This window comes from Adiantum capillus-veneris, chromosome 20 (assembly GCF_014529385.1).
Source record: "Adiantum capillus-veneris isolate H3 chromosome 20, ASM1452938v2, whole genome shotgun sequence".
Classification (NCBI taxonomy): Eukaryota; Viridiplantae; Streptophyta; class Polypodiopsida; order Polypodiales; family Pteridaceae; genus Adiantum; species Adiantum capillus-veneris.
In genome coordinates, this window is record NC_140950.1 from 75,641,450 (window position 1) to 75,713,538 (window position 72,089).

At 40.8% G+C, this 72,089-nt stretch overlaps 1 pseudogene; it reads right to left on the bottom strand.

Moving 5' to 3' along the window:
• Positions 1-21,433: 21,433 nt before the first annotated feature.
• Positions 21,434-52,287, bottom strand: LOC147432773 (uncharacterized; annotated as a pseudogene).
• Positions 52,288-72,089: the final 19,802 nt, after the last annotated feature.

Consider the following 72,089-nt stretch of genomic DNA (forward strand, 5'->3'; position numbering starts at 1 on the left):
GATAAGAAGCCAGAATGGAAAGCAGTCACAGGTTTGGTTTAGAGATCAGTCTCCAAGTGGGAGATTGTTAAGTATGGAGCCTGATTTACCCTTGTAATTTTCTGTGGGAAAAGTGCACATTTGTAAGGCCTCCATTATGAGGAGAAGCCATCGTGCGTGAAGGAAAATCACTCACCGGAAACCAAAATTTTCACGGACAAGAATCAGGGGCAACTTTAAAGGCCTCGGGGGCGGAGGCCCCCGAGACTTTTTTTCACCGGAATATTCTTTTTTGCCGGAATATTATGGCCGGACGACGGCCGGAAAGTGGTCGGAAAACAACCGGTCGGTTGGCCGGTGGTCGGAAGTCAATGGCCGGTGGCCGGTGGTCGAATTCAATGGCCGGTGGTCGAATTCAAAAGCGGACTTGTCTTCTCAAGGGCGGCCACACATGGGCGGATTGGAGGGTCCGATTTGGACTTATTCGCACAAGGGCGGCTACACATGGCTGTCTCTCATAAGAGAGGGCATCCCTTTTGGCCTATAAAAGGAGGCCATTTCTACACACATTTCATAGTGTGAAGTTGATGCAACAAGGTGAGTGTGAGGTGGTGAGAGTGAAGCAAGGCGGGAGCTCCATTAAGGGTATAATCCCTTTGTAAACTACTTCTTGTTTTGAAGTACTAAATCCATTGAGTGGCTGCTTTCCCGTGGACGTAGCCCACATTGGGTGAACCACGTATATCGTGTGTACTCTCTGTCTCTCTCTCTCTACTCTATAATCTCATGTATATAAATCTGTCTCTCTCCATTAAGTAATCTACTCAATTATCTATTTAGCTACGTCTTATTTCCTAACATGTTTATTGTAATAGGGTAAGTGGGACAGGGATCTATTATCTTGGTTGAGAAGGACTTAGTTCGAGGTACACCGTTGGGAACTATAGTCTTAACAATGGAGTCTCTCGGGGCTAGCCTTTGGATTAACCATTATTGAGCTACTAGCAATCTCAACAAGAACTATAATCAATTGAGCAATGTTAGACCCTCTCCACTAGTATTGTCCGCCAAAATCAAGTATGTCCGGGTTTACACTTGCGTAGAGGCATGGCCATGGGAGTGCTCGCTGAAATTTGTTTCTGATTATTGTAGGGTGTCGAGAAGGAGAAAGAAACAGAGGTCTAAGTATTTCAAGAGACCAATTCCAAGAAAATGCACATATGTCTGAGTTTACGCCTAATCATGGCCATTGGGGTGCACTCTAACTGTTGCTGTTTATGCAATGTGTTGAGAAGGGCAAGAAGAAAACCATACCTTCGGACGGGTCTCAAATGTCCCACAAGGATCCCGCTATTGTGGAGTTGTCAACAAAGGGAGGGATGTAGGTATTTTCACTTTGCAATCAACAGTGCCTAAACCACAGGTGTGGCTGCTTGAGAACTAATTTTCAGTGGTAAAGAAGAGGAGCAACTAAGGTTTATGAGGGTGCGAAAGCACAAAGTAATTTTACACATAAGTTTAATTAGCATGGCTGATAATAACCAAGAGAGTAGAATTAATATTGACAACTTTGATTTTGCACATGAAGGTGCTAATGATGATGCCCCCATGTTTGTTAATTACCTTGTTTCTAGGTTGCAACAAGCTATGGGAAACCCTGCTTTGCAAACCGAAGTTACTCAACAACTTCGTGCTTATGGGATTTCCTTTCCTCTCCAAGAGGAGAGAAATCTTAGGAGGCTTCTTGACGAGACTCCCAAAAGAATACTCTCTCCCATAAGAGAGGAGAAATCCAAACAACGAGAAAGAAGCGAATCCCTAAGTTCCTCTTAAGAAGTGGCTCCACGAAGACGGTGGTCTAGACGATCGACAACTCCCCCCGAGAGGGAACGGTCAACCACATTCCTTCTCCTCATCACTCCAAAAGGGAAGAGAGGAAACAAAGGAAGAAAAGGGTAAGAAAGAGGTCACCCTCTGTTTCACGTTCCTCCTCTTCTGATGAAAGCAATAGCTATTCTCCTAGAGAATACAAGAGGGGAGGACATCGCAAATCTTCCTGGATGGCGAAGGTCCCAAAAGCTCAAGAAGTTCAAAGAGGGAGGAAATAGTATTTTTTTTCTCACCTATGATGGCACCTTTGGTGCTACCCACAAAGTATTGGCCTTCATCCAGCAATTTGATGCGGCCTTTGGAGACGAGGGCTTCACGGAGTCCTCCAAGCTACGCCATGTAGCTATGCACTTCCAAAAATCTGCTCCTCAACGGTGGGCTAGCCTTTGTGGCAATGACGTAGCCCCAAAGACATGGAAAACTCTATGAGTTTCCATCATGAAGCAATTCCTTGCAAGTGATGCAAAGGACAAAGTGCTTACCGTATGGCAAAGTTTGAAGCTGCTCTCTAACGAGTCTATCCACAAATATGTGGAAAAGTTTTGGGATTTACATCTCAAGGCTCAAAAAAATATACTTCGTCGAGCAAAAGCAACAATTATGTGTGGGATTACCTGAAGAAATGGCCGAGTATGTCAACACCCGACTGCCTGGTTCTATCATGGAAGTAATCCACCACTCTATGGTTGTTTTGCGCATCAATTTCCAACAAGGGGCTAAAAGGAATTCCAAGTTGATGGAAAACAAAGATCGAAATGAAGCAAAGGGGAAGAACAATGCTCAAAATTCTTCCCAAGGCAACTCTATCAACAACAATAAAGCTAAGGAGAAAGGAGTCTACAAAGGCAAGAATTGACTTTCTCCCGAGTGCAAAAGAAAGACGACACATATCACATGTGTGCCGACTATAGAGCACTAAAGAAGATCACTATCAAAATTTCATGTGTCACGAGCCATACAAGCGACACCTCCATGTAATCTTTCAAGTTGTGAAAAGAGAATAAGCTTTTCATTAATCAAAAGAAAAGTGAAATTTTCCTACAAGAGATTCAATATTTAGGTCACATTATCTCTAAAAGTGGCACCCGTATGGATCCAACAAAGTTAGAGGTAATAAAATGATGGCCTAATCCAAGGAATCTACAGGAGGTACGAAGCTTTATAGGTATGTGTGCATACTATAGATGCTTCATAGAAAAATTCTTGCTAATAGCAGGCCCATTACATGACTTAACAAAAAAGAACATTAAGTATCCATGGAATCCAAAAGTGCAAGAAGATTTTGAGAAGCTTAAAGGAGAAGCTTATCTTTCAACTTGTGCTCACACTACTAGATCATTCAAATCCATTTGAGGTCCAATGTGATGCTTGTGGTGATTGCCTTGGAGCTATTTTGCTCCAAGAAGGGTATGTCATAGCATACGAGAGTCAAAGACTCGACTCCGATAAGCAAGTATTCGACAAATACAAAAAAGAGCCACTAGCTGTTCTATATGCCCTAGACACGTGGAAACACTATCTCTTGAGGATTCCATTCATCCTAAAAATGGATCACAAAGCCTCAAGAACTTCATGACGCAAACCAAACTCTATGACAAACAGATGAGGAGGGAAAATTTTCTTTCGCAATTTAAATTTCATATTGCTCACATTGCTAGCAAGCGCAATTAAGTGGTCGATGCACTTTCACGACGGCCAAGGGTAAATGTGGTGTCTATAGGAACTCATAATGATCTATACTAACCAAGACTTTAAGTACGTATTACAGTCTTTGCACCAGGGAAGAAAAAAGAACCATTCCCCTTGAAGGGTGGTTATCTCCTAAACAACAATAGGATATGTGTTACTCACCCATACAATAAGAAATTCATGTATGAATCCCATGATTCTCCTTATGCGGGGCAAAGAGGGATTCCATAATCTACTCTTCGAGGAGTAGAAATGTATTTATGTTGGTCTACCATGAAAAGTAAAAAATACGTGGTATACCAAAAGTTGAAATTTGACAGAGGGAAGCAACTTGGATTGTATCAGTCAACAGGCTTAACAAGAAAACACACTCTATGCCTGTCAAAAAATTTATCAAGGCACATCAAACGGCAACCCTTAGGTTTCAAATTTTCAGTATCATGGCGCGCCAACATCCATAGTGTCGAACAAAGATCCTAGAGTGACCATTAATTTTTAGAAGCGTCTATTTGAGAATCTAGGTAGTATATTAAATTTCTCTTTCGGCCTATCAACCACAAACGGATGACCAAAGTGAAATAAATAATCTAACGATTCTTGAATCTACTAAAAGCCTATGTCATGGAAGTATATCAACGTTCTGAATGAGAGAAGTACCTACCTCTTATAGAGTATGCGTACAATGACATTGTACATACTTCTATGGGGGAACCACCTTTCGAGGTTAAAGAGGGAAGATCCAAAAGTCCCTTACTACTTAAAGTACATGGGAAGATCTTTGTTGTTGATGAATATAGCCAAGACTCACAATAATCTTTTCCAAAAATTAAAGAGGTTATATCCATCTCAAAGCAAAGGCAAAAAGGACTACTGCTAACAAGCACAGAAGAGCCTTAGCCTTTAAGAAAAAAGATTGGGTCTTGCTAAAGTTTCTCAAGGCTCGTCTAAAGCATACTACGGGCAAGAATCCTACGGGCCACCAAGAGTATTATGCTAAACTAGCAAAAAGATACTATGGTCCTTTTTAAATTCTTAAGACAATCAATGAGAAGGCTTATCAATTAAAGTTTCCCAATCATTGGCTCGTGCACAATGTTTTCCATGAGAGCCTATGTAAGCCCTACAAAGGAGCTCCACCAAAAGAAGTAATAGTTGCAGACCCTCCAAAAATCAAAGATTAAGAATAAATACTTCAATCTGAGTCCATCCTACGACATGAAGACAAGGTATTAAGAAACCGTAAGATTATCCGATGATATCTTATTAAGTTTAAGAATTATCCTTTTAAAGATGCTAGATGGATGCAAGGAACTGAAGGAGAGGAGCCGGGAGCACAACGAAAGAGGAAGATGAATACACATAGCCACCATCATAGCCACACACACAGGTTGGAGGGAAAGAGTTGACACACACTGTGTGCCTCCTTTCTTTCTTCTCTATCTTATGCACTTAGGAACAATACACACTCTACTTTGTGTTAGTGTCTCACACAAGTGTATAGTTTACACTTAGGGTTAGTAGCAGTTTGTGATGGGCGGTCGGCCACATGGTTGTTAAACTTAACATTCTCCCTCTTGATGGCCAATGTGGGAGACCATAAAAATGGAAGAGAACCATGCTTCACCCAATGTCCATCAACTCACAACAGTGCTAAATCTGATGGTTGGAGAGACTTTTATTGAGTGCATCCACTGTGTTCTCTGACGTAGGAATCTTCACTAAATCAAGACCCCTGTTTGCCAAGCATTCATGACTGAAGTGATAACGCATATCAATGTGTTTCGCTATGGAATGAAACACTGGATTGGTAGCCAAGGCAATAGCACTCTAGCTGTCACAATGAAGAACTGGTGTACACTGCACTAAACGAGCTTTGTAATTGTCAATCTTCTTCTTGTAAACCCATTTACAAGGCAATGCTTTCCTACCTTTTGGCAACGAAACAAGTTCCCATGTTTTGTTCTTTACAATACTGGACAAGTCCCTCTTCATAGCATGTTCCCACAAAATATTATCATTGGCTAGCATAGCCTCTTTGAAACAAGAAGGCTCACCACTTGAAAGGGCGGTGTTAATGCGTGTGCTAGTCTCCACCCACCCGTGCTTTCTTATAGCCTCCCCCTAGCGTACACACTGTCCAGCCATGCCGGTGGCCTTGCCCATAGGACCCATGTCCTTACATTATCCCCCCTTGGAGAATCGTTTTTGTCCTCGAAAACGAACGTAGGAAAAAGTTTCTTAAGTGCAAAGACATTCTCCCATGTAGAACCTTCTTCAGGTCTATCTAGCCATTTTACCAACAAATGTCGTCTGACATGATGTCTGGTGCAAAGCTCATGAGAATCCAAAATCTTTTTGGGCTCATGAGAAATGCTTAGCGGTGCAATAAGGTCAACCAACACACCTGTGTCAATGACATTATCATTCTGTCCTAGTTGTTTTTGTAAATGGCTAACATGAAAAACAGGGTGAACTCGTGAATGCTTTGGAAGAGCTAACTTATAGGCCACTCGACCTATACGTTTGAGAATGGTAAACGGTCCACAATAGCACGGTGAAAGTTTAGTAACTTTTCCCGCCTTCAGACTTTCTGAATGCTCCGAAACTTTGAGGAAAACCTTGTCTCCTTCTTCGAAAGTAGCAAGATGATGATGCTCATCTGCGTACTTCTTATATCGATCTTGAGCTTGCTTAACATTTTATCGAGCAACTCGAAGCATGTCAAAATGGTCTTGGAGAAAATATTTCGCTTGCTGTATCTTCTCCTTAGCCAACCCCACCATAATGGGTGATCTAGGTTGAAATCATACAAAAGCATAAATGGACTAATCCCTGTAGTCACATGCTTTGAACTATTATAAGAAAATTCCAATATAGGTAAGTAGTCTTCCCAATTGGTTTGCTTCTTGCTAACGTACACTCGTAGCATATCCTCTAGCACTTGATTAACTCTTTCTGTTTGACCATCCGTTTCTGAATGATCAACCGTACTTAGAGTAAGTTTAGTTTCCAGCTTTTGGAACACATTTCTCCAGAAGTGATTATTGAACTTTTGATCTGTGTCACTAATTCTACTAGCTAGAAGACCGTAGAGTTTATATATATGCTCTACCAATAGCCATGCTAATTTCGGAGTCTTAACCATAGTCTTAGTGGGAATGAATCGACTCATCTTTGTGAGATGGTCTACAATTACCCAAATGGCATCACGGCCACGATTTGTAGTAGGTAGTCCTACTACAAAATCCATAGAGATACTCTCCCACTTACCTTGTGGAATCTCTAAAGGATGTAAAAGGCCACCTACCTTGAGGCGCTTTGCCTTATTAACTTGGCATTGTTGACAATTTAGTACGTACTTTTGAACATCATGATGTAAGCTCGGCCAATAAAATTGCCGTCGAACTAAGGCATACGTCTTATGAATACCTGGATGACCAACACTTGGACTATCGTGACACTCAAATGAGATTTGGTGCCTAGTGTCTAAGTCCTTTGTCACACATACTAGCCATCATCAATGGAAAAATTATTCCATCACTTAAGCGCTTTCTGAGTAGGGGTGGAGCTCTGTGTGTTGGAGTTTTTATCTGCGCGTACAGAGACATGTTGATATGGTTGTTCAGAGACATGTGAGTGTGAGGGATTCCTTTTTAAAGCTGCACTCCACACTTTAGCATATGGTTGATCTTGTGCACACTTGCCACATAATGACTCTAAAAATCCACTCTTTATTTCCATGAAAGCAAGTGAATTAATCTGAGGCATCCTAGTGCATTCGCTACTACATTATATCGCCCATTGCAATATCGTAGCTTACAATCATAATCTTGAAGGATTTCGGCCCCTCTAGCTTTACGGCCCTTCAAGTCCGTTTGAGTAGTAAACCATTTGATAATCTCATGGTCAAAAACTACTTCAAACTCAACACCATATAAATAGTGTCACCACTTTTGTAAAGCGTGAATTATAGCATAGAGCTCTCGCTCATAAACATAATAATTATGTTGAGCTCTATCTAACTTTTTACTTTCAAAGGCTATAGGTCTTCCCTCCTAGAGAAGTACCGCACCAATGGCTTTATCACTAACATCAGTCTCTACCACAAACGGCTTAAGTGGGTCGACGCTTGCTAGGATGGGAGCAGTGGCTATAGCTACCTTGAGTTGTTCGAAAGTGCATTTTTGGGCTTCTTTCCAAGAAAAGGTCTTACCTTTTGCTTTAAGTTGATCCGTCATAGGAACAGTGATTTTGGCATAGTCACGGATATACTGTCATCAATAAAATCCAGCCATGCCTAAAAATATTTGAAGCTCCTCAACCGTGTTGGGATGTGGCCATCGAAGAATGGCAGTGACCTTGTCAGTGTCCATCTTGATGCCAGAATAAGAGATCACATGACCAAGATAATGTATCTCTGTTTTAAAGAAATCGCACTTGCTTTGCTTAGAATACAGCGCGTGAGCTCGTAGCTATTCAAACACCAATCGTAAGTGTTCTATGTGTTCATCTTCAGTCTTACTGTCAATGAGAATGTCATCAAGGAAAACCACAACAAATTTCCCAAGATAGGGACATAAGATACTATCCATGAGTGTCATAAATGTAGCTGGAGCATTGGTTAGACCAACAGGCATAACCAAAAATTCAAAATGCCCGAACTGTGTTCTAAAGGCAGTTTTGGAGATACTTGTAGTGGGATACGTACCTAGTGGTATCTTGAACGAATATCTATCTTTGTATAGTATCTTGCCCCATGGAGTTGATCAAATAACTCATCCACTCGAGGCAGAGGATACTTGTTCTTGATGGTTATCGCATTTAATCCGCAATAATCTACGCACATGCGCATAGTACCATCTTTCTTTTTTACCAATAGAATTGGTGATGCCCAAGGTTAAGTGCTAGGTCTAATGAAACCACGAGCGAGGTAGTTAGCCAACTGACTCTCAACCTCCTTGGCTTCTTTAGCACTCATACGATAAGGTGGTTTACTCACCGGTTTAGTGCCTGGCAAGACATCTATGCCATGCTGCACATCACGTGTAGGGGGTAAACCCGGTGGTAAATCACTTGAAAACACATCACTATACTCCGTGAGTAAGTGAGTCATCTTTTGCCGTGCAAAAGGAGAAATTAAACTAGAGCTATGCTTGGATGGAGAATCTTGTAATTCCTATAATGTTTGTTTTACAACAGTTGCACGTTGCTCTATAGAATTAAAATTGAGAGCACTTTGCTCGTTAGATTTTTTAACACTTTTTTTATCAGTAGAATTCATTGCACTTTGCATACCATTAGAATTTGTTGCACTTTGCATATCATTACTAGAATTCACCGCACTTTGCTCTTGAGAATTCGCAAGATTTGGAGACAAGCATTAACACAAAAAGACTTCATCTATTAAATATGCTTTCTACAAAATAGAAAGCTCGGCTGTACATATAAGAGGTGAAGATGGTATATTTTTCTCACCAAGCAAAAACACATGTTTACCATTGTCCATAAAGGATAAGGAGTTGTGTTCATAACTAGTGTGCAATGTGTCTCCTAAACCATGCAGCCACTCCCGTCCCAAAACTACATCAACACGGTCCATGTTCATAACTTGGAAGTCAAGGGTCATCGTCATCGTATGATCTTGAACAATAAGCTCAATCCCTTGAACTACCATGTCCCATACTTCTTTATCATTCCCAGCCATCTGCTCCACCACATATTTGTGAGAGCAGGGAGTCTGTGTAAGATTCAATTTCTTGACTAGCTTATAGTTCAAGAAGTTATGATTTGCACCATCATCCACTAAAATACAAACACGTTGGCCGTTAATAGGGCCATGCATGCGGATGAAATCATGGGGGCTAAAGGTGGGTTACCACATTGAAGCAGGCACACAATAGTTGTGCTTTTCTTCCATATGAAGAACCTCTACAACACAATATTTAGGAGATGAATCTAATGTGAGGCGTTGCACCGTGTGTATGGCCTTTTCTTTGTCTTGCAAAAGAGGACAATCTTTCTTGTTATGTTGGTCCAAAAGACATATAAAACACAAATTGTGTTTCTTTGCACGCTCAAAATCAGTAGTGCTGAGAGACCCACGTGGAGTATCTCGTGATTGCTTAGGCTTCTTAGCCTCTTGTGGGCATGGAGAGGTAGATTGTCTCTTATTCCTCTTGAAACGTGTGGGAGATCTACCTCGCCATTGGCTCTTAGCCACATTGCTCTTAGCAAAAGTATTCTTAGAGTAGGGAACATTTCCTTTCCTCTCTTGGTCATCATCATATCTTTGGGCATGACCAATGGCTTCTTCCAAAGTTTTTGATGTCGGGTCTTGACATGAAGATGATAGTCTTTGTCAGGACCCCTATTACAACCCCGTATCTTTTGGAATTCATCTAGACCTTCTAGTTTTAATATGATTTCTCGATACTTCGAAAGGTATTGTGTGAGAGAGAGGCCAGACATGCGGCATGCATCCCATGCTAACCAATTCTTATTTTCTTCATTGGAGTCCAAAAACTCTTTGGAGAAAGAATCTTGAAACGCAGCCCAAGATGGAGGACGGGCATCTATTGGAAATGTCATCCACCACTTATAGGCCTTGCCTTTAAGAGATAGACTTGTTTCCACAACCGTCTTTATATCCGGGGTGTGTCTCAATCTATGAATATCACTCCGTTTGTGTAAGAACGTATTGACCGCATCCTTGTTGCGATCACGCTCTTCCCCGTGAAACTAAGGAATGGTGATATTCTTAAGTAATGCATTGCTACCTTCTGCATCTTCTGCAACACTTGTCTCTTGGACTCCTTGAGTCGTGCGAGCTTGGTTCCCTTGAACCGTGCCACTTGTGGCTCCTTGAGTCATCTATGAATTCATAAATTTCACAAGTAACTCCGTAAGATTGGTAACATTTGCATCGAGTGTAGAGAGGTTGCTTTCAAGTATGCTTTGGCGATATTCCAAAGTCTTGAAAGAAGCCATATCTACAAGCCCATGATCTCCTATCATCATCATCATGCATATTAGTGTCAGAGCACCCATGGTGCCCTGATTTTGATCTACGTGCTCAAAATCAAACGTGTGTGTAGGTGGGATATCCTCACTGGCCATGGTAAACACACACTAATGCAAAGAGAGAGAAAAAGACGACAACTTGTATCTTGAGAAATTGAAGTCTTTGTGTTTTATATGCTCCGTGATTTTTGTTGCATGCGAACCTCACCTTGCGGGAATTTGAGCGCTTCACTTGTCATTCGTTGAAAGAACACCTTGATGATTCTTCACAAAAACCCGTCGTTTTTGTGAAGGCTTTTGTTCACTTTGAAGCTACCTCCTTGAGGAAAAAAGAATTTTTGGAGGAAAACTTGCCTTCCTCCAAGAAGTAAAAAGGTTGGGTGAAGCTACTTCCTTAAAGTTTGAAGCTTTCCCTTTCCTTCTAGTTTTCCTTTCAACACAAGTATGTTTTCTTTCCTTGTTATACAAAACAAGGGTCAATAGCTTGATGGTAAAGTGTTGACCTCTTACCCTCGTGGGGTGGGTTCAACCCTCCTTCATGCAAGTGTTAAGCGGGCCTTCCTACGCGCGCAGCCAACGGCTCCAACCAAATCCTTCAAAGCTTCGGTGCCATTGAGTTGTCGATCGACTTTGCTTTGGTCGCCTGCCTTCGTCGTGCGTAGTGAAGGGCGTAGATGGGGCGACGACGGTTGGCTATCGTTGTTTGTTCGCGCGTTGGCTGCACAGAAAATTGTGCCTGCCTTCTTTTTGCTGCATAGCGGAGACGTCGCTATCTGCGGAACATGGGAGAGAAGCAGAATGTCGCACGCACATGCGACTCGCTTTTTGCCTCCTCCCAAAAATAGCTCGGATACCAGTGAAAAGGCGGTGGTAATGCGTGTGCTAGTCTCCACCCAACCGTGCTATCTTACAGCCTCCCCCTAGCGTACACACTGTCCGACCATGCCAGTGGCCTTGCCCATAGGACCCATGTCCTTACACCACTATCTGTCAGCAAAATAATATCCACGCCTAGAACAAAACGTTCTGGTGGATGTGAGAGCTTTGCGGCTGATGAGAACTCTTACTAGCCTATGTAGTAAGTGGCTCAGGAGCTATCTGGACAGAAGGTGATACATCGAAAAACGTCACTTTTCGGAATTCAACCTCTTTCACCGGTTGTCTATGCATCTTAGTCTCATTAAAGAGAACATGAGTGCTACGTATCATAGATCGACTTTCCGGATCCCATAAACGATAGCCAAATTGACCATCTACACCATAGCCAATGACTGCTTACTTGTTGAATGGGTCCACGTAAATGTGAGCACCATATTTTTCTTAGTGGAATGTTTCAAAATGAAGTTGACCCCTTCCACCACCTCGTTTCTTAGTCCTTTCAAAAGCTATACGAGGGATTGACTTTGAGCAAGTGTTAGAGTTGTCAACATACCATCCTTCATTTGAAAGATGGAGCGATCATGTGCTATGTTTTCTTTTGTCATTTTTTCTAGTTATGCCTTTCTTCTTCCTGTCGTGACATGCTTAGCAATGTGGTAAGGAAACTGAAGAAGAGGTAGATATTCTTCCCAGTCTGTTTGTTTCTCGCTAACGTATGTGTGTAGCATGTCCTCTAGCACTTGGTTGACTCGTTCAGTCTGACCATCCGTTTCTTGATGATCGGCTATACTGAGGTTGAGTTGCGTACCCAATATTTTAAAACCAGTCCTCCAAAAATGAATGTTAAACTTGGGGTCACGATCACTCACAATGTTAGTTGGAAAGCCATACAACTTGTATAAACTGATTACAAATAGCTTGGCTATTTCTGGAGTCTTGATCATGGATTTGGTTGGAATAAAATTACATAGTTTAGTCAAATGGTCTACGACCACCCATACTGACCTCGTACCGTGGTTGGCAAACCCACAATAGAATCCATAGAGATACTTTCCCATTTACCATTGGGAATCTCCAAAGAATGTAAGAGTCCTCCTGCTTTCAGGCGCTCTACTTTGTTAGCTTGACATTTTTGGCAATGCAAGACGTAATCTTGAACAAATCCATGTAAACCTGGCGAGTAAAACTACTGTCGTACGAGAGCGTAAGTCTTATTAATACCCAGGTGCCTTGCACTTGGACTGTCATGACATTCGTAAAGAATTTGGCACCGAATGGCTGTGTCCGTCGGTGCACAAACTCTCCCCTTATGGAGTAGGTATCCACTGTCGATGGTAAAATTCTTCCATCATTGTAGTTCATCACTCGACAGAGGAGAATTGTGTGTGGAGGTTAACGATGTCGTGCAGCTCCACTGCCATGATGAGAAAAAGAGCAGAGAAATGTAAGCTAAGCTTCTTTGAAGCCTACTTGATTAATGGTGAGTGATGAGGGCTTGTTAACAGGCCAAGTCTAATGATTAATGTATGTCAGATGCCGCTTAGAAGGGCCAACAGATGCCTCAATGATGCCAAAAATGAGTATGCTTGTAGTGACCAATTAAAGATGAGATATTATGATCTAGAACTGTAGTGCTTGAAGTGCTCTACCGGCCTATCTTTACGGCTCGTCGATTGGAGCTAGGGTGAAGAAGTTATGTCACTTTGAAGTTTGAGTCGATTGCAGATCCGTACCGGATTGGGCAACTGCAGCTAAGGTGACAGAGATGAAATGAATGCATGGGCCTGAAGTGCTCTACTTTTGGAGAACGTCGGTCTTTTCAGATTGGTGATTGGAGTCCCGATTGCCAAGATATTGGCCGATAAAGATTCATCGGGGGCCGGTTCCGTACCACTCCGGTCGGCTTGTACGGAGTGCCATCTGGGAGATTTTGGCTCTCGCTCGGGATTTGGAGTGCAGCAAAGTAAGTGCTCGAGGAAAATCTTGTCCAAACTATTATCTCCTGCAGTGCATTGATAGCAGCTACATGTACGTCAAATGTGGTGTACGTCTCATTAAGTGCAAAAAGTGCTTGAAGAGCTTCGTGTTCGGAATGTCATCTCTTGGAATGCAATGATTGCGGGATAACTCTAATAGAGGTAGGGCCAAGAAGCTGGACAAATGCAATCACGTACGCTTATATCTTGAAGGCAAGCATCACCATGCAAGACGATATGGGCATCAAATTCATAATGTTATTGTTAGTCAAGGGCTATTGGAGGAAAATTTCGTACTTGGCAGGCTTGGCTAACCATGCCACTAACCATCCCTTGCTTGAGATGCATGCCAAACATGGCAGTGTGAAGGTAGGGGAGCAAGAAAGAGTATCATTCAAATTGGTGTCCTTTGAGGGCCACCCGCCCAAGGGGGCATGCTTTGTGGCCGCCCAAACCATTGCTTGGAGGAATGGCCGCCCAAAGTTGAAAACAAAATCCATTAACACAATGGCCGCCTATTGAGTGTGAAGGGGATAACAAAAAAAAGAAAGAAGGGATGGCGTGGACAGGCAGCGGCCAGGGGTGCAGGCAGGGGAAGATGCGTTCATATCACTCGCTACAAGCCTTAGGAGATGGCGACCAAGAATCAAACATTGCTCAACATTCCAAGGCGCTCTATTTGGTACCAGCCATGGCTAGATCAACGCTGCACGAGTCGTTCAGCTGCCACGTCATCATGACGTGTCCCGCGCCACATCAGTCACGACGTCGTGACTGATGGGCCGGGGCAAAAATAAGGTTTTTTTTGGGGAGAATCGAGTAAAGGTGAGGGGAGGAAAAAACCAACGGGGGCATAGGGAGAGAGGATATTGGTCGAAGCCAAGGAAGGCAAGGAGAAGGAGCGATAGCAAGGTCTCTCTCTCTCTCTCTCTCTCTCTCTCTCTCTCTCTCTCTCTCTCTCTCTCTCTCTCTCTCTACCTCGGCTAAAGAAGGCATAACGAGGGTGAAGGAAGGAGCTTTCTCTGGGGTTGCTCTCCATCGAACCAAGGGAGGGCAAGAGGGGCAGAAGCTCAAAGCAAGGAAAAGCTCCCGCTCTCTCTCGGTCTCCAGGCAAGGCAAGGAAGGCTCCCTCTCTCTCGATCTCCAATCCAACTAAGCAAGAGAAGAAAAATGAGGAGATGGGCAAGCCAATGAGGGAGGCCATGGCATAAAGAGAACAAAGGGACGTAAGCTCGAGGCTTGAAGCCGGTGAAGCACTAAGGAAGGGAAAGCTTGGACAACCAAAGCGAAAGGCTTGTCGAAGTCGAAGCAACCAAGGGAGTAAGCTTAAAAACAGGCAGGAAGAGAGTTGGAGCTCGGCAAGGAAATCTGACTTGAAGCTCGTAAGCGGTAAATAAGGCAGAGTAAAGCATATAAAGCAGGGAGTATGAAAATTGAAGCAACGAAAATAATTGAAGCATGCAGATTCCAAAGGCAATTGAAGCAGATAATTCAAAGACAATATAAAAGATTGAATTAACATTCTTTTAAGTCCGGTGCCATTAACGGCCTGGTTAATCCTGTAAACGGGAGCGTAAACTCCTAGTTAGCAGATATCCAAGTGACGGCGCTATTAACAGCCCGCCTTGGCTAAAGATTAAGTTGTACTCGGATGTGTTAATCAATTAATTGATGATTGCGGTGATTGGCAGAGCTGTCATTGTCTCTTGTTCTCTCTCTTTCACATCTCCCACAGCCAGAGGCCCGGTGCCTGCCCGGCTCACGTAGCGAACACATATCCCCCGACAACGATACACTACCAGCATTAGAGTGAGAAGGATCTCTCATTTGCACATGTCTCCACACTATGGAATATGCGTCATCCTGATCAAATTTGCCCTTTAGAGAATCAAAAGTTGGTCACGAAGTTCCGTGAACAAGAGAGAATTGATCTCAGGCATACGACTAAGAGTGTCAGCCACCACATTGTATTGTCCTTTATGATACCAGAGCTTTGCGTCATATTCCTGAAGAATCTCAGCCCACCTATCTTTTCGACCCTTCAAATCGATTTGTTGTGTAAACCATTTAATGCTTTAAAGGTCAAACACAATGTCAAATTGAGCGTCGTACAAATAATGTCTCCATGTTTTCAAGGCATGCACGATTGCATACTTTGCGTTCATAAGCACAATAATTCTGCTGTGCTAAATCAAGCTTCTTTCTTTCAAATGCATTTGGCCGCCCTTCTTATAGTAGGACTGCTCCAATAGCACGGTCACTCGCATCCGTTTCCAAAACGAACGGCTTCAAAGGATCTACAATAGCTAGAATTGGTGCCGTAGCTAATGCATCCTTGAGCGTATCAAAACTATGCTGTTGAGCGAGTCCCCACTGAAAGGCCTTGCCTTTGCCTTTCAGTTGGTCCGTCATGGGAACAACAATGTTAGCATAGTCTTTAACGAACCTTCGATAAAAACCTGCAAATTCTTCAAAAATCTGTTGAATGGTATCCACTTTGGCTTGATTTATGTGTATTCCAGTAGCTGAAATAACATGCCCAAGGTAGTGAATTTCCTCTTTCAGGAAATCACACTTAGACTCCTTGGCACATAATCGGTTTGTTTGTAACAATTCGAACACCTGCCTCATTTGTTGTAAGTGTTCTTCCTTAGAAGCATTGTATACTAGAATGTCATCGAGAAAAACGATGACAAATTTGCCCAAGTATGATTTCAAGAAACTATCCATAAGTGTCATGAATATTGCGGGCATAACCAAAAACTCGTTGTGTCCAAACCTTGTTTGGAATGTAGTTTTGGGAATATCAGCAAGTCAAATACGTACTTGGTGATAACCCGACTGCAAGTCTATTTTTGTAAAGATATGAGCATGAGTGAACTTGTCGAAAAACTCATCGATGCGTGGTAATGGGTATTTGTTCTTAAGAGTAACCGCATTTAAGCCACGGTAGTCTACGCACATGCGCATACTACCATCTTTTTATCTTCAGTAATAGGATAGGAGAAGCCCATGGTGAAGATCTGGGTTGGATAAACCCTTTGCTAAGATAGTCAAAAAGATGACATTCCACCTCAACAGCTTCAGAGTAACTCATTTGGTAGGGTGGTTTACTTATTGGTTTACTGCCTGCTGCAACCACATCGATGCTATGTTGCACCAATTATGTTGGCGGTAATTGTGATGCCAAATAATTAGGAAAAACATCTTCAAATCCCTTAATAAATTTTTTAAAGCACTAGCAACCTTTGCTTGTTGATAAGTAGCCGTTGGTGGAAGAGATGAAAGAGAAGCATGCGACGTTGAGGAATGTTCAACAGATTCAATATTAGACAGAAAATGAGACAATGAGTAACACAAAAAAACTTGATCTATTTCATTATAAAAAATGAGCTGCATAAGCTGAGTTGTACATATATCAGTGGTGAGGAAGGCACATCCTTCTCTCCTAACAACAACACATGTGTGTCATGGGATTCAAATATCAAACTGTTGTGCTCATAGCTACGTTTTAGTGATGGTCCAAGGCTATGCAACCATTCCCTACCAAGTACCACGTCTATCCTCTCCATGTTCATAACTTCTCTTTTTTAGCCTTATCAAAGTCCTCAAGAGAGAGAGAACTACGAGACCCCTTGGGTTTTTTAGCTGCTTCAGAATTGGCTACTATAAATTTCCTTTTGTTGTGCCCATACTGTGTACGTGTATTGCCATGTGTATTAGCAGGCACATAAATATTATGTGATTTCTTTTCATCTCGATCATCATGAATGTGTGCTTTCACTATGGCCTCCTCAAGTGTTTTAGGGTCTTGAGTCTTGATGTGCTTCTTAAGCTCTGGCGTTAGACCACGGATAAACCCATGTACTTGCTCAAAGGTGTCTAGTCCTTACATTTTGAGGATAACATCTCGATAGTGAGAGATATATTCAAGTAATCATGGGTGTTGGCGCATGGAACACGTGTCCCAAGCCGTCCAATTTTGATCTTACTCATTTGTAGACAAAAATTCTTTGAGAAACATAGCCTCAAAGGCTGCCCAACTCTATGGTATGATATTCTCCTCCTTGAGAGACATCCACCATTTGTAGGCCTTGTCTTCCAAAGTTAAACTTGTGTGCAGTGCTTTGACTGCATCCGGAGTACGCCGTAAGGCGTGAATTCCATCCCACTTGCTGAGAAAGATATTCACTGCATCCTTATTGCAATCTCGGTCTTCCCCCTTAAAAGTCGATGGTTTGGTGTTTTTCAACAACTCATCCACCTCCTTTGTAGTGAGAGTGTGCAAAGAATCTAGGGATGGACCTTGTCCTTGACCAGAAGGGCCTTGCCCCTGAGTAATAGTGTGCTCATGCATGTGTGTCTCAATAGGGCCCTTGGCCTGCTGGTGCATAAATTGTATCACTAATGTAGATTATTTAGTAACTTTTTCATTTAAAGATGCAAAATTTCCTTCCATTACTGATATGCGTGTCTCAAGTGCAAGAAATTCTTGAATATCAAGCAATTCGTAAGCATCATCACCTCCCCTAGCACCGCGGGCACCCTCCCTGTGTGAGAGCATCCGGCCGCGAGCCATCATGGGCAGGATCAAGCGTATGATGCTCTAAATCAAAAGTCATATTGCTATCTGAATCCATGGGACCACCGTGCAGTGGAAGGAATAGAAAGAAAAATACCTTGAGTCAAAAAATAATCCTGTAGTTGTAGTTGGCACCGCAGTCGATAATTAGCCTTGCTAATTATGTTGGATACTGGTTTCAAAAAGTCATTGTCACTGAAGGTTGATGCGATGCTACAATTTCCGCAATCTGGAAGAAGGAACAAGGAATTGACGTCCTATGAAGAATTTCGTTGCCCTTTGGTGGGATTTTGTTGCCCTTGACTGGATACCAAATGGAGATTAAGGCCGAAATTATTGTTGTACAGTGATTAAGTTGCAAATTTATGCATCTTATTGACTCTTCGCCTGCTGAACAATATGCCATGAATCGAGTTCCGTGCCCTCGTTGTATGGCGAGATGCCTCTCGTTTTAAGGGTGTGTCCCCGGGTGGGCATGCACCCTAGTTCAAAAAATGTTGCCCAAAGTTTTTGGGCCTTAGGGAAAATATGAAAGCCGTTTAGGAAACGATGGTGGAAGCTACAACAGGCTGCCGAGTAGGCAAGCGGACTCCCAGTTCTGCGTGTAGTGCTCAAGTGAGGCAGCCAAAGAGACGAGATCCCTTAGCACGGTTGCGCGTGCCGTTCATGGCCGAAACCGAGCGATTTTGAGCAAGTGATCCCATCATCGTCCTCCCTTGCAAGCGGGGTTTCCCACAGGATGACTCTCATTGAGGCTATGGTGGGGAGATGTCACGTCCTCATGCACATGCAAGAGAAGCTCTAAAAAAAGGTAGGGCTCTCCACGCGCTTGGGTGACTAGACCTAGGATCCTCCTCCCAACCTCCCAATATAAAGGGAGGCTCCTAGACTTATGCCCTAGCCGGATCCCCTTGTCCACACTCCCTAGCCTGGCCCTTGTCCTGACATTGGATGAAGAGGAAGTGTTAATAGTGGGTGTTTGGAGCAAAAGAGGCGATGGTGCTGCTTGGAGTTGCGGTGGGGTAACATGTGGTAAATGCAGAGGTGGTGTTGATTGTAATTTGGGTACATAAGATGGGGCTCCTAAAGATAAACTAGGAGTGGACATGGATAAAGAGTGTGAGATAGCCATGGGTAGTATGATGGAGATGGCGTCGCAACTAGTTGTGGTTCATAAGCACACCTGTAGGAGATCTCCACATTAACGGAAGACATGAGTAGTATTCAAATCTTGTGGATCTTGAGCCCTCAGTAAAATTTTAATACTAGGATGCAACCCCTTAAAAAATGATCCCATGATGGTAAGCGGATCAATGTTGAAAGTGGGAGTATAATGGTTGATAAAATTCCTGAAACTTGTGGCAGTTTGCTCAATGCTTTCATGAGGATAATTTTTGCTTAAAGGAGCATAATTGCTCAAAAAATGAGAAAAAGTTTGGAGATTTGCAAAAAGCGGCTAAGAATTTTTGCTAGTAATTGTAAAAAAAAGGAATAGAATTTGCTTGGAGCTTGGAAAACAATTTCGAATCTTCACCTTTAAGTGTGGTGCTAAAATAAGTCATTGCATGTCCTTCCTCAACAATGTATGACGTCAAACAAGATAAATTACCGTGAGTTGCAGGATCTTCCAAGGAGGGACCCATGAAATGTCCGGAGTGGGATGAGTGGTGTGTCATGTTCATAAATTTTGAGGACAAAATTTACATCTGGAAGAGAAAATCTTACCTTCAGGGTACTTAAGGACAAAATTCTATTATTGTTTATATGAGTAATGCACCGGGCTTTTAGGTCTTATAGATGCAAGGTCAAGGATCGAGTGATTGACGATGAGAGGTGCACCACAAACTTGTTAGTGCTGTGACTGGTTGCGTGTGGGTGCCCATAAAAGACCGGGGTGACCCACACATGAGTCTTGTAACCTGACGTTTTTCTCATTGTTGAATGTACTGACATTGCCGTCATTCTCTCCTATGTTATCTTCTTACTATGTATGGGCATGAGTGTCTGAGCGTGATAGAGAGAGAGCATGGAGGTAAGGTGGGAAGCAATGGTGGGCTTCTTCCTCTTTGAAAACATGGGATTCCCTCATTGACGGCTACAAAGAGGTGAGTGACACACCGATTGTATCCGTTGAGCTTTCGTGCATTGAGGTTGAGTGTTTATAGCCTTAGTGGCTCACACACGATGCATAGCAAGGCCCCAATATTTTGATATAGATAGACATTAAAAATATGCTAGGCATACAACCATGTTAGTTACTTAGCAAAATAGTTATTAATCCCTCTCGTAGCCAAAAGATGTTAAAAATATGCTAGGCACACAACCCCATTAGCTACTTTGCAAAAGAATTATTATCCATAGTACTCCTATTATCTAGTGAGATGTGTTACGTATGCACTATTAAACAACTACACTAACCCTAGTCCTTTGCATTCCTCATTGTTATCATATCCAAACGACCTTTGTTTATTTATTGTCTCCTATGAGACAATTTCAAGCTTGGATTTGTTCGTTTGAATGTTCTCTTTCATCCGGTATGTGCCTCTGATTTTGTAAACATGTCAAACTATAGGGTATCTCATGAGATACCCTCCAAAAAGTGAAGTAAAAGGAAGCTGCTAGTGACATGGAGAGAGACTGAGAGAGGGAGACAGGCCACATGTTAGCGGGTCGAAGGCAACCGATATTTTCTTTTGCAAGAATCGCAGGTGAGGACTTTTGTGTTTGTCGTGCAGTCGAGGAAGGGGCGGACGTGGTGCACTCGAGGCATGGAATTGCAGAGGGAGTTAGGCAGAAGCGAAGGCGAGGACGAGACCAGGTTCAAAGCAGATGTTGAGGGGCCAAGCAAATGTTGTGGGGGCCCTCCTCTATAGGCTGAGAAAGAGATACGGGGAGGGAGCTCTATAGGGAGTTTCTCGATGAGCAACAAGGACAACATCTCTGTTCACCGCTGTCCGTGTTTGTTTGAAGCGCAGATTTGGTGTGTCTTGAGGTAGGTGAGAGGGGATGGAACATAGAGGATGGAGAGCAATGGCGGAAGCAGTCTAGATTGGAATGCATGCAGTGCAAGAACAGGCTCAAATAGGCAACACTTTGCTTTCGTGGGGGTGGAAAAGGGAATCTTGCAAGCTAATTAATTAATGAAATACGAAGTAGACCCAGTCTGTCTTAGTACTACTGTATATTCAACAAGACATGCGGCTCTAGAAATGCAAACCACAAGAACAAAATCAAGCTTTACATTGTAGATAGCCAATAAAAAGCCTCATTAACATCGAGGCCATGTGTACAAGTCAAAATTATCAAATTATTTGCAAGAGCTTGTTAAATCTAGTACAAAACAAAAACAGTTTTAAGGTTAAAATAAAGTCCTTTACTTCTTCGACAATTCCTTTGAACATGCCACCAACGAATCTATTCAATATGTAGGATCTAGAGCACATGCCACCTTGATAATAGGAATTCTTGCTCCATGGATTGTAGCGTTGTAGCAAGGGGGAAACGATCTCCAAGTATTTGAAACTAGATTGCAACGGATTACTTGATCGCCGATGGAGAGCATGAGGAGGTTAGCTCGGGCAACAACATGTAGCTCTATGGCATGGACGTTTCGCCAATAAGGGATAGAGACTATGAGAGTATAGTCATCAAACAGACGCAACCACCTTCCATCTTCAAAGTTGTACTTGTATACAAAGACGCGACTTTTCATGCATGTTGGATTTTGCTTAAATACCAATAGGAGGATTTCCGCATCCATTTGAAGAAATTCATACCTCGCATCTAGCATGCTTTTCTGTGAATTGGTAAAGTCGTCGGGCATGTGCACTTGGCGCCAGTGTGATCATTCATACAGAGACAACTGAGGCAAGATGTGATGTGCATGCGATGAAAGGTTGCAAGTGTGCCTTGATGGTAGTAGCCGACATGGCGGGGAATGTGTGGGTTTGTGTGCAATGGTATGGATGTCTCTGATACATTCCTTACATAACTCGGGGGGTTCACTTTGTGTAAAACTACCATATCACGTGCGTTCAAGACATGTTTGGAAAACCCCTTATCTGTGAATTTTGTTAAGAATATAATGTACCCTTTTCTTTTAAAATCTGTAAGTTTTTTTCAAATTTGAAAAAATCATGCCCTTTTGTATATATATTTCTGTAAGTTTCAAGAACTTCAAATACCCTTCTGTTGAACTCACGTGATAGGTTACATTTTTATTAGGTGACCTCCCCGGGTTACATAAGGACCTTGGAGCATCAATTGTTGGTGCATTGGGTCAGTAGGTGTGTATCAGTTTATAATCAAATGCCCAGGCTCCGGAGGTGATACATGAATGATGCTAAATTGACAAGTCTCATTAGTTTGTTCCAAGCACAATTGACGTCCAAACCCAAAAAAGCAAACCTCCTTGTAAGGAGTTGCAATATCACCTTGTCACCGATGAAGGCGTTGTTGAGGATTAAAAAGTGGATAGTTCTGGATGGCCTGACAAGAATGTACTCCCAGCACACCACATTCCCCACACTGCAGATTGACTCGATACTCATATTTGGATGCAATTATTTGTTCAAGGAGCGTTGTGCAGGGTGTGGTAACCAGTGCCATGTATTCCAGCCTGGATCAAATGCTACCGTGTCATATTGAGGACGATTGAGGGTACCTTGGGGTCTAGCAACCATGCAGTAAAACCAGGGCAGGTGCAATATAGGCCTGCCAGCATATATATTTTTGAGAGAAACGCATGACGAAGAAGTGCATATACGACGAGAGAGAGAGAGAGAGTAGGTGAGAGATTTGCGTTAATAACCTGGACTAAACCGATCTGTAATAAACCTCAATTGGAAGAATATAATAACTTACGGCTTGGACGGTTGAGGATTAAGGAGGCCGAAGAGTGTTGCAATGGCGTAGGTGAAGGAGGGATGAACTGCACACAGGCAAAGCAACTCTCTAATGGGGAGACTCGGGCACTACAACAGGTCCTTCAATGTAGCGACACTTGTAGTGCGACGCTCAAATGGAAAAAAGCCCGGCATTGCTATAAGCATCCCTATATAACAAAGACTATAGAGACGCTCATAGAGACGCCTATAGCGACACTCATAGAGACGCTTATAGCGACGCTCATTGAGACGCTTATAGAGACGCTCATAGAGACACTCATAGCGACGCCGACCCTATAAAAATAATTTCAGGGCACCTGAAACCCAGATCTGTAGATCTGAGTTTCGGCGCTCTCTAATCTAATGTCTAGGTACAAACATAAAAGTAAAGTAAAGTGGAAGACTAAAATCATCATCATCTTAATCAATTTCCAACATTGGGCGTTGTCTGAGAAAGTAGTGCATCGGTTGGTGAAGAGCTTCGTCAATGTACGCCTTTGTAAATATACGTAGTGGGTATCTCCTATATCGCGCTAGAGTAGTCTTGATCCTCTGATGCAGCCCCGATTGATATCGTGGACGTCTAGCTCTCCTGAGCTCAATGGCTCTTTCAACTAATATATCTTTTGTATGAGAGTGTGTGTGTGTGTGTGAGAGAGAGAGAGAGAGAATTATTGTCCACGACGGTCATATATGAACAATGAGAACAAAAACACAACATTACAGCAATTGCTTCTGAGTGAAGGCTGATACATATCAGTTGAGGACTAAGGGTCCATCAAGAGAGTAGAGTAGGAAAAAAGAGAGAATAAAAACTAAGGGTCAAGAGCCGGTTTGGGTTTTTGAAATTCGTGGATGATTGCTTTGCCACCTTGGTAGACTGGCCATTTGCCTTGCTTGCATGCTTTGTGCATTTTCTTGAGCTTGCTTGCTTTACTCTTTAGTTGATTCATGGTCCATTCTTCTGCATTCCAAAGCTTTTTTCCCTTGAGAGGTCAACATCGACGTAGCAACTTCATACGCTCATCTTCGTCCTTGAAAGTGAGTATACAATGCTTGGGTGGCACGTGTCTATGTGTATCATTGATCCAAGCAACAGTTTCGGGCTTGATGTAGATAGGTTGAAGAATGTCATTGACCTTGGTGATTTCTTCCTGAAGGGTGTCCTCTGTGGTACACCACGATAAGTGTAGCCCCCCAATGCTGACCTTGAGGCCAAGAGATTCTTGTAGCCGGCATTCTTGTAGGGCCGCCTATATCTTGGTATCAATCTTCTTATGTGTTGTTGTATGTGATTCTTTCTCCACTGCCAGTTTGACTGCGTGTTCTTTTTCAAGCAGAGCTTGGCTTTCTTCTTCCTTTGCATTTTCAAGCTTTCATAAACGTTCTTTAAGTCTCTCATTCTCCTCGGTGAGTTCTTGAATATGAGCCTCAAGGGTTGTGATTCATGCTTCTTGGCAGGCAGCGGTGTCCTTCTTTAGTGCCAGTGCCACCGCAAGAAAGCTCTTGCGTGCAACATGGGTACCAAAGGACGACATCAGGCCACGGAAGGAAATTCCTATTATTGAAATACACAGTGGTGCATGAGATCAAGGCTTATTTTGAAATTTTTTTTTGTTGTATATTTGGTGTTTCTTCTTGTGGTTTTGTCTAAGGCTTTCCATACCCGCTCTTGACTTTGCCTAAATCTTGCCTAATCAACTATAGATGGTTTGGTCAAGCCCACAAGCCGTTTTTGAAGTCCGTTTGTGTTTTTCCATAGAAAACCATGAACAGATTTCAGAAACGGCTTGTATATCCGGCGTTTCTTCTTGTGATTTTTCTACGGATTGTCGTACGCGCTCTTGACTTTGCCTAAAGCTTACCTAATCAACTATAAATGGTTTGGACAAGCACACAAGCCATTTCCGAAGTCCGTTTGCATTTTTTCACAAAAAACGCGAACGAACTTAAGAAACAGCTTCTGTGTTTGGCGTTTCTTCTTGCGGTATTACTACGGCTTGCCGTATGCGCTCTTGACATTGCCTAAAGCTTACTTAATCAACTATGGATGGTTAGGGAAAGTGCTGAAGCCGTTTTCAAAGTCCGTTTGCATTTTTCTGTAGAAAACGCGAACGAACTTCAGAAACGGCTTGTATATTTGGCGTTTCTTCTTGCGGTTTTGTTTACGGCTTGCCATACACGCTCTTGACTTAGCTTAAAGCTTACCTAATCAACTATGGATGGTTTGAACAAGCCATAGACAAAACCGTAAGAAGAAGCGCCAAATATACAGGCCGTTTCTGAAGTCCGTTTGCATTTATCCATAGAAAAATACGAACGGACTTCAGAAACGGCTTGTATATTTGGTGTTTCTTCTTGCAGTTTTATCTATGGATTTCCATACACGCTCTTGACTTTGCCTAAAGCTTACCTATCAACTATAAATGGTTTGGACAAGTGTTGAGTTTGGTCTTTCTTCTTGCGATTTTGCCTATGGCTTGCTATATGCGATATTGACTTTGCCTAAAGCTTACCTAATTAACTATGGATGGTTTGGGCAAGTGTTGAAGCCGTTTCCTAATTCCGTTTGCATTTTTCCGTAGAAAAACACAAATGGACTTCAGAAACGGCTTATGTTTGGTGTTTCTTCTTACGGTTTTGCCTACAGCTTGACATACGCGCTCTTGATATTGCTTAAAGCTTACCTAATCAAGTATGGATGGTTTGGGCAAGTGTACAAGCCGTTTTTGAAGTCCGTTTGCGTTTTTCCGTAGAAAAACGCAAACGAACTTCAGAAACGGCTTGTGTATTTGGTGTTTCTTCTTGCGGTTTTCCCTTTGGCTTGCCATATGCGCTACTAACTTTGCCTAAAGCTTACCGAATCAACTATGGATATTTTGGGCAAGTGTTGAAGCCGTTTCCTAAGTCCGTTTGTGCTTTTTTGTAGAAAAACGCAAACAATCTTCAGAAACGGCTTGTGTGTTTAGCGTTGCTTCTTGTGGTTTTGCCTACGGCTTGAGATACGGAATCTTGAAATTGCATATAGCTTATGTAATCAATTGTGGATGGTTTGGACAAGCACACAAGACGTTTCTGAAGTCCATTTGCGTTTTTTCGTAGAAAAACCCAAATGGACTTCAAAAACCGCTTGTGTATTTAGCATTTCATCTTGCGGTTTTGCGTACGGCCTTGCCATACGTTCTATTGAATTTGCCTAAAGCTTACCTAATCAACTATGGATGGTTTGAGCAAGTGTTGAAGACGTTTCCAAAGTCCATTTGCATTTTTGTGTAGAAAAACGAGAACGGACTTCAGAAACGGCTTGTATATTTGTCATTTCTTCTTGCGGTTTTGTCTACGGCTTGCCATACGCACTCTTGACTTTGCCTAAACCCTACCTAATCACATATGAATGTTTTGGACAAGCACACAAGCCGTTTTCAAAGTCCGTTTGCATTTTTCCGTTAAAAAATGTGAACGGACTTAAGAAATGGTGAGAGACGGAAGTGAAAAATAGACCCGGTGGCCTCTACACCAAGACTATGCACAATGGCCTCATCATGGGGGATACACAATAGGGGCACCACCTAGCAAGATATGCGGCTAGGACGCATACATATACACAATGAAGCATGCCATGGAAAACAATTTCAAGATCCACGCCCAAATGTGGAATGGGGTGGTCGGAGAATAAGGTGAGAGGAGTGGTGAATGAGTGAGATTGGGCTTGCTACTTGTGCATGTTAGTAAGGAAGATAATGAGGTAGGGGAAACTTGCGAGTATGCTCACTTATTATACAAGAGGTGGCGAATCCTCACACCTCAAGATGGAAGTAGCAAGATGATAGGAATATGAGAGGGAGAGAGAGAGTGTGTGTGTATGGTGGCGAATCCGCACACCTTTACATAAGCAGAAAAAAAAGGCAAGGAATAAGCATATACCATACTCACAATGAGATGTATCCAAAGAGACACAAAGTATGGCACCAAGATGGAGTGTGTTGATTGCTTGCAAAAGATGAATACAATAGGTAGCGTATGGCAGGAAAATGAGAAGGGGACAAGATCGTAGGAGGCATAATGGAGAGATGGGAGTTGATGGCGAGGAATATCATGAGTGTGTCCACCCTTCTTCTTCTTGAAATTGTGCCTTCAACCCTTAATTACAAGTGGTGTGGAGGTGTGGTGCTCATCTTTTGTGCATGGTGATGGTGATGATGATGGTGTTGTGATTATGTGATTAGGATTCATGCTACAAGCATGTAGCACAAGAGTGTGTATGGATAGGTGTGTGTGTGTGTGTGTGTTCTCTCATGGCCTCCTTATATAGGGAAGGAGGGGAGGATTTAGCAATATTTCTATTGGAGGTGAGTGTCCCACTTTGGTGACTAGGAAAATGGGGTGCATCTGACTGTGGCTCCCATCTTGTCTCCTCATTATTTAAAATACCAGAGTCAATAGAGAGAGAAGATGAGAGAATGTGGGTAGGATGTAGAGGATAGGAGATATTTACAATAGTCTAGCTTTGGCTAGACATAAGCTTAATAGGGAGAGAAGAGAGAGGTAAGAAATTTACAAGAGAGATTGTCAAAGGTGGATAGTTGTTGATGAGGATGGATCCTCCAAAAATGGTGATAGAATCACTCTAGAATTGCCAAGACCTCATTAAAAGAGCCTTGTCTCTTGTAATCATGCTTGAAGACTTGTAGAACCATAGCCATTCTAGAGGGAAGAAAATTGGGGATGGCCTGTGTCACCATTACACGAGAAAACTGGGGTCCACTACAAAAATCATATCTCCGTGTTCATAACTCCAAAAATTCTGAAAAAATTTGAGCTAAAAGTTGAGATCACGAGCTACATCTTTCATGTTCAACGCTCCTTCAGATTTGGGGTTCTTCTCTACTTAAAAAATTCAACCAAATAATGTATTATTTGTGGCTGCAAAGGTCTTTTGGTGGTCCCCTTTGAGTGGAATTCTCTCTTGCCTTCAAGTGTAAGCTCCTTCATGTGTATGAAAACATGACCTAGAGTTTTGAAAAGATTGGCAATCATGTAGATGGAGGTATTATTGAAATTTGAAAGTGGGATTGAGGTTTGAAAATGAAAACTAGTGAATAAAATATTTGGTAGGGTGGAATAATATATATACATGAAAAATGTATTAGAAAATACTAAACTATATAATGTATTATAGAATATATATATTTAATATTTAAGGTCAAAAGAGATATCAACAAAGAAAGCTTACTTATTTATGCTACATCGTGATTGATTAGCATAAGTCTTATTTATTTAATAAAGGCTAAAACTTTTGTGAAAAAGGGAAGAAAAATCAAAAGTAACTTATATAATAGGAAATATTTTGGTAAAAGGGCAAAGATATATGGGGGGATTCCCATGCATGGAAAAGCTTACCTCAACGGCTTGTGTGTTTGGCTTTCTTCTTGCGGTTTTGCCTACGGCTTGCAATACAGTCTCTTGACATTACCTAAAGCTTACCTAATCAACTATGGATGGTTTGGACAAGTGTTGAAGCCATTTTCAAAGTTCATTTGTGTTTTTCGTAGAAAAACGCGAACGGACTTTTGAAACGGTTTGTATAGTTGGTGTTTCTTCTTGCGATTTTGCCTATGGCTTGCTACATGCGATATTGACTTTGCCTAAAGCTTACCTAGTCAACTATGGATGCTGTGGGAAAGTGTTGAAGCTATTTCCTAAGTCCATTTGCGTTTTTTCGTAGAAAAATACAAACAGACTTCAGAAATGGCTTGTGTGTTTGGCGTTTCTTCTTGCGGTTTTGCCTTAGGCTTGACATATGCGCTCTTGACATTGCCTAAAGCTTGCCTAATCAACTATGGATGTTTTGGGCCAGCACACATGCCGTTTCTAAAGTCCGGCAAGCATGGGTGGAGTAGACCAGATTGGTTGGCAAAAGAAGATCAAAAGAATGTAAAGCAAGCAGCACGTGAGGATCCCGACAAGTGGAAGCAACAAAAGAAGGTAGCTAGAGCGCGAGTAGAAGCAGGGAGGTTGCACCACTTGGGGAGCGGCGGATGGACGTCATTTGACGCCAACATTGTAAGTGTTTTTGCATCGCCCTTTAGGTTTGGTAGTTATGGGTATTTGAAATTTTAAATTCTAACATAACATTTTCTTTTTATGTTTTGAACAGTGGTCGATGATTGGACAAGAACCCACACCATACAAGCGCGAGTATGCGGACGGAAAGGGCTTAAATGTCCTTATGGACATTCTCTCTCCGACTTGGTTAGTATGTAACCTTACACTCTTACATTTGTTATATTTTAATAATAACCTAAAAATTAGATTGTTTTGTAATTATATATTTATACTTACATAAAGTCTTATTGTTTTGTTTTTTTTGCAGTATCCGATAGATATGCCGCTCGCACGCGATGAGACGTCAGATTAGTCGATGTCAAAGTAGCCGTAGCTAGATAACACTAGTTTTATTTCTTCATAGCACGTATTAGGAGATGACGTGTGTACGTCAATTTTATAACTATTGGCCAACAATGTATTTTTCTAATAATTAATGACAATTGCGTTGTAGCTAGTACATTTTAATCAAAGCTTAACAATCAAGTGATTTTGCCTATGATGTGTATAAGTTTGTCAATTTATTACTTTGTCAATTCACTTTTTTCCATATACTTTTGTCAATTTTGCATCTTAGTTTTGGAAACATTATGTTCAAAATCAATTATGTGGAAAGTATCCTTATATTCCCCGCTACTCAACTTGAGTACAGACTTGGCCAGCCCAAAGCTAGGAATGGGCATTCTTAAACTTGTGTTCACTATTTATTCTAACTTTCTGATTGGAGGCTTTCCCAGCATAATCCATGTTCCATAAGATATTAGATTCTTTGTTGCCTCCGGATCTATCACAACTGAACATGTGATTTTAAGTCCTGTTTCTTCGCTTATGATGAGTTTGATCTTCGTAGGAGAAAATTGATCTTCTCCCTTGTTCATGTATTTCTTTTGACCTTGAGTTTGATGAACATTTAATGTTGAACTCGAAAACTTTGCTTCTTCATCTGCTTTCACTTGCACTTTTTTTTTGAAATTGACTTCTTTGGAACTAGCTTTTGTCAATTCTTCAGGTATGTCACATGCTCCATGGCATAGCCATTTGTCTCACCTTTTTTGCTTTCACACTCATGAAGTTTTCTACCTTCCTTCAACACCTTTATTGTAAATAAGGGAGCTATATCATCCATCTTCATCTTCCAAAACTTGGTGTTGGTTGTCTCATTTACACAAACATCAAGGGTTGCTAGTATTTGATCCCATCCAAAGGGTTCAAAAAAATACTCTAGAAATGGTTCCTTAATGTAAGCTTCATCTTCTACTGAACGCTCTGGGATGCAATCTTACTTTCCAAGACTCCCGCATCCTGATGCTTTGCACATCCAAATATGCACTTTGCTTTGAAATCAAGCAGGTACCTCGTTTTCCTCTTCAATTGTGGAGTGTAATTCTTCCCCCGGGGTTAGCTCTACATCTCTATAAATATGATCTTTGACACTAATTTTTGTTGTGACCTCTTTGTGTCTCAAGCAGATATAGTCGTACCCCCAATCTTGTACCATTTTTGAGCTGACGCATGAATGGCTTACCCAATATGATGTCAAAGTTGGTGCTCTTATCAAAATTTGTTATGGCAAAGGTATGCTTATACTCGATGCCACACGAGGTTACAATGATTTGTTCTGATATTCCTATCGGTTTCTCCATGTATCCAGTGGCAGTTGAGTTCTTATAAGAGCAGGCTTTTCCCATTTTTTCAATATTTCTCTGGTTGCAATGGAAATTCCTATCCCACTATCTAATATAGCAATTGTCTTTACTCCTTTGTACTCAAGTGGTAAGGTGGTGTTTCTTTCTTCTCCTTCATAGTAGTCACCCATCGTATTTACTACTGGTACTGGCTTTGTTTGTGGTTTCTTAATTAGGCGAGGTGTCATCCATGTTTTTGTCCGCAAGTTGGTCATGTGAAGGGATGCGGTCTAATTTTTAGCAGCTTTAAGAGATAAAGTGTGCATTGTATAGGAGATTATGTAAACTTTGTATGCTGTGTAGAGCTCAAACTCTCACTCATACAAGGTGTTTATTTTCTAGGAATCACTTGCTACGTGCCTAGTGAAATAACACATGGAAGTGAACTAGTGATATAATCTAGATATTACTGTTGTGTGTAAAGTGTACTCTCACATGAGGTTATCTGTCATAAAAATATAATAGAATAGAGGTCAATTTTATTAAGGTAAGTTTGATTTTGACACGTAGATACTTTCTCACCTCAAACTGAACATAGATAGAAATTTTGTTGTCCTGTGTAGATCCATCACACTATGCTCTCACTGGAATCAAAATTTAGGAATCTCATGTTCAAATACATTGATATTACATTATCTTTATTTGGATTGCTACATCTACCATATTGTGTGATTGTACATGTGCATCAAATGCAGATAGATTAGCTTTTATAGATCTACCATGGAGTGTGAGAACTTCATGTTCGCACTTCAAATTGCAATTAATCCTCATTTCCAATGAGAATCAATTGCAAGATTTGATCAATATTATCAATTATTGTAATGTGTGAAAGATTTATGCTTGCATTTTAGATAAATCGATATAGTGCAATGGATTAAAATGATTGATTATCGTAATGTGTGAGAGCCAAAATCTTACACTTTACATGAATCGACATAGTGCAATGTGATTGAAACGTTTTTTTTGAAGTGATGAAGTTATTTAGTGCATCAAAATATGATTTGATTGACATGAGTTTATTTGAAGAATGCAAAGACTATTATCGTCTTTTGTTAATTGATAATGTAGTGCAATATTAATTGATAATGTGGACATATTTTTATAACTATATTGATCAATAGAGCATAGCTTGTGTAGTTTGTTTCTTTAAATTAATTTTGACCTCGAAATTTTAAGTGGATTTGCTGATCTGGCAACTGAAAATTATCTGTCAACATGGTGAAAGGAGGTGAGTGGAGTTATGTCCAAGAACTGCATACTGGAAAGAATACATCTCGATTGAAATGCAAGACATGTGGCCGTGAGTTCAATGGTAATGCCACCAGAATCAAAGAGAATTTGTTTAAAGTCCCTTGTAATGTGTTTAAGTGTACGACACCGCCAAGAGATATTCATGCTATATTGCCAAAGTACGCTCGCATTGCAGAGCAAATTATTGTAGCTAAAAAGAAACACCTTGCTAAGTTCGTATTTATAGATAAATTCTCTTTGAATAAAAATCTATAGGTTACATTACACATTACACAAGGATTGCGAATACTACAACTCTATAGACATTGCTATATTAGAGCATAATTTGGACAAGTGGCGAACCTAGTTATAATGGCCAGTGTCCAAGGTGCTATTTTAGGAACTTGCTTCTTAATGTCCAAGTACCCCTTGCTTCTTTCAATGGAAGTAAGGTTGGACAAGTGGTGGAGCTTGAAACCAAAAGACCTTTTTTCTATATGAGAGTAAAGCTTGGACAAGTGATGGACATAGTTTTAATGTCCAGTGTCCAAGGTGGTATTGTAGGAACTTGATTCCCAATATGCAAGTATCCTTTGCTTCTTTCAATAGAAATAAGGTTGAACAAGTGATGCATCTCAAAACCAAAACTCCCTTTCTATATGAGAGTAAAGCTTGGACAAGCAGTGGACCTAGTTAATGTCCAAGGGGAACTATTGTAGGGCCTTGGTTTTCCATGTCCAAGTAGCCCTTGCTTATTTTAATGGAAGTAAGGTTCGACAAGTGGTGGAGCTTAAAACTAGAAGTCCCTTTTATATATACAGTGTCCAAGGTGGTGTAGGAACTTCGTTCCCAATGTCCAAGTATCTCTTTCTTCTTTCAATGCAAGTAAGACTGGACAAATGATACATCTTGAAACCAAAAGTCCCTTTATAAATGAGAGTAAAGGCTGGAAAAGTGGTGGACCTAGTTTTAATGAACAATGTCCAAGGTGAACTATTGTAGGGCCTTGCTTCTCAATGTTCAAGTAGCCCTTGCTTATTTTGATGGAAACAAAATTGGAGCAAATGGGTCACTTATCAAGGCCTTCTTCAATAACTGATAAGCACAATTAAGTTTCTCTATCCATTTAAATTCAATAATAGGTTGTACAATGGATGATCTATCTTATCAAAGTGTAAAGTAAACCTCCGATAATATCCAACATGGCTCATGAGTCTCCAAACCCCCTTATAGTTTGTAGGTGGTGCCAATTATAGAGTGGCTTTATTTATGCCCGCATCTATAGAAATCCCATTCTTGGAGACTATATTATCTAAAATGATACCATGTTTATTCCAAAAGTGGCATTTGAAAGGGTTCAATGAGATGCAATATAAACTAGACCTCTCAAACACATTTTGTAAGTGTGATATATGATTGTTCCAGCAAGAATAAACGCATAGGTCATCTAGTGTTTGGTTTGATGCATCTAACGGGTGCCCTTATAGCCAACCACACCTTGTTGAAGCCCCTTTTTGATGTCATTAATCTTTTTTTTTCCGGGAAGCTTTGTTATTGATTCCATGTAATTTTGTTCCGAATGATGTATACATTGAGTTCTATTATTTGATTATTATCCCGAAGCCATGTAAGCTTTGTTATTGATTCAATGTATTTTTGGTCTGAATGATGTATACATTGAGTTCTATTATTTGATTATGAGCCCGAAGCCATGTGAGCCGACCATTGGCCATTTGAAAAGCACTAGGTATAAATATCATTAGATTTAGTACGAGCACACTATTGTAACATTATCTCTTTAGTGTTGAAGAGCTTCTGTTTTTACGAGTGCAAGTGGTTACTCAAATACAACTTGTAACTAAATTTTTTCATGATTTGGTCATTCAAATACGATTTTGAAAGTGCATTGTGTTCCTTGTCTCTTTCTATATCAATTAGTTATAGGTATTTCAAGTTTTTATCTAGTTGGTAACTCTGTGTTTGTGAGTCTTATCTACATTTTGTTTTGTCTTTTTTACCATAGGAGAGTGCTATTAGACCTAAAAGTGCGACCTATCTGAATTGTTTGCAATTTTTCTAACATGGATTACGATGGATACAGATTTTGATACCTTGTTAGATGACCATCAGACATTGTAGATTGGAGCCCTTATACCTAATATTCATTCCCTTAAGTTTCATGATGTTCAAAGTTTGGTTAATCAACAAAATGGTGTGATTACCTAGAGGGGTGAGATAAGATATATGCATATTTTAATATCACAGAGTGAGGATTAGCTTGTTGGGTTGATACAATATAGAGAAAATTCTACTAGAATTCTATGAGGAACTCTCCAAAAGGGGAATCAACCACAACATAAAGTCCCAAATATATGATTTTAAGTAGAAGAAAAATAAAAAAGTGAAGGAAGATTTACTTTGCGTCGGACCGGGTGTCCTTTTCCAAGCTTGGGCTGGTCATGTTTCTGGGTTAGGCATGGGCGATCACCGTTTTGTGAATGTTGAAGGTTTCATCCAGGGCTGTTACTGTGGCTAGCTAAACTGTGGACATTGACTGTTATGTTTTGTTCCTTAGTCCGGGACCTCGGTAGTATGATCTTCTTTTAGGGAGACCTTGATTATTGCGGACCAACTCTATTATTGATATCCCTAGAGGGCAATTTTTGTTGGGTTTAGAATCTTCCTAGGTGGTTTTGTCTGCTTACCCACCAAGGCTACTTTAGAAATTGAGAGTGATGCTGATGATGACCATAGTTCTACTTCTTCTTGTACACCTAGTTCTTGAATAAATGATTACACAGTTCTAACTTAACTAGGAGCAATTAAGAGGATTAACTATGATATTACTAATTGACCTTCAGTAGCCTGCTGGCAAAAAAACTAGCAAAGTTGAAGTCGTCAATTTCTTGACCTCTACAAGTGCCAACAAAATAAAACACCGTATTAGAGAGTTTGAGACTTTAGAGCCAATTTGGGAATTACCAATGTCTTAAAGATTTGGCCACATGTACAAATCACAAACTATTTTTAAGGTCAATTTTTTCCTGAATGTAGTACTTGAAAATCCCTTTCAAGCCATGCTCTCAAAACTTTGGTTAAGATTTGGCCATGTGGTCAGATCTTAAAATCATTCTGAAAGTGGGAATTAGAAAATTTCCGAATTCACTAATATGGTGTTATAAGTTATATTGTGGTTTAATGTAAAATACACAAACACGTTTGTTTAGAATTTTGCCATCGATTAATCTTTTCCCATGTTTCTATGAGAATATAGTTACTGTACAATTTTCTTGTTGATTTTGGAGTGTTCAACAGAAGCTAAGAAGTCACTTTTTTTCAGGACAAGTGCACTCTCTTGTAGTATTTAACTTCTTGATTTTGATAAAATCCATGAGTCACTACTCTCATCAAGATATTTAAATACAAAAGACCCATATAGAGTGAATTATTAGTTCTTGTTGTAAAATCAGTCTTTTGTCACATGTTGGTAAATTTTAGCTCAATAGCACACCAGTTTAAGACTTGTGGTACATTTTCTCTTATTGAAGGTTGTCATAGGTTTGGGGTTTTTGAATACTTTTGGTTCATCCTTCTGATCACTTCCTTGACCATTTGATCAACGTTTGGTATTGGTGGGGCTTAAACACTCCGCTTCAAAGTGGATTCACTTGTGTAGAAGAGGCAATACTGCTTATCTTGCCTATATCTCTCGGTACCTCTTCATAGACCCTATAGTTATAAACTAGATACAATGATTCTCTTGTGACCTTATCAAATGTAGTGCATGCTTTTAGGTGTAGATTCATTTTGAGAGTTTTGTTCTCCAAGCCCTCTTTAAAGAGATCTGATAATTTCTCTTCTTGTGGTAACTCTTGTACAAGACATCTCTATGTATATTTCTTGCCATCTACTATAGTATGTGGGATCACAAGTTGGTGGATCATGCACTCCACTCAGGGACACTCTCGCTCAGTAAGAAGGAAATCCACCTTTTGAACGGCAGGAAAAATAGTATTCACCCCCTTCAAAGAACCCAAATCTCTGTAGTACCTTCTCAAAAGGACACATCTAGAAGGTATTGTGGTAGGGACATGGTAAAATCCACTCGATTAAGAGAAGCAACAAGGTCAAAAGAAACAATAGGAGGAAGTAACTTACTTTGGGTAGGGCAAGAACAAACATGACGAGGTTGGGCGGAAGGGTCTGGAGTGGGAACAACAACACAGGTGAGTGGATGGGTAGTGACATCAGGTGTATAATCCCTCTCGTGTAGTGGCATGCACAGGTCTCACTGCAACAAACTAGAAGAATGCATGGAAGAAGAACTAGGAGATCCTCTCTATAGAAGTGTCCAACTAGGTCCTGGAGATCTCTAATTCCCACTATGATGGTCTATGGTGTGAGGCGGTGGTATTGTAGAATTGCTATTAAAAATGTGGTGTATCTTAATATAACAATTTTCTTCAATGTGACCCCTACCCAAACATCTCTCATAAGTGCAGCTAACAGTGGGAAAATATTTGGAAAGATGGTCAAGTACACCACAAGCTCAACACAGAATCTTAGTGGGATTAGGTTCAAGACGACTTGCAGATAACAAATTTTCTTAGCGCCTCAAAAATCTCACATATATAGTCACAGCTTTCATGTTTTCATTCAACTCGTTCATGTAATTAGTCATCCTGTCATTCAAGTCCCCTATACTAGATGAAGTGCTGTCATAACCATTCCCGCCTCGTGATGCATGGAAGGTGCAATGGTAGAAGTAGATTGAAGATAGGTCACAAAAGGTGGGGGAGCATGAGAAATTAGTGCTGAAACATGTGGATAGGTGGATGTATTCTCTTGGGTGACTAGACCTAGGATCCTCCTCCCAACCTCCCAATATAAAGGCAGGCTCCTAGCCTTATTCCCTAGCCGGATCCCCTTGTCCACACTGCCTAGTCTGGCCCCTGGCCCACAGTCCGTGACTCCATGACCTTGCCCGTGTCCTGAAATTAATCCCCTCTTAAGGAAGAGTTTCTGCCCTAAAAAATAAAAGCGAAAAACTTCTTCTTAAGAGAGCTAATGTTTTTCCAAGTGGCACCTTCCTCAGGTCAATCTTTCGACTTGATTAAAGCTTGTCAACGTACATGATGACGTGTACATAAATCATGATAGTCAAGAATTTGTTCAAGTTCATGCAATAGGGTAGGAGGTTCAATGAAATTGAACAATCAATGACATTGTTATCCCCATGTAATCGCTGATGTAAATGGCTTACATTTAACACCGGGTGGATACGAGAATGTGTAGGTAATGATAGTTTGTAGGCATGATCACCAACTTGCTTGAGTATTTTGAAAGGCCCACAATTTAGGTGTTGGCCCAGTTTTCAGACTTTGTGAATGCTCTGGCACATGTAAAAATACTTCCTCCCCTTCCTCAAAGGTAACTTGCCGATGTTTCTCATCAGTGTACTTCGTATACTGATCATGCTCTTGTCGGACGTTCTTTTCAGCATATCCATGTGGTCTTGGAGAGAATCCTTAACACTAGTTCTGTAATTGGACACGTAAGTGTCCTGAGACTCTGAAGTGTCCTGTTTTTCTACCAAGTTTTGTCAATCTATTTGTCAAGTTAGAAAGAAGTTTCTTACAGCTTGCTTCTACCATAGATTGTTTATGAGGGAAAGAAAACACAAGATTTTTCTCCATATCAAAATACAATCTGTATGGAGAGAATTTTGGTAAGTTCTAAGACAAAATTTTTAGTAAAATTTCAAGCTGTTTTGCCAAAAAAAACATAAAATTATTATATCTTTTTGTAGAGATAGCCTTTTTTATGTTTATAAAAGCCAAGTTTTAGCACTTTGTGTTACAAAACAATGGAAAGCACTTCAAAGATAAGTTTTCAAGTCACATAAAAGCTATAAACATAATTTCATAATTGAGCACATGCTGAATAAGAGCATAATTTTGTTCTTCCAAAGGTCCCCTCATGAAATTGGTACTATTCTAGTGCAATTTGACAACTACAAATGACTTCATATGTTTAAACCAAGAAACTACGTATTTTTTGGGCTCCCTAACTCCATTAAATCTTGTTGCTTGAACTCTATCTTGAATTTTTTATCGTGCAAAAACTGTTGAAAATCTTGAGTTCTCTATAATAACATTGAAACCAAGATTTTAGGCACCCCAATTGTGTATGTACCACGTAATTTGATACATTTAGTTGATCTACATGGAAAGTTTGATATTATTTGAGGTTTTGAATGCTTATGTCTCAAGAATGAAAATATGAAAGTTTTCTCTTATGCAGTTTTGAATATTTAAAATGATCCAATAATTGTTGCATACCAAATCCCTTCTAGTTGCCACCTTGAGTGCTCAATGGAAAGGGCAATTAATGTATCACCTTTTAAAACTCACAAATACATCATAAACATATTTTTCTTTGTATGCAACGATATGCTTGAAATGACCATATCAAACACATGGAACTTTCCATTATTCTATATACTCCAAAGTCAATTTTTTGGCACATGAAATTTCAATTATCTATAGAGAAAATTTGGAAGGGTCACCTAAAATTTTCTACAAGGTCGCTTCATTTTTTCTTGAGCCTATAAAGGCAATTTCTTCAAACGTCAATCGCAGTCGTACGAGGGTCAACTTGATGAGTATAGTTCTTGATCATGATGGATTCTAAAATGCAAGGTTATATTTTTAAAATACGTTCTAGCTAACATATTTAAGATTATCAAGAGGGTTTTTTTAAAGAAACCGTCTAATGCAAGTAGCATTTAATTTAAATTTGTTAAAAAAGGACACTTAAAGTGTCCTATTTTGGTACCAAACTAGTATTCCCCTGTTGGAGTTTTTGGTTGCCAACTCCACCGTAACAGATGACCTAGGTTGAAAAACATACATGAGCATGAAAGGACTAAATTGAGTGGTGACATGCTTAGCACTGTGGTAAGCAAACTCAAGAAGAGGTAGATATTCTTCCCAGTCTATTTGTTTCTTGCTAACATATGCATGTAGCATATCCTCTAGCACTTGGTTGACTCGTTGAGTCTGACCATCCATTTTTGGATGATCGGCTATACCCAATCGTTTAAACACAACCCTCCAAAAATGAATGTTAAACTTGGGGTCACGTCACTCACAATGTTACTTGGCAAGCCATACAACTTGTATAAACTAATTACAAATAGCTAGGCTAATTCTGGAGTCTTAATCATGGATTTGATTGGAATAAACTTACATAGTTTAGTCAAACGGTCTACGACCACGCATACTAACGTAGTAACGTCGTTGGTAGACCCACAATAAAATCCATAGAGATACTTTCCCATTTACGATTGGGAATCTCCAAAGGATGTAAGAGTCATTTTGCTTTCAGGCGCTTTGCTTTGTTACTTGACATTGTTGGCAATGCAAGACGTAATCTTGAACAAAGCCATGTAAACCTACCCAGTAAAACTGTTGTCGTATGAGAGCATAAGTTTTTTTAATACCCGGTTGCCCTGCACTTGGACACAAACTCTCATAAATAATTTGGCATTGAATGGTTGTGTCCGTCGATACACAAAATCTCCCCTTATGGAGTAGGTATCGATTCTCGATGGTAAAATTCTTCCATCGCTGTAGTTCATCACTCGAAAGAGGAGAACTGTGTGTGGAGGTTAACAATACACTACCAGCATTGGAGTGAGAAGTGTTAAAGAATATGATGTTAAAGAATATTTCCATTGTGCTATGGGCGGCCGGACACTGACTATACTATGTTGTAAAGATACTTTGGATAATAGTTCAGAGAGAGAAGAAGAGAAGAGCAGCACGTTGAATGGCTACTGCAGGGTAACGATTGTGTGTGTGTGTCTCGATGTGTGTTGGTGTGTGTGTGTAGTCTTCTTTCCTACCTTCTCCATCACCTGCTCACTCTACAAAGTGGTATCAGAGCTCAGCTTGAGGAGCTACAGTCAATACACAGGTTTCCGCAGCTCTGGAAAACAGCAAAAAAGAGAGGTTTTTTGGTCATAACTCCCTCACCCGAACTCGGAATACAGTGATCCAGGAGTCTATCTTTATGTTTTTGGGCGTTCTGGACGCATTGGCATACTCATATTTTCCAAAATCTGCAATTTTCTACAGCAAATAGCCAGCTCACACAAGCATAGGAGATGTCTAGTTTTGCACTCGGTAGTAGATTTACAGGTTACAGGTGAAGAATTCAGCATTTACACAGGTTTTGGAGAGCGACATAGAGATTTTGCATCATGATATTGTGTTATCGAAGATTATGTTTGGTTGTTGTGGGTCCGTTATGGACAGCCGCCTATGTAAGAAAGGTTGTGGGAAGAAGTTGAGGCGGTTATATTGTCAGATTGAGTACTTTGTGGTTATGTATGGATATGCGGTCAATGTATTTTGGAAAAGTGCAGCCTTTGTGAGGGTCGAGTGAGGTTTTTTGAAGCCTTGCCTTGGGAGCTTTGGTACTTTGGCAAGGTGGATTAGGTACTGGAGCAAACCCCCGACTAGCCCCGCGAAAGACCTCATATGTCGTTTACGACTATGGGAAGAAGGTGGATGTATGGATATGTGGTACAGGACAGTGTATGGATTGCATTTGCATACAGGTCCATGTGGACATTGTTTTAGAGTATTTATGCATAGTACTGAGTCAGTCTGTGGCAAAGTGAGTCAGTGGATTTTCCCTTGGCAGTGAGAGATTTTCTGTCAGTGTTTATGAGCACTTTGGTTGAGATTGTCACTTGAGATATTGTCCAAATACAAACGAAACTCTGCTGAAATTTTATCAAAATCCTTTGAAAGAAATTGAGAGAGTGAAGATGGCAGAAAGTTCAACTCAAGTCACACAGATTGTTGGAGAGAAGCTGACCAGAGAGAACTACAGCATATGGTCTTACATGATGGAGAACTTTATCATGGATAAAGGTTTATGGGATTATATTACAGGTGAACAAGAGTGTCCGGAGGTTGGTTTGGAACCAAATAGAGAGAATGTTGAAGCACATAAAACATGGCAAGAAGGAGTAGAAGCTTACAAGAAGTGGATCGAGAATTCAAGGAAAGTGATGCATTGGATTTCACTATGCATAAGTGACTTCTTTATACCACATGTGAAGAAGGCTCAACCTCCAAAGGAAGCATGGGAGATACTAGCAAGAATGAACATCTCCAATACAGAACCACGAAAAGATTCACTTGAAGCAAAGGTTACATTGTGTATGGCGAGGAAATAGATCCATATCAGATTATGTGACAGAGATAAAGCAAATACAGGAAGATCTTGCGAGCATTAATGTTGAAGTTCTAGATGATGACTTAGTTTCAGTGACATTGAATGGTTTGGGACCGGAATACAAGTCATTGGATACATCTATATCTGTTCGAGGACACATGCCTAATTTTGAAGAGTTAGTAAACCTTTGTTTGCAAGAAGAGGTGAAGTTAGGCAAGTCAAGTCCTTCTACATCAAATAACAATTTCAGAGATCAGGTTTTTTACTCTAGAGGTCGTGGAAACAATAGAGGTGGAAGAGGAAACTATGTTCGTGGAAACAATGTTGGAAGAGGTCAATGGCAAAACCAACAAAGTCAAAGTTACAACGATTATAGCCAAAGAGGCAGGGGGAGAGCCCGAACTCGTGGACGTGGAGATGGACGATTTGTACATCCTCAAAAAGATGGATATTGTAACAGATGTGGCATTTATGGTCACTTTGAAAGAAAATGTTACACAAGGCTAAATCAAAATCGTGATCGTGGTGGAAGAGGCCGAGGTTATGGCAGACATGGAGGAAACTTTGCTGGATACAATCCTCATGATCAAAATATATATGACAATAGATCGAGTGGACATTTATTTCCTATGGAGCATGTTGTTGGAAGCATGGTGGAGCCACATCATACATATGAATGGTATTTAGATAGTGGTGCCACAAATCATATGACATATCATGGTGAATGGTTTGACAGAAAAGAGAAGTTAGAAGAGGATGAGTTTGTCACTACAGGTGATGATACTATGCATCGGATTACACATGTTGGTTCAGTTTCATTGCTAGAAAAAGACGGGATATACAACACATTGGGAGATGTTCTATATGTACCTTCGATCACAAAGAATTTAGCATCAGTTGGACAGATGACAGATCAAGGGTTGCAAGTCCGTTTTAATTGTTATGGCTGCTTCATAGAGGAGTTTCACAATGGCAGACCAGGCAAGATATTGGCACGTGGAAGAAAGAAAGGTCGCTTGTTCTCATTGGAAGCTGGAGATCCATGTTTACATAGTGGTATGTATGCAAACAAATCAGCCACTCAAGATGATTGGGCAGAGTTATGGCATAAGAGGATTGGTCTTGTCAATTTTAGAAGATTAAAGCATATGCAATCAAATCAAATTGTACGTGGATTACCAAAGTTTGGCAGATTGAATTTTGATCATGTTTGTGAAGCTTGTCAATTTGGAAAGCAATCTCGTTTACCATTTCCAAAGAGGGGGAGAATTAGCCAAAGTCCTTTGGAAATTGTTCATTCAGATATTTGGGGACCTTGTGATCATGCTACGCCAAATGGTTGTCGATATTTTATCACATTTACGGATGATTACAGCAGATTGACATGGGTTTACTTTCTAAAGGCAAAGTTAGAGGCATTTGAAGTATTTTTGGAGTTCAAAGTTATGATTGAGAAAGAGAATGGCTGTCAAATTAAATGCCTACGTACAGATGGAGGGGGAGAGTACATGTCACACAGTTTTGATGATTACTTACGTGAACAAGGCATAAGAAGACAGATTACTTACAGATACACACCACAACAAAATGGAGTTGCTGAGAGAAAGAATAGAGTCATAGCAGAGATTGCAAGAGCCACGATGAATGAGATGAATATGCCATTAACGTATTGGGCTGAAGAAGTTCATAAAGCATTACACATTATGAATCGAACACTAATAGCTGCCATTCATGAAATTTCACCTTATGAGAGACTTTATGGGATCAAGCCAACAGTTTCCTACATGAAAGTTTTTGGATGTGTTTGCTATGTTCATGTGCCAAATGAAGCAAGAAAGAAGATGGAGCCAAAGGGAGTGAAGTGTATATTCTTGGGCTACCCAGTTGAAAAGAAAGGTTACAAGTGCTATGATCCTACCACAAGACAAGTTTATGTCAGATTTTGTGAGCATGAACCATGGTATAAACCAAAGCCAGTGATGATAGAAGATGAATATGAAGAGCAAGAGAATGTGCGTCATGTTGCTGATAAGCCAGGACCATCAACAAGAACTATTTCAGGACCACATATGGCAGAGGAGAGTACAGGGAGTGTCAACCCATGGAGTGGTCGTTTGCGAGATAAGAAGCAAGATGAGAAAGGCAAGAAGAAAGTGGTTGAAGAGTGTTCTGGAGATGAAAGCCTCGATGAAGAGCATGGTTTACCACATTTGAGGACACCTGGCAGTAAGCATATTGAGAAATATGTACCCCCATATGCAAGAGTTGAAGAGAAGAGTGCACCACAGTTGAGAAGATCAGAGAGGGTGCGTTATCCAGTTGATAGATTGACATACAACGGTTACATGCGTACACATTATGCATACATGGTTTCACATGTGCAACATAAAGAGCCTACATGTTTTCAAGAGGCAATTGGAAAATCAGAATGGGAGTCTGCTATGGATGATGATATGGATGCTCTTGTGAAGAATGACACTTGGGATTTGGTTCGCTTGCCAAGTGGAAAGAAAGCAATTGGTTCAAAATGGGTATACAAAGTCAAGTGCAAGTCAGATGGTAGTGTGGAAAGATACAAAGCGAGGCTTGTTGCTAAAGGTTATGCACAAACAAAAGGTCTTGATTATGATCAGACATTTAGTCCAGTTGCAAAGATGACAACAGTCAGATTGGTGATAGCAATGGCAAGTATGTTCGGTTGGAAGTTACGGCAAATGGATGTGGATAATGCATTCTTGAATGGTGACTTGGAAGAAGAAGTTTATATGATACAGCTAGAGGGTTATCAACATCCAGAGTTTCCATATTATGTGTGTAAGTTGAAGAAAGCATTGTATGGTTTGAAGCAAGCATCTAGAGCTTGGTGTGAAAAGATAACCAGATTCTTGAAGAAGATTGGATTTAAACAATCTATTGCTGATCACTCATTATTTTTGAAGCATGTTGATGGAGAGATCGTTGTTATTGTTATCTATGTTGATGACTTGATTCTCACTGGAAGTCATGCTGAGCAAATTTTGCATGTCAAGAAGAGTTTGTTGAGAGAATTCAACATGAAGGACCTTGGTGAGTTGAGATATTTCTTGGGAATTGAAATTGTCAATACTTTATCAGGAATTTGGATGATACAAAGACAATACGCATTGGATATCCTTCAGAAGTATGGAATGACAGTGTGCAAACCGGTTGATACACCTCTTGATCAAAATGTGAAGTTGTTTGATGATGGACATTACATTGAGGATGTCACTATGTATCGCAAGATGGTTGGAAGCCTTATTTACTTGACAATAACAAGGCCATATTTGAGTTATGCAGTGGGTGTTGTGATTCAATTCATGCAAAATCCATGTAAAAGTCATCTTGACGCAGTGAGACGGATTATGAGATATGTGAAAGCCACTGTCAGTTATGGAATGTTTTATGAAAAGAATGGGAAGCTTTGTCTTTATGGTTACACAGATGCAGATTGGGCAGGAGATTTTATGGATAAAAGATCTACAAGTGGTTATGCATTTTTCATTGGCAATGGTATGATAAGTTGGAGTAGCAAGAAGCAATCAACTGTAGAATTATCAAGTATAGAAGCTGAATATCGTGGAGTAGCTTTGGCAGCATGTGAAGAGTCATGGTTGAGAGTACTTATAGTAGACTTTGGTTTTGACTATCTTGACAGTGTCATTATATATTGTGACAATATTAGCAGCATCATGTTGGCAAAGAATCCAGTCTACCATGCTCGCACTAAACACATTGAGGTACATTATCACTTCATTAGAGAAAAAGTTTTGGCAAATGAGATTGATTTGGTGTATGTGAAGACAAATGATCAAGTTGCGGATATATTCACAAAATCTCTTGGAAAGGAGAAGTTTTCCTACTTTCGTGAAGCATTGGGAATCCATCATATGCAAGCTCACTCTGAGCTTGAGGGGAAGTGTTAAAGAATATGATGTTAAAGAATATGTCCATTGTGCTATGGGCGGCCGGACACTGACTATACTATGTTGTAAATATACTTTGGATAATAGTTCAGAGAGAGAAGAAGAGAAGAGCAGCACGTTGAATGGCTGTTGCAAGGTAACGATTGTGTGTGTGTGTCTCGATGTGTGTTGGTGTGTGTGTGTAGTCTTCTTTCCTACCTTCTCCATCACCTGCGCACTCTACAAGAAGGATCCGTCATTTGCACATGGCTCCATGCTTTGAAATATGCATCATCCTGCTCAATTTTCCCTTTAGAGAATCCAAACATTCGTTGCGAAATTTCGTGAACAAGAGATAATTGATCTCAGGCATACGACTAAGAGCGTCAGCCACCACATTGTATCGTCCTTTATGATACCGGAGCTCTGCGTCATATTCCTGAAGAATCTCAGTCCACCTAGCTTTTCGACCCTTCAATCGATTTGTTGTGTAAACCATTCAATGCTTTCATGGTCAAACACAATCTCAAATTGAGCGTCGTACAAATCATGTCTCCATGTTTTCACGGAATACACTATTGCATAGAGTTCGCGTTCATAAGCAAAATAATTCTGTTGTGCTGAATCAAGCTTCTTTCTTTCAAATGCAATTGGCCGCCCTTCTTGTAGTAGGAGTGCTCCAATAGCACGGACTCTGGCATCCGTTTCCAAAACCAATGGTTTCAAAGGATGTACAATATCTAGATTTGGTGCCGTAGCTAATGCATCCTTGAGCATATCAAAACTATGCTGTTGAGCGGGTCCCCACTGAAAGGTCTTGCCTTTGCCTTTCAATTGGTCTGTCATGGGAACAACAATGTTCGCATAGTCTTTAACGAACCTTCGATAAAAACCTGCAAATCCATATTTTTAGGAAAAGGCCACTATCTAATGGTATCCACTTTGGATTGATCTATGTGTAGTCCAGTAGCTGAAATAATATGCCCAAGGTAGTGAATTTCCTCTTTCAGGAAATCACACTTAGACTCCTTGGCACATAATCAATTTTTTCATAACAATTCGAACACTTGCCTCAGATGTTGTAGGTGTTCTTCCTCAGAAGCATTGTATACTAGAATGTCATCGAGAAAAACGATGACAAATTTGCCCAAGTACGGTTTCACGACACTATCCACAAGTGTCATGAATGTTGTGGGCACGTTGGTTAACCAAAAACTCGTAGTGTTCAAACCTTGTCTGGAATGCAGTTTTGGGTATATCAGCAAGTCGAATACGTACTTGGTGATAACCCAACCGCAAGTCTATTTTTGTAAAGATACGAGCATGAGTGAGCTTGTCGAACAACTCATTGACGCGTGGTAATGGGTATTTGTTCTTAACAGTAACAACATTTAAACCACGGTAGTCTACGCACATGCACATACTACCATCTTTTTTCTTCACTAATAGGATAGGAGAATGCCATGGTGAAGAGCTGGGTTGGATAAACCCTTTGCTACGATAGTCAGAAAGATGACATTCCACCTCAACAGCTTTAGAGTAACTCATGCGGTAGGGTGGTTTATTTATTGGTTTATTGCCTGCTGCAACCACATCGATGCTATGTTGCACTGATTGTGTCGGCGGTAATCTTGATGGCAAATCATTAGGAAAAAAATCTTCAAATTCCCTTAATAAATTTTTTAAAGCACTAGCAACCTTTGCTTGTTGAGAAGTAGCCGGTGGTGGAAGAGATGAAAGAGAAAACTTGATCTATTTCATTATCAGAAACGAGCTGCATAAGCTGAGTTGTACATATCAGTGGTGAGGAAGGCACATCCTTCTCTCCTAACAACAACACATGTATGCCATGGGATTCAAACATCAAATTGCTATGCTCATAAATTACTTTCAATGATGGTCCTAGGCTATGCAGCCATTCCTTACCAAGTACCACGTCTGCCCTCTCCATGTTCATAACTTGAAAATCTAAGGATGTGGAGTAGCCTTGTACTTCCAACGGTACAGCTTGAGAACTTTAGTACCCCAGATTTCAGCATCATAACCATTCATCATTACTACCTTTTAGAGGTGGGAACTCGGAGTTTAAGGCAATTTGAGTTTTTTCACCAATGCATAATTAATGAAATTGTGAGTAGCAGCGCCATCTACCAAGATGCAGACCTTCTGTCTTTGCAGATATCCATGCATACACACTAACTTATGTGGTTCGAAGGTCTATTGCCACATGGAAGCTGTAATACAACATTCATGCACCACCTTGTTGTGTGTTAGTTCCACTGTAGAGAATCGTGAGGAAGACTCAAGAGGCAGCAGTTGCACTGTGTTCACTGCTTTCTCCTTGCTATGAGCAACAGATTTCCCCTTGGGACAATCCTTTTTGGCATGGCCGCTTTCCAAGCATTGAGAACATAACTTCTCTTTTTTAGCCTTATCAAAGTCCTCGGGAGAGAGAGGACCATAGGACCCCTTGGGTTTTTTAGCTTCTTCTGAATTGGCTACTATAAATTTTCTTTTGTTGTGCCCATACTGTGTATGTGTATTACCATGTGTATTAGCAGGCACATGAATATTATGTGATTTTTTTTCATCTCGATCATCATGAATGTGTGCTTTCATTATGGCCTTCTCAAGTGTTTTAGGGTCCTGATTCTTGACATGCTTCTTAAGCTCTGGTGTTAGACCACGGATAAACTCGTGTACTTGCTGAAGGGTGTCTAGTCCTTACAACTTGAGGATAACATCTCGATAGTGAGATATATATTCAAGTAATCATGGGTGCTAGCGCATGGAACACGTGTCCCAAGCTGTCCAATTTTGATCTTCCTCATTTGAAAAAAAAAAACTTTGGCCTCAAAGGCTGCCCAACTCTGTGGTGTGATATTCTTCTCCTTGAGAGACATCCACCATTTGTAGGCCTTGTCTTCCAAAGTTAAACTTGTGTGCAGTGCTCTAACTGCATCCGGAGTACGCCGTAAGGCGTGAATTCCATCCCACTTGCTGAGAAAGATATTCACTGCATCCTTATTACGATCTCGGTCTCCCCCCTTAAAAGTCGGTGGTTTGGTGTTTTTCAACAACTCATCCACCTCCTTTGCAGTGAGAGTGTGCAAAGAATATGGAGATAGACCTTGTCCTTGATAAGAAGGGCCTTGCCCCTGAGTAATAGTGTGCTCATGCATGTGTCGGAAAACAGGGCCCTTGGCCTGCTGCTTCATAAATTGTATCACTAACGTAAATAAATCAGTAACATTTTCATTTAAAGATGCAAAATATCCTTCGATTACTAATATGCGTGTCTGAAGTGCAGGAAATTCTTGAATATCAAGCAATTCGTAAGCGTCATCACCTCCCTTAGCGTCGTGGGCATCCTCGCTCTGTGAGAGCATCCGACTGCGAGCCATCATGAGCAGGACCAGGCGTATGATGCTTGAAATCAAAAGTCATATTGATATCTGAATCTATGGCAACACAGTGCACTGGACGGAATAGAAAGAAAAATACCTTGAGTCAAAAATAATCCTGTAGTCATAGTTGGCACCGCAGTCAATAATTAGCCTTGCTAATTATGTTGCATACTGGTTTGTAAAAGTCAATGTCAACGAGGTTTGATGGGATGCTACATTTTTTGCAATTTGGAAGAAGGAACGAGAAATTGACGTCCTATGAAGAAGTTCGCTGCCTTTTGGCGAGATTATGTTCCCCTTGACCGGATACCAAATGGACATCAAGGCCGAAATTATTGTTGTACAGTGATTAAGTTGCAAAATTATGCATCTTATTGACTCTTGGCCTGCTGAACGATATGCCATGAATCGAGTTCCGTGCCCTCGTTGTATATCGAGACGCCTCTTGTTGTAAGGGTGTGTGCCAGGGTGGGCATGCATACTAGTTCAAAAATTTTGCCCAAAGTTTTTGGGCCTTAGGGAAAATATGAAAAGCCGTTTTGGAAACGACGATGGAAGCTGTTGCAAGCCGTCGAGTAGGCGAGGGGACTCCCATCGCTGCGTGTAGTGCCCAATGAGGCCGCCGAAGAGACGAGATCCCCTCTGCACGATTGCGCGTGCCGTTCAAGGCCGAAACCAAGCGATTTCGAGCAGGTGATCCCGTCATCGTCCTCTCTTGCAAGCGGGGTTTCCCACAGGATGAGTCTCGTCGAGGCTACGGTGGGGAGAAGTCACGTCCTCATGCACATGCAAGAAAAGCTCTAAAAAAAGGTGGGGCTCTCCATGCCCTTGTGTCCTCAAAAAGTAACTCGGCTCTTGATACCAATGTAAGCTCTTGGGTGACTAGACCTAGGATCCTCCTCCCAACCTCCCAATATAAAGGGAGGCTTCTAGCCTTATGCCCTAGCCGGATCCCCTTGTCCACATTGCCTAGCCTGGCCCCTGGCCCAGTCCGTGACTCCCTAGCCTTGCCCTTGTCTAGACACTGGATGAAGAGGAAGTGTTCATAGTGGGTGTGGGTGTTTGGAGCAAAAGAGGTGATGGTGCTGCTTGGAGTTGGGGTGGGGTACCATGTGGTAATTGCAGAGGTGGTGTTGATTGTAATTTGGGTACATAATATGGAGCTCGTAAAGATAAACTAGGAGTGGACATGGATAAAGAGTGTGAGACTATCCATGGGTAGTACGATCGAGATGGCGTCGCAACTAGTTGTGGTTCATAAGCACACCTGTAGGAAATCTCCACATTAACGGTAGACGTTAGCAGTATTTAAATCTTGTGGATCTTGAGCCCTCACTAAAATTTGAATACTAGGATGCAACCCCCTAAAAAATGATCCCATGATGGTAAGCGGATCAATGTTGAAAGTGGGAGTATAATGGTCGATAAAATTCCTGAAACTTGTGCAAGTTTTATCAATGATTTCATGAGGATAATTTTTCTTAAAGGAGCATAATTGCTCAAAAAATGAGAAAAAGTTTGGAGATTTGCAAAAAGTGGCTAAGAATTTTTGCTAGTAATCGGAAAAATTTGGAATATAATTTGCTTGAAGCTTGGAAAACAAATTCCAATCTTCACCCTTAAGTGTGGTGTTAAATTAAGTAATTACATGTCCTTCCTCAACAATGTACAACATCAAACAAGCAAAATTGTTTACATGAGTTGCGGGAACGTCCAAGGTCGACCCATGAAATGTCGGGAGTGGGATGAGTTGTGCATCACGTTCATAACTTTTGAGGACAAAATTTACATCTGGAAGAGAAAATCTTACCTTCATGGTACTTTAGGACAAATTTATTATTATTGTTTATATGAATCATGCACCGGGATTTTAGGTCTCATAGATGCAAGGTCAAGGATCGAGCGATGAGAGGTGCACTACAAACTTGTTAGTGCTGAGACTGGTTGAGTGTGGGTGCCCATAAAAGACCGGGGTGACCCACATATGAGTCTTGTAACCTAACGTTTTCCTCATTCTTGAATGTACTAACATTTCCGTCATTCCCTCCTATGTTATCTTCTTACTATGTATGGGCATGAGTGTCTAAGCGTGATAGAGAGAGCATGGAGGTAAGGTGGGAAGCAACGGTGGGCTTCTTCCTCTCTGAAAACATGGGATTCCCTCATTGATGGCTACAAAGAGGTGAGTGACACACCGATTGCATCCGTTGAGCTTTCCTGCATTGAGGTTGAGTGTTTATAGCCTTAGTGGATCACACACGATGCATAGCAAGGCCCCAACATTTTTAAATAGATAGACATTAAGAATATGCTAGGCATACAACCATGTTAGTTACTTAGCAGAATAATTATTAAGGCCTCTCGTAGCTAAAAGATGTTAAAAATATGCTAGGTACACAACCCCATTAGCTACTTCGAAAAAGAATTATTATGCCCTCTCATAGCTAAAAAATGTGAAAAAAATAACTGCTAGAAATGGGAGAAACTAGAAAAAGAGATTTGGTATCGTGTTGTATCATCGATTTCCATAACATGACTCTGACATATAATTAACTTCATAGACTTATTAGGTTTAGTGTTCAAAATGTGTATGGCCTTTTTCAACGCCATTAGGAAATGGAGAGCAGTAATTTTGTTTCCAGATCAATGGTTGACCTTCTATCTGCTCTCATTTAGAACATTGTAGAGCCCTAAAGTCATGGTCACTTATAGAGACATACCCTAATCAAAGTATTATGCCTATAAAAGGTCTGTGATCCATTCTTTTTGTATGAATAGACTATCATCCCTCTTAAACACCTATCTCTACTTTCCTCCATAGCTCTCTGAATATACATTAGAAGTCCATGTAATTTTTTTGTGGCTTTGTTAACATTTTTCTTTGAGGTTAATTAATCAATCCCAAAATGGCCATCTATAAACACTATAAAATATTCAAGGCATAATATTTTCTTCTAACATATATACATACAACCAAGTCATTTATCAAAACAATTTACATACATCACTTGCCATCTTTAGCTTAGTGAACAACTAGCTAGCATTACCCAAAATCAATTTCTAGATATGATTACATCATTTGATTCTTAAGATTGGGTACATCTTACCTCCAGTAAGATGTGTTACCTATGCACTGAAAGGAACACATAAACGGCTACACTAACCCTACTCGTTTACATTCCTCATTGTTATCATGTTCAAACAGTCTTAGTTTATTTATTTTCTCTTGTGAAATAATTTTCAAACTTGGCTTTTCTCTTTTAAATGTTTTCTCGTATCTATCAACAAGACATGTGGCTTTAACAATGCAAACCACAATGTACCATGAGTTTTCTCTCTATTTCTAGAAATTTGTTATAATCTCATTTAATCATCATTATTATTTCTTATATGCACGAGTATTTCTTTGCAGTGCATAGGGTCCATCTGATCTGTTTTCCTTTACACACGCATGATATGACCAGTGTGAAGTGCTTCAAATACACAACTAAATTATCACTAATCCATAAGGCCATAGATAAACATTATGACATAAAAAAGATCCTAGGCAATCAACCATGCGAGTTACTCTCCAAAAGAACTATCCTGCTCTAAAAGATGTGAAAAAGAGAATGCACGGAAGACACTACTTCTTACTTAGCAATGGTGTAGGTGTGGGAGGGATGAACTGCATGCAGGCGAAGCAACTCTCTAATGGGGAGACTCGGGAGCAACTCGTATACTAGAAGATCTTCAGGCAGGAAGATATCGTCACCTGCATGTTGTTGTTGTTGTTGGCGTTCATCGTCATCACCATCACCATCACCTGCATCAGGTTGGTGGTGGTGTTGAATGATGGGAGTTGAAGGTGATGAGGGTGAGGAGGAGGAGGGTGGTGGGAGCGCTGCAGTTATTCTTGGTGGTGAAGTGGCCGTTGTTATGTAATTTTGCAGTTGCTGCTCGCCATCCATCAAATGCTGTCTCTTCATTTTGCAGAGAGACAATGTTTTAACTTTTCATACAAGAAATTACAGGCGACAGCTTTGATATATATATTGGGTCCAGCGAAGAACTTGCGTCTTGTTGGGACACAGGACACACAAAAGGGTGGGAAGGAGCCACGGGACTATTTGACACCACTTTGTTAGGTAGGATCTACGGTCCAGCATCTTCGAATGATGTGGACCGTCCATTTATTCTCAAAAATAAAAGGATTCCGGCCGGTTGAGCCCTTGCTACTCGAACCCACCACCTACACACCCGGAGGCCACGGCTCTCCCATTAAGCTATCGCGTGCCACTTGAAATGGAAGTGTGAACATAGAATCAGATAGCAAAAATGACGGGGTGGAGATCAAATGATGTTCACTTGGAGATCACTTTGGGATGGACGGGGTCACACTACCATCACTTTAACTTGGGATAGTTGAGGTCACGCTGTAATCACTTGGTAATGGGTGGGGTCACAATGTGATCACATGTCGATTGGGATTCACATGGGGATCACTTGGCGGTCACTTGATGTTCACATCAAATTTACTTGGGGTTCACTTTAATTGTGATCACATGGTGATCACGTGGAGATTAAACCGCCATCGACGGTGCAAAATTGATCCCGCCGCCCCCAATTAATAGGGACCGTAGATCCCACCTGACAGAAGTGGTGTCAATTAGTCACGAGGGGAAGGAGGACACAAGCACATGAGGGAATCACATCTTCAGGCAGAAAGATATCGTCACCTGCACGTTGTTGTTGCTGTTGAATGATGGGAGTTGAATGATGGTAATTACTCCTATTATCTAGTGAGAGCGCTTATTAAACAACCTCATTGTTATCATATCCAAACGACCTTTGTTTACTTATTGTCTCCTATGAGACAATTTTCAAGCTTGGCTTTGTTCGTTCGAATGTTCTCTTTCATCCATATTCAACAAGAACAAAATCAAGCTTTACATTGTAGATAGCCAATAAAAAGCCTCATTAACATCGAGGCCATGTGTACAAGTCAAAATTATCAAACTATTTGCAAGAGCTTGTTAAATCTAGTACAAAACAAAAACAGTTTTAAGGTTGAAATAATGGGCTTCACTCCTTTGACGATTCCTTTGAACATGCCACCAACGAATCTATTCAGTATGTAGGATCTAGAGCACATACCACCTTGATAATAGGAATTCTTGCTCCATGAATTGTAGGGTTGTAGAAGGGGGGCAACGATCTCCAAGTATTTGAAACTAGGTTGCAAAGGATTACTTGATCGCCGATGGAGAGCATGAGGAGGTTAGCTCGGGCAACAACATGTAGCTCTATGGCATGTACGTTTCGCCAATAAGGGTTAGAGACTATAAGAGTATAGTCATCAAACAGACGCAACCACCTTCCATCTTGAAAGTTGTACTTGTACACGAAGACCCGACTTTTCATGCATGTTGGATTTTGCTTAAATACCAATAGGAGGATTTCCGCATCCATTTGCAGCAATTCATACCTCGCATCTAGCATGGTTTTCTGTGAATTGGTAAAGTCGTTGGGCATGCCCACTTGGCTCCATACTTATATCTAGATGCAAATCTCTGTTCAAGGAGCGTTGTGCCGGGTGTGGTAACCAGTGCCATGTATTCCAGCCTGGATCAAATGCTACGGTGTCATATTGAGGACGGCAAAGGGTAGGCAACCATGCAGTAAAACCAGGGCAGGTGCAATATGGGCCTGCCAGCATATATATTTTTGAGAGAAACGCATGACGAAGAAGTGCAAGGTGAGAGAGTTGCGTTAATAACCTGGACTGAACCGATCTGTAATAAACCTCAAATGGAAGAGTACAATAATTATATAACGTACGGCTTGGCCGGTTGAGGATGAAGGAGGCCGAAGAGTGTTGCAATGGCGTAGGTGAAGGAGGGATGAACTGCACGCAGGCGAGTCAACTCTCTAATGGGAAGACTCGGGAGCAACTCGTATACTCGTCACCTGCACGTTGTTGTTGCTGTTGGCGTTCACCGTCATCACCAATATCACCATCACCATCACCTGCATCAGGTTCAGGAGTTGAAGGTGATGAGGGTGAGGAGGAGGAGGGTGGTGGGAGCGCTGCAGTTATTCTTGGTGGTGAAGTGGCCGTTGTTATGTAATTTTGCAGTTGTTGTCTCTTCATTTTGCACAGAAACAATGTTTTAACTTTTCACACAAGAAATTACAGGCGACAGCGAAGAACTTGCGTCTTGTCGGGGATGGCCTCACTGGCCTGCGGCTATATTACAGTCGCAGACTAAAACTCATGCATTCTGAGAAAATACATCTCCATGCATTCTAAAACTCATGCATTCTGGTTGATAACGCTCCAGAGTTCCTCAAAGTGCCTTACAATTGTGCTTCACAATGTCTCAAAGTGCCTTACAATTCCTCAAAGTGCTTCACAATGTCTCAAAGTGCTTAATAGTGCCTCAAAGTGCTTCACATACATTTCGGGTGATTTACAAACATTTTGGGTGCTTTACAAACATTTCGGGTGCTTCACATTGCCACTCATCTCTTAAGCTAGAAGCAATGGTGGACAAGGCATGAGTTAGTTGTTCCATAAAGGGGTGTCTTTGAAACCACTTTGTTTGAGGATCGAGGGTGAGGTAATTTTAGGGAAGATTAAGGTGGGGGAGAGAGTGAGTTTCAAATTGTTGTCCAAAATAATATGAATATAGTAGCTGAGGCCTTCATAAACAGATGTGAGTCTAAACACTCAAAACTCCTATTTTAATATTCATAATGCTTCAAAGCGCTTCACAGTGGCTCTAACTGCTTTGAAACGCTTCATAGTGCTTTGAGGTGCTCCATATTGCTCCACACCGCTTCTACACGGTGCCTAGGGTAAGGGGACTAGTGAGTGTACACTCCCCTTCAGTAGGTTACACCCCACCCCAATAGTTTCACTACCCCAGCATGAGTAGATGGTTTATGATAGTTGATGTGGAGAGCACTTATTTGTAGGTTCCACGTTCAAAACTGGATGCTTTTTGTCTCTCTACTGACACCCCACTACCGTCTGTAATACGAGGGGAAGGTCATTTTGCATGGGAGATGGTGCTAGCTTGGAGTACATTAAACCGGCTACAGTTTTGGCAACACAACCAATTGCAACTAATATCTCATGTCAATGTGCATCCATTGAATCTATTTCCACATGAATCTTTGCCATGAGCTTGAGGGATCAAAATTTATCTATTCTACTATTGTCCCCTTTACCTTTTAGGTGCTTTAGACTCCTTAATAGTTCCTCAAACCTCTTCCAAGTGATTAATTTGGAGTGGTTCCTAGTACGTCATAGTGCTCTTGAATGCATCCACGTGCTCCACAATGCCTCATAGTGCTTCATCGTGCATCTGAGTGCTCCACAATGCCTCATAGTGCTTCATCGTGCATCTTAGTGCTCCACAGTGCTTCAAAGTGCTTAATATTGCTTACAAGCGCTCCTGAGTGCATTAAAGTGCTTTAGAGTGCTTTAGAGTGCCTCAAAATGCTTCACAATCATTTAGAGTTCCTTGAAGTGCTTTAGAGTGCCTCAAAGTATTTGAGAATGCAGTTTCTCTTGGTGGTGAAACTACTCTTGATTGTCAAGTGATTATCTATCCCATTACCCCCCACTAATCACATTGCCACTCGTCTCTTAAGCTAGAAGCAATGATGAACAAGGCATGAGTTAATGGTTCCATAAAGGGGTGTCTTTTAAACCACTTTGTTTGAGGATCGAGAAAGAGGTAATTTTAGCGAAGAATAAGGTGAGGGAGAGTGTGACTTTCAAATTATTGTCTGCAATTACATGGTATAGTAGTGGGAGCCTTCATAAACATATGCGAGTCTAAACATTCAAAACTCCTATTTTAATATTCATAGTGCTTCATAGTGGTTCTAGCTGCTTTGAAATGCTTCATAGTGCTATGAGGTGCTTCATATTTCTCGACACCGCTTCTACGAGAAGGTACCTAGGGTAAGGGGACTAGTGAATAAACGCTCCCCTTTAGTACGTTACTCCCCACCCCTATAGTGCCACTACCTAGCATGAGTACATGGTATATAATAGCTGATATGGAGAGCACTTATTTGTAGGTTCCAGGATCATATCTGGATGCTTTCTATCTCTCTATTGGTACCATACCATCTCTAATACACGGGGAAGTACATTTCGCATGGGAGATCGTGCTAAGCTGGCGCAAATTAAATCAGATACATCTTTGGCAACGCAACCAACTGCAACTAATATCTCATGTCAATGTGCATCCATTGAATCCGTTTCCACATGAATCTGTGCAAGAGACCATGAGCTTGAGGGATCGGAAGTTATCTATACGGTCAATTGCCCCTTTACCCTAAAAGTGCTTAAGACTCCTTAATAGTTCTTCAAACCTCTTCAAAGTGCTTAATTTGGAGTGGTTCCTGGTATATCATAGTTCTCATGAATGCATCCATGTGCTCCACGCTGCCTCATAGTGCTTCTGCGGGCACCTTAGTGCTCCACAATGCCTCAAAGTGCTTCACATGGCTTACAAGTGCTCATGAGTGCATTAAAGTGCTTCATAGTGCTTTAGAGTGCCTTAAAATGCTTCACAATCATTTTGAGTGCCTTGAAGTGCTTTAGAGTGCCTCAAAGTAATTTTGAATGCAGTTATTACTTATGGTGAAGTGTTCAATGTTATATTTTGTAGTAACTGCTCCTCCATCAAATGATGTCTCATCATTTTGCAGATTAACAATGTTTTAACTTTTCACATAAGTAGGTCTTACACATTTTGAAATCGTTTTATTAGTAGGTATATAGTGCAGATATCTTGTAAAAAATGGAGGACACACAAAAGGCTGGTAAGGAGAGCACGTACACATGATGCAATCAAATCTGGATGCTTTTTGTCACTCTATTGGCACCGTACCATCTCTAGCTAATACACGGAGAAGTTCATTTTGCATGGGAGATTGTGCTTACCTGGAGAAAATTAAATCCGCTACAGTTTTGGCAATGCAACCAGTTGTAGTAGAAATCCCGTGTCAATGTGCATCCATTGGATTGGTTTCCACATGAATTTTTGCAAGAGGCCAAGAGCTTGAGGGATCGGTAGTTATCTATTCCGCTAATGGCCCCTTTACCCTATAAGTACTTAAGACTCCTTAATAGTTCCTCAAACCTCTTCCAAGTGCTTAATTTGGAGTGGTTCCTACTACGTCATAGTGCCCTTGAATGCATTCACGTGCTCCACAGTGGGCTCATAGGGATTCATCCTGCATCTGAGTGCTCCACAATGCCTCAAAGTGCTTCAGATTGCTTACAAGTGCTCCTGAGTTCCTTAAAGTGCTTCACATTGCTTTAGAGTGCCTTAAAGTGCTTCACGATCATTTTGAGTGCCTTAAAGTTCTTTAGAGTGTCTCAAAATATTTTGGAATGCAATTATTCTTGGTGGTAAAGTGCCCAATGTTATAAATGCAATTATTCTTGGTGGTAAAGTGCCCGATGTTATATTTGCAACAGCTAGTCCTCCATCAAACGATGCCTCATCATTTTGCAGATAAACAATGTTTTAACACTAGTTTGTTACCAAAACAGGACACTTTAAGTGTCCTTTTTTAACAAATTTAAATTAAATGCTTCTTGCATTAGACGGTTTATTTAAGAAAACCCTCTTGATATGACTGAATATGCTAGCTAGATGATCTTTTAAAAATATAACCTTGCATTTTAGAATCTATCATGATCAAGAACTATACTCATCAAGTTGACCCTCGTAAGACTGCGATTGACGTTTTGAAGAAATCGCCTTTATAAGCTCAAGAAAAAATGAAGCAACCTTGTATAGCATTTTAGGTGACTTTTCCACAATTTTGCTATAGGTAATTGAAAGTTTCATGTGCAAAAAAATTGACTTTGGAGTATATTAAATAATGGAAAGTTCCATGTGTTTGATATGGTCATTTCAAGCATATCTTTGTATACAAAGAAAAATATGTTTCTGATGTATTTATGAGTTTTAAAAAGTGATACATTGCTTTCCCTTTCTATTGAGCACTCAAGGTGGCAAGTAAAAGGGCTTTGGTATGCAACAAGTATTGGATCATTTTAAATATTCAAAACTGCATAAGAGAAAACTTTCATATTATCATTCTTGAGACATAAGCATTCAAAACCTCAAATAATATCAAATTTTCCATGTAAATCAACTAAATGTATCAAAGTACATGGTACATACACAATTGGGGTGCCTAAAACCTTGGTTTCAATGTTATTATGGAGAACTCAAGATTTTAAAGAGTTTTTGCACGATAAAGAATTTAAGATAGAGTTCAAGCAACGAGATTTACTTGAGTTAAGGAACCCAAAAAATATGTAGTTTCTTGGTTTAAACATACTATAAAGTCATTTGTAGTTGTCAAATTGCACTAGAATAATACCAATTTCATGAGGGGACCTTTGGAAGACCAAAATTATGGTCATATTCAACACGTGCTTGAGTATGAAATTATGTCTATAGCTTACATGTGACTTGAAAAATTATCTTCAAAGTGCATTCCATTGTTTTGTAACACTAAATGCTAACACTTGGCTTTTATAAACATAAAAAAGGCCATCTCTTCAAAAAGATATAATAATTTTATGTTTTTTTGGCAAAACAGCTTTGAATTTTACTAAAATTTATGTCTTAGAACTTACAAGAATTCTCTCCATACATATTGTATTTTGATATGGAGATAAATCCAGTGTTGTCTTCCCTCATAACCAATCTATGGTAGAAGCAAGGTGTAAAAAACTGCTTTTTAGCTTGACAAATAAATTGCCAAAACATGGTAGAAAAACAGGACACTTTAATGTCTCAGGACACGTAAGTGTCCAATTATAGAACTAGTGTTAACTTTCCACACAAGTAGGTCTTACACATTCTGGAAATCATTTCATTAGTAGGTATCTAGTGCAAATATCTTGTCTAAGACACACGACACACAAAAGGGTGGGAAGGAGGACACACGCACATGAGGGAATCACATCGGATGCTTTTTGTCTCTCTATTGACACCGTACCATCTCGGGAGACCGTACGGTATTTAGTGTACCGTACCATGGGAGATGATGCTAACTTGACAAAGAATTAAATTGGCTACATTTTTGGTAACGCAACTAATTGTTGTTAGAAGATCTCATGTCAATGTTCATCCATTAATTCTATTTCCACATGAATCTATGCAAAAGGCCATGAGCTTGATGGATCATAAGTTATCTATTTCGTTACTGGCCCCTTTACCTTCTAAGTGCTTAAGACTCCTTAATAGTTCTTCGAACCTCTTCCAAGTGCTTAATTTGGAGTGGTTCCTAGTACTTCATAGTGCTCTTAAATGCTTCCACGTGCTCCACAATGCCTCAAGGTGCTTCACATTGATTACAAGTGCTCATGAGTTCCTTAAAGTGCTTCAAAATCATTTTGAGTACCTTGAAGTGGTTTAGAGTGCCTCAAAATATTTTGGAATGCGGTTATTCTTGGTGGTGAAGTGTTCAGTGTTATATTTTGCAGTATTTGATTCTCCATCAATCAATGTCTCTTCATTTTGCAGATAAACAATGTTTTAACTTTTGTACACAAGTAGGTCTTACACATTTTGGAAATCATTTTTTTAGCAGGTATTTAGTGTAGGTATCTTGTCAAAAAATGGAGGACACACAAAAGGGCGGGAAGGAGGATACACACAAATGAGGGAATCCAGGACGGCTACGAGGGTTGGGCTTTAGCTACGGCTCTTTGGCATGATGAGGAGCTAAGCCAAAGTGTACTCAACCAGCAACAAGGGAGCGAGCACACACAGTAACTTTTGGGGTAGGCCACACGAGCTAGATTTTTACTTTTTGTAAAGGCTCGATGGAGATGGCAACAAAAGCAGGAAGAGCTACTAGCTAGCTTAGTTTTTGAAAAGACACTCTTGTTCATACGTAAAGTTGAATCCCTTTGTGACATTTTATTTTCGACTATAGTGCTGGACGGAAGGCTCAACGAAGGTATCTACCAAGATTCCAACTAATAAAATTGAAGACGAGCCATAGCAAAGAGAGCTCCCCTCTCTCTCTCTTTCCTTGATGCCCTTGAGAGGTGCCTCCCCCCAACCTATATAGTGTGGCTCCTGGGTCACTCCCTCGCATGTGGGTCTTTTATATTCCACGTGGAGATTTAGCTCCACGATTTTTGTCCCAAGGCTCCTCCAAAAAGCTTCCAGGTTCATTAAGAAAACTTCAAAAAACCTTTTGATCCCCCAAATTTGACCCTTAGCCATTCAGTGCTCAAGACTATGATCATTCAGATACCAAGGCCACTTCATAACTTTAGTTCTTAATTAACTCCAGTTTGCACAAATACAACCCCATTCCAACTTTGATGGGTCCTCCTACCAAAGTGATCAAAACACAAAAAAATCACATGTAACCATCCCTCGGGGTTTAAGCATGTATTGGTGGTACCACTATTTCACTTTTTGAGGTACCACCAAGAGACTACTTAGGAATTTGTGATAAATTAAAAAAAGAAACGTGGAATTTTAAAATGTTAATGGCCTTAGTAGTTGGAAGGGGACAATGATTTTAGGAAGGGGCGTCTCAGTCATCATTCCAAGGTATGCATGATGTGACCTGTCATAGGACGATGTCGACGTCAACTTTTTTCCACGTGCCAGGTGATTTCCCTGAGCTTCGACACAAATGCTCGTCTCATTCACTTTTGCCTCTATTCTGCCTGACTGAGAAGGTAAACCCTATTGCTGAGGTTTGCAGACTCTCATTCACTCTCGCTTATGCTCTAGCGGAGTGAGAAGGTTAACCTACTTCCGTTTTAAAGTGCAGAGGTTTCCATGTCTGCATGTAACAATTTTTTGTTGCTTTTGAAGTGAAGCTTTGCATGCATCATGAATACTGTAGAACTTGGAGCTATAGGTATGCATGCTTTAGTCTTTCTGCTCATCATACTGTAGCACTTGGAGCCGTAGGCATTAGTCTTTGTCTGTGTGCTTATAAGCTCATCATACTGTAGAACTTGGAGCTGTAGGCATTAGTCTTTCTCTGTGTGCTTATAAGCTCATCCTCTTTACTGTACAATCAAGGTGTAGGCTGTAAGATGATGTCACTTGCACGCGGTTTACCAAGGCACAAGACCGGGAAGGGCACAATTTGTGGACCTGAACCTGAAGATCAAACCCCTCCAACCAATGAGCTCGCGATGCGAAGCAGTCCATCAAAAGTGGGGATGAAGGATCTACCTGGCACTCTGGAATGCGTTTCATCGAACTTGAAGCTGTCAACAAAGTCATCAAAAGGTATGCATATGTATGTTTTGCATTGTTTTTTTCCATTGCTTCAGTGTTTGCAAAGCTGGGCTTTCAACAATATTTGTTTTCTGGTGCTTGCAGCAATGGAGTACCCGTAGTTATCAAGATTTTGCTTCTCAATCGAGGAACTACATGAGGAGTACGGGCTCAGCCTAGAGGGGCAGCTGCCTAAAGAGCTCACAGATAAAGATATCCCTAATGAGGAGTGGCTGAGTGTCTTCAAGTGTCTGCACAAGAAAAGCACAAAGCTATTTCTCAACCATGTGAGAGATGAGTTCCGTGACAAGTGCCACCTTTTGAACCACAAGGTATATCAAGCAACCCCATCCAATGGTGAGCCGCTAGCAAAATTTACACGCGGTTTTGTGTATGAGAGATGTCAGCAGCAGCGAGTGATGCGACTGGACATTGGAATGCATGGGCAAGGTTTGGTGGCAGTGTCCTTAAAATTGCAAGATGCAAAAAGGGGGTTTTGAGCAGAAGATCAACAAGTTCCACACCGATTATGGCTTGACAGGTTTCATTCAAATAGAAGCATCTATCTATGATGGTGCCTTGTCATTGATACCAACAATGTCAGCAACTAAGCTGCACCCATTTCTGCCAGTAGAGACGCCAATGTATACTCAGTTGGTGCTTAGCATGGCGGAGGGACTTAGTGGCCAGGAGAATGAGCAAAAAAGGCTGCTGGGCGAGGTGAAAGTGCAGCTGCAGCAAAAGGGGGACCTGCGACTTAGAAATGAAGGGCCTTTTTTTGCTTTTAGTGACTTATACAGGGAATTGGACAAACTAAACAAGGAGGTGGAGGTGCTCAAGACCTCACCTGATTCAAATCCACGGGAGGTAGACCGCAAAGAGGTAGAGGTCAGCTATCACCAAGATGCTGTCCAAGGCAAGTGTCAAAAATGATTCAGGGTGGCTTAAAGAAGATTTGGACTCCTAGCAGGTCAGCTTGCTGCTAAAAGTGCCAAGAAGTGCTTTGTGATAAATTCAAATTGCTAGATAAGGAGAATGTGTTGACCAAGTGGTTTCATGTTATGAAGTGCTTTGAGATAGGTCTAAACTGCTTACTTGAAGTAAGAATTGTTGACCAAGTGGTTAGAAAAGGCTTCTTAGTGCTCACAAGTGCCTAGAAAGTGCTAATAAATTCCTTAAAAGCACCTAAAAGTGCTTTAAAGTGCTCAATGATGCCTACAATATGCTTGAAAATGCTTGATAGGTGGTAAGAAAGTGTTTCAAAGTGGTGAAAGGGTCCTTCAAACTACTTTAAAGTGTTTTGATATAGCTCTATACTACTTTCTAGGTGGTTATGAAGTTTTGACCAAGTGGTAAGTTTTGCTTTATGGTGCAAAGAAAGTGATAGCGAGGTGGTTAGAAAATGCTCCAGAATATTGAATGGTGCCTAGAAAGTACTTCAAAGTGATTTCAAGTAACCAATCTGCCATTTAAAGCACTTTAACTGCTTAGAAGGAGTAAAAGTGGTGTCTAAGTGGTAAGAAAGTGCTTTGAAGTGCTTATTGTTGACCAATAGGTCGTTAAAAAGTGATTTGAAATGATTTTTAGCTAAGAAAGTGGTAACCACGTTCTTTGAAAGTGCTCCGCCGAAAGTGCCTTGAAGTGCTTACTGTTGATCAATAAGTGGTGAGGAAGTGATTTGAAATTCTTTTTGGTACCAAGAAAGTGGTAACTAGGTGCTTTGAAAGTGCTTTGAAGGTGCTTTGAAAGTGGTAGCTAGGTGCTTATAAAGCGGTGAGCAGGTGGTTAGAGAGTGCTCTGGAGTGCTCAATGGTGCTCAATAGGTGGTTAAAAGGTGCTAAATAAATTGTTAGAAAACACTAAGAAAGTACTAGAAAGTGTTTTGATAGGATTTGTCAAGCATTTTTCTTATTTGCTTTGAATTCTTTAGAAGAAGTTGAATAGAAGCATTCAAGCTTATGCACTTAAGTCCATTGAAGCATGAATGATCTTACTCTCCGTTGTTGTTTATGCTATGTTTGGTAGGAAAGGAATATGGTTTTGGAATTTGAACTAGAAGTCTTGACATCTTGAAGAGCATTTATAGATACAGCCATCAAATATATCTAGAAAAAGGGTAGAGGCATCATTGTCCCCTCACCGCCAACTAAAGCCTCTGTTTTGAAACCATTTGTGTGTATTGGGGTTGACTGTGTTGCATGTGGGAAACCCCTCTCAGCTAACCACATGGCATGGTTCTTGTCACTGGAATGTCAACACAAATATTACCAATTTTGCTTTGCAGTTCTATGCGGCACCATGGTAGAGTGCACTCACCCATTGTGCACATTAAAGATTCCAAAAGTTGGCAAGTGCTCGGCACTCGGAATTGAGTACACAAAGTTGGAGGGTGGGTTCAGTATACTTAGCTTCAATCCACTTGTCATGAGATAAGTCCCTTAACATGATTCTTTTCTTTGCAGAAACCAGTGCCAACAAAAGTTATTCTCTGCTTGAGCTTGACGAGAACAATATAGAAGTGTCTGAACTTGACGAGAACAACATAGAGCTATCTGAGGGTTTACAGCATGACAAGGCTGTTGTAAAAAGTGTGGATAGAGTGGAGGACCCCGAGGTTGAATCCTTCGTGGTTGAGAACCATGGCAAGAAAACCATTGGACATGACTCGAGCAATGTCTCAACCGACAACCACAAAGGTAATGAAGTGCATATATGTAGTGTTTTATTTTTGTTTGAGAAGATTTAGGTTTTTTTTTCCTAAATATTATTGTGATCCCAAAGGATAAAGTGAAGGACGCAGAGGATGTGGAGACATTACTAGTAATTGGAAATACCCTGAGGATGTGGAGACATTGATAGTAATTGCCCCCCAAAACTCGTGCACATCGAAAACTTTAAGTTCCATGTGTTTTTTCTGCTATTTACTTATTTTGAATATAAGATAATTTTTTTGTCTCATGGTGTCAGTCTTCACTACAATTTACTAGGTGTGGTTTTTTGGGCATTGTAGTAAAAATAAAAGTGATTGGTAATGTTCGGCACCAGCATTGTGCGTAAGAAGACCTGGGACACTTTGATCAGGAGACAACCCTAGTAACTCAGTTTTGTGTCCCTCACTTTCGGAGGATAATAGGCCTGCCTTGATCATTAATACTAATGATTTGCTTATTGTCACTCACGACAAGAGAGAGGGACGCAGCCCGCCTAACGTGGACATGTTGCACTTTCGAAAGGTGAAGCAGGACAACAATCTCAACCACTATGTGCACCATTTTTAGAGTGGTTTGTTCTTGGGGCTAGCCAAATTGTTGAAGTGTACGTCTGGAACACAAGCCCTTACCGAGACCTGGAGAAGAGGTTAGAATTGTGCTTGCCTCAGGCCCACGGGTGCTTGCATGAGTGGATTGCAAAGGAGGCATGCTATAGAAGCTCATAGCTTGACGAGCAAAGGGAACAGATGCCCTTTCTAGTCTTGGGGCACTTTTTGGAATGAGTTTCCACGATTCAACAAAGATAACACCCTCTTGCTAGATGAAAAATATCCCAAGTGTTTCTTGAACGACGAAGACTCCTATGTTATCTTGCCTTCTTTAGAGGACCTGATGAAAGACCAATGGGAGAGGTTTATGCATCATGAAGTTTTGCCATTTGTCTATGAGTGGAAGAAAATAGATAATCAATCGGAGTTGATCAATGCTTGTAAACTGGATGCTAGAAGAAGAGGGTGGCAGACTCTTCAAAAAGTTGAATCTATAAGAGAAAAATTATGAACTGGAAAAGGCAAAGTGCTCCCTCCACCACCTCCACAAACACATTATGAAAGGCTGCATTTTGATCTCTAGTCTCAACAGAAATCTTAAGAGTTGTGTACGTGTGATCATTTATGTAAATACTCATGATGAGTTTGATAGTGTAACTCATGATGAGGATTTCTTTTTGTAAATTGGGAAAAAAACCGACATTGTATTGCGGAATTCAATATCGATTTCTAATGTAGAAACATGATTTGCTATTCAATCAACCATTTTGTTGTGTGCCTTGCAAGATGTCTTATTATAAGTTGATTAGTGGGCAGAAGTGCAATCTATACCACTTATGAACTGTGGACCACATTCAAGTGGTTGAAAACTATTTGCATTATGTAAACTGGTAACCACAAGCAAGTGGTGAAGAAACACTTGTAAGTAGTTATGAACCACCTCAAGCAGGAATTCTAGAGGACCACTTGCAGTAGTTCTGAATGAACCTTATGATAGTGCTTAAGATATCCGTTTCCAGTGGTTTTGAACCACTTGCTAGTGGTTAAGAACCTACTGCCAGTTGTTCAGAACCACTTCCAGTGGTTAAGATAGCACTTGCTAGTGGTTTAGATAGCACTTGCAGGTGGTTCTGAACCACTTTCGAGTGGTTAGGAACCACTTTCTAGTGGTAAAGATAGCACTTGCTAGTGGTTAAGATAGCACTTGATAGTGATTAAGAACCACTTTCTAGTGGATTAGATAGCACTTGCAGGTGGTCTATGAGATTGATACTACGTATTTAATCAAGTGGTTCTACAACACTTGTATAGGCATTCTAAGTCACTTGCTAGGTCTTCTCCTCCACTTGTAAGTGATTTGAAAGTGGTTTGGGAAAGGTTTTGAACCACTTGATAGTGGTTTAGTGAGCACTTGTAGGTGGTCAATGATATTGAAACTATGTATATAAGGGTGTCTTGACAACCTTTGGGTGGCTTAAATGGCTTCAAATTTTTGTAAAATCTGGTTGAAGGTAGTTTAAAGCACTTGTAAGTGCATGGCAAGTTGTAAGCTACATGTACTAAAAAGAATAAAAAAGAATGTAAGCTTTTGGATAAGGAACATAATTTTTTGAGGAACAGATACAAGAAAGCGGTACCCAATTATACTTTATAAGTTCAATGTGTTTTAAATCAACTTGCTATCAAAGGGCATGCTATTGTAGATGTGCTCATACACTATATCACTCAAAGTGTAGACATTAGGCTCATTTCTCTCAGGACACAAGGGGAGCTTAAGGCATCAAACTAGGTGCAAGTACATGGAAGCAGGAGGCCTATCATCTAATAATACATATTGATCGGAGCGTCCATTGACTTTATCGTAAAAGTTCCCCTCAACAAAAAAGGAGTTCTTCTTTATTTGATTGTGCCATGCATCCTTCGGAGTTGCGGTGGATAGCCTCTTCTCAGTGCAACACCTCAATATATAAAAATCAGAGTCTTCCTCCCCAATGTTGACTACAAAGTTATCTCCAAATCGTAAGGCATCACTCAAATCATCGTCATGGCCAGCATACATAGGTCAATCAATCTCCTTGTCACTTGAAACATCTTCATCTATTTTCAGCCTTTGTTGGTATGATCCTCAAGTACTGCCATTCTTCTACATGAGCTTTGTTTGCACATCTTCTCTATTGAACATGCACACAAGCAAGACATAAGCACACAAGATTTCTACACCTCAGTGAAGTCCACTACAAGAGGCTATTCATATTAGCGACGCTCACAAAGCGACGCTAAAAAAAAAATTCCCGGCGTCGCTACGAGCGTCGCTATAAGCGTCGCAAATTTACAAAGAAATTTGCGACGCTCATAGCGACGCTGGCTGGGGTAAAAAAATAACCGAGCGCGCCCAAAAACTCAGATCTCAGATCTGAGTTTTTCGGCGCCCTCAAGCAAGGAGCAGGTAACGCTCTCCCTCACTCTCTCTCTCTCTCTCTCTCTCTCTCTCTCTCTCTCTCTCTTTCTTCTCCACACACACACACACACACACACACACACACACACACACACACACACGAGGAGAGGAAGGAGAGCCAGGTATGCTCCTTCCCTCTCCTCATTCTCATGTTCCCTTCCCCTCTTTCTCTCTCCCTCTCTCTCTCTCTCACACACACACATACACACACACACATAGTGTTTTTGAGAGAGAGAGAGAGAGAGAGAGAGAGAGTACAAACAAAAACAAAAACGCACACACACATACATAAACAAAGAATGCACACACACATTGAGAGAGAAAAAGAGAGAGAGAGAGCATGCATAAACAAAAAACGCACGCATTGAGAGAGGAAAAGAGAGAGAGAACATGCATAAACAAAAAACGCACACATTGAGAGAGGAAAAGAGAGAGAAAACATGCATACAATCCAAAAAAACGCACACACATTGAGAGAGAAAGAGAGAGAAACTAATTTAACGTCGTAGGAAACTAATTAAAATTAAAAGACCTAAAGATCTAGCCGACGAGGAGTTGAACTCAAGACCTATTATTCAAGAGGGAAATGGCATAATCAATCTATCATACTTGGCATGGGTGATAGAAAGGTTATACCATTTATCTCTTTTTATTGGCACACACATCCACACACGCGCACACACACAAGAAGAAGAGAGTTATAACGTCGTAGGAAACTATCTTAAAAGACGTTAAAGATTAGGTTATATGTAGACTTACATTAAATTAGATTTAGGTTTATTTTTAACTAGATTTACGTTTATTTAAGCTAGATTTAGATTTACGTTATATTAGATTAGATTTAGGTCTCCATAGACTGCGATGCCTGCATGAAGCGGGTGAAGAAAGCCCTCAATGGAATATAAGGTATTGTTGCCTTCACTCATGGTGGGCTCCGTCGATCCAAAAGTACTGGTGAAATGTCTTCAGAAGATAGGGAAGAAGGTGGATCTTCAGGGCGGCAAGAGTCACTACATCCCCGACACAATGACCATCTAGACAACCTCTAGTCATTAGACTTACATTAAATTAGATTTAGCTTTATTTTTAGTTAGATTTACGTTTATTTAGATTTACGCTTATTTGCGTTAGATCGAGTCCACACAAGAATTACTTACGGTTTAGGGTTTAGAGTTAGACGAACAGTGAAAAGATCTACTGTGAAAAGATGTTAAGATGCTGTGAAGTGCTACAGCTAGAGAAGAGGCAAAGGGGTTTTGTCCACTACATGCAGTATCATGTAGACGTGGGTGTGTAGATTTCTTGTACCCACAAATATAGGTATTGACCAATAAAGACGAGATTATAACCCGGTGGTTCTGATCTCCGTGCACCTCTAGACCGAGGTGTGCGGGGATTGGACATGACTAGAGAATGTGAGGTAAAGAGAGAGAGAGAGAGAGAGAGAGAGAGAGAGAGAGAGAGAGAGAGAGACAGAGAGAGAGAGAGATAAGACGAAGAATGCCAATAGAATATTAAATTTGTCCAGGTTATAAGTTTTTTATCCTCATTATGAGTAGCGACGAGGATGTGGGACCGTCCAACCGAAACACCTATCTCTCAACGAGGGTATTATGTCCTTGTAATCAATGCAAGCATGCTGTGCAACGGACAAGACGTGTTTCTTTGCAGCACGTTCGCGAATTTGGCGAGTTCGATCCATCTATTATAGATCGAGTTGTTGCCAAATCTAACTCGTCGGACTCTGACGCTGGCCAACAAGCAGCAATCTTGCAACCCAATAGACGTGTTCGCAGGCGCTTTGGTCAAGCAGCATATGTGAGGCCACAAGATGTAGCCTCTGATAGCTCGGGGGATGATCATGCAGAGCACATTCCCAACGAGGCAATGTTTGAGCCCGAGATTGATGAAATGATCGAGATGATCATGGATTCAGAAAGGCTTATCTATGATGATATGAAAAGTGAAGTCGATACGTCATTGTATAATGGAGCACGTATATCTAGATTGAAAGCACTCCTGGTTCTTCTCAACATGCAGGCAAAGTTTGGATGGAGTGACACTAGCGTCACAGCGCTTTTCAGGTGATCTATTACAATTAGTTTACTTTAATAGAACTCTAAATGTATAATGATCTGATAGATTTTTACACGACTGTATCATATTTTTATGTTGTGTAGATTGCTGAAAGAGCACATACTACCAGCTGACAATGTGATGCCAGATTCCCGAGATGAAGCAAGTAAGATTTTGCGAAACTTGGGGATGGATTACAATTCTATCCACGCTTGTCCTAATGACTGCATTCTTTTCAGAGGGGAATACATAGACATGGAGAAGTGTCCGAAATGTGATTCCGAAATATCGAGTAGATCTCCACGGGACAAAAATTCCACAAAAGGTTTTGCGACATTTCCCTCTGCTTCCTTGCATCAAGCATTTCTTCGAATGTAAGTCCATGGCCGCCCTAGCATCATGGCATGAGGAGAATAAATCTTCGGATGGTGTGCTACGAATTCTTGCAGATTGCGTAGCGTGGAAACATATAGATGGAACATGGTCGGATTTTGCCACGGAAGCTCGAAATTTGCGCTTAGGCCTGGCTATGGATGGCGTAAATCCATTTGGTCAAATATCAACATCTTAAAGTGTATGGCCCGTTTTCATCGTCAACTACAACATTCCCCCGTGGTTGACTACGAAGAAGGGGCACCTATGGCTAAGCTTGATTGTGCCAGGGCGATATAAAGTGGGGAATATGGATGTGTATCTTCGTCCACTATTGGAAGAGCTACAACAATTGTGGATTGGCATAGAGGTGGTGGATATGAGACGACACACAGGACGACGGAATGCTTTGATCAGAGGCATTCTAATGTGGACCATGCATGACTATCCCGGGCTAACAGAATGCTCAGGTGATCTATTGACACTCCTCACTCAGACACTGTAAATCTTGTTTTTTCCCATAGTTGATCTATTATCATGTGTATACATGCAGGGCTTCAAACAAGCGGATACAGAGCATGTGTCACATGTGGACCTAGACTGAATGCACGTAGGGCACCCTCACTGAAGAAGCAAATATACGAAGGTCATCAAGCTTATCTTCCAGAGAATCATGTGTTACGCGACGGCTTTTTGGGAAGAGAGCCACCAAAGATGTCTGCACAAGCATGGTTAGAGCAGAAGGAGATGTGCGATGACGGATTGCCTCCAGGGATGAAGAGACTATCTCTATGGTACGAGTTACCATACTGGCCCTGACTCATGATCAATCACTTGCTCGATCCAATGCACATATTCAAGAATGTGGGTAATCTACTATGGGACCATTTGACCGGCAAGAAAGATAGTTTGGGAGCCAGAGTTGACCTTAGAAATGTGGATCGTATGGAGCAATATTGGCCGCAAACAGTGTCTGATGGATCGATAAAACTCCCTAAAGCACCATGGATTTTCACAGGAGGCCAAGAACGCAAAGTAAAAGAGACCATTCGATCTTTGCGGACCCCCACTGGCGTAATGCACTCGCTCTGAACTTGTTTTACTAAAGAAGGAAAGCTTACCGGTTTGAAGTAACACGATTGCCATAAAATGTGTCAGGTACGTTCATAGTGGACTTTAATATCATTGCATAAAATGTGGACTTTAATATCATTGCTGCACATACTTTACAATTTATTTTACCGGTTGCCATTGAGGGATGTTTGTCTCTCGACATCCGTAACACAATCTACAAACTTGCAAAGCTGGTGCAATGGATCTCACAAAAGGAGATAAACGTAGACTCCATACCATTCGCCAAACTAAATGCTACGAAGCTTGTGTGCATGTTTGAGAAACATTTTCCTACTACAATGCTAACCATTCAGGTGCATCTTCTTGTTCACATAGTTGATGAGGTGGAAATAGCTGGCACAGTTCATTCCAGATGGATGTTCTTCTTAGAGCGTTTCATGAAAACGCTTAAGGGATATGTGCATCAAAAGGCACGTCCGGAGGGTAGCATGGTAGAAGGTTGGTTGGTATCAGAGTCCCTAGTGTACATTGGAGAGTGGCTAGACGGATTTGATAAATCCCGGGACACGCTATGGCGAACCATAGATGATGAGCGCATATCTGGGATTGTCATGTGCAATCTCGATGTTGAGAAGAAGATGACGGAAGATCTAGAGGCTAAAATCAACCGATTTTGCATGCTTCACAATCTAGTGATGCAAAAGTGGATTTCACAATATGAGGATGCAAAGCAAGAGCGACAAAGGGCACGAATCGAGTGGAGACGGGGAAGACGACCACCGGTGCACTATCCAGCGGTTCTGGAGAGCCTACCAACCTTCATGAGCTTAAGATGGTTACACAACCAATTGAAAAGCGCACAACAATGCGGTGACGAAGTGACTAAAGAAGAGTGGGAGTACTCTCGGGGTTGCGCGACCAAGGTAAGTTTGCAATGTACGACGAGCAAGTGACTTTATTTATAAACGTTTCAACGGCCACTCATAATCTTTGTTCGTTGTAGTATAAGTCATACACAGCAGCATGGTGTAAAGGTCGACATTTTAGGGTGGAACGAATTG